Source organism: Bubalus kerabau, chromosome 19, assembly GCF_029407905.1.
Source record: "Bubalus kerabau isolate K-KA32 ecotype Philippines breed swamp buffalo chromosome 19, PCC_UOA_SB_1v2, whole genome shotgun sequence".
In the NCBI taxonomy this organism is placed as follows: domain Eukaryota; kingdom Metazoa; phylum Chordata; class Mammalia; order Artiodactyla; family Bovidae; genus Bubalus; species Bubalus kerabau.
The window spans coordinates 4,293,480-4,365,568 of record NC_073642.1 but is presented as its reverse complement, the minus strand read 5'-3'; the positions used below and the strand labels follow the sequence as shown (position 1 = coordinate 4,365,568).

The 72,089-nt window shown below is 40.8% G+C and overlaps 1 long non-coding RNA gene across 1 annotated transcript; it reads left to right on the top strand.

Annotated features, from left to right (window-relative positions):
• The first annotated feature begins 34,230 nt into the window (after positions 1-34,230).
• Positions 34,231-61,693, top strand: LOC129634549 (uncharacterized). Its single transcript, XR_008705736.1, has 5 exons — positions 34,231-34,508; positions 48,481-48,695; positions 51,063-51,225; positions 59,384-59,432; positions 61,612-61,693. It is a non-coding gene; the product is annotated as an uncharacterized LOC129634549 (long non-coding RNA).
• The last annotated feature ends 10,396 nt before the right edge of the window (positions 61,694-72,089 follow it).

Here is a 72,089-nt window from a genome sequence, read left to right as displayed (position 1 = left end):
TTCCATTGTGTGTGTGTATATATATATATATACACACACACATACACACACACCACTTCTTCTTTATCTCTTCATCTATTGATGAACATTAGCTTGCTTCCATGTTCTGGCTATTGTAAACAGTGCTGCAATGAACCCTGGAATACACGTGTCTTTTTGATTTATGGTTTTCTCAGGGTGTATGTCTAGTGGTGGGATTTCTGGGTCATATTGTAGGTCAATGTTTGGGTATTTAAGGAATCTCCATTCTGTCCTCCTCAGTGGCAATGTCAATTTATACCCCCACCAACAGAGTAAGGGAGTTCCCTTTTATCCACACTCTCTCTAGCACTTATCATCTGTAGATATTTTGATGGTGGCCGTTCTGACCAGTGTGAAATGGTATCTCATTATAGTTTGATTTTCACTTCTCTAGTAGTGAGGGATGTTTAAAACTTTTCATGTGCTTTTTGCCCACCTATATGTCTTCTTTGGAGAGATGTCTATTTAGGTCTTCTGCCCTTTTTGATTGAGTTGTTTGCTTTTTTGATATTGAGCACCAGGATCTGTTTTTATATTTTGGAGATTAATCTTTTGTCATTGCTTCATTAGCAAATATTTTCTCCCAGTCTGAGGGTTGTCTTTTTGTCTTGTTTATGGTTTCTTTTGCTTTGCAGAAGCTTCTAAGTTTAATTATGTTGCATTAAAGCAATTAAAAAATTTTATTACTTTAGGAGGTGGGTCAAAAAAATCTTCTTGGTTTAAGTCAAAGAATGTTTTTCTATGTTTTCCTTTAAGAGTTTTATAGTGTTGGGTCTTACACTCAGTTCTTTAATCCATTTCAAGTTTATTTTTGTGTATCATTTTAGGGAGTGTTCTCGTTTCATTCTTTTTAAAAAATGTCCAGATTTACCAGCACCACTTATTGAAGAGGCTCTTTTCTCCATTGTATATTCTTACCTCCTTTGCCACAGCTTAAGTGACCATATGTAGAGGGTTTATCTCTGAGCTTTCTATCCTGTACCATTGGTCTATATTTTTGTTTTTGTGCCAGTATAGTTTGAAGTTAGGGAGCCTGATTTCTCCAACTCCATTTTTCTTTCTCAAGATTACCTTTTGCTATTTGGGATCCTTTGTGCTTCCATACAAACTGTAAAAATTTTTGTTTTAATTCTGTGAAGAATGCCCTTGGTAATTTGACAGGGATTGCATTGAATCTGTAGATTGTTTTGGGTAATATTTTCATTTTCACTATATTGATTCTTCCAATCCAAGAACATGGTATATTTCACCATCTATTTGTGTTCCTGTTGATTTATTTCATCAGTGTTTTATAGTTTTCAGAGTACAGGTCTTTTGCTTCCTTAGGTAGATTTATTTCTAGGTATTTTATTCCTTTTGTTAAAATGACAGATGGAATCCTTTTTTAATTTCTCTTTCTGCTCTTTCTTTATTACTGTATAGAAATGCAAGAGGTTTCAGTGCATTAATTTTGATCCTGAAAATTTATCAGATTCATTGATGAGCTCCAGTAGTGCTCTGGTGGCATCTTTAGGATTTTCTATGTATAGTAACATGTTATCTGCAAGCAGTGACAGTTTTACTTCTTCTTTTCCATTTTGTATTACTTTTGTTTCTTTTTCTTATCTGATTGCCATTGCTGCTGCTGCTGCTAAGTTGCTTCAGTCGTGTCCGACTCTGTGCGACCCCATAGACGGCAGCTCACCAGGCTCCCCCGTCCCTGGGATTCTCCAGGCAAGAACACGGAGTGGGTTGCCATTTCCTTCTCCAATGCATGAAAGTGAAAAGAGAAAGTGAAGTCGCTCAGTCGTGTCTGACTCTTTGCGACCCCATAGACTGCAGCCTACCAGGCTCCTCTGTCTATGGGATTTTCCAGGCAAGAGTACTGGAGTGGGGTGCCATTGCCTTCTTGCTAGGACTTCCAAAACTATGCTGAGTAAGTGTTTAGAGTGGACATCCTTGTTCCTAATCTTAGGAGAAATGCTGTCAGTGTTTCACCATTGAGAATGATGTTTGCTGTGGGTTTGTTGTATATGGCTCATATTATGTTGAGGTAGTTTCCCTCCATGGCCACTTTCTGGAGAGTTTTGTTTTTTGTTTTTTATCGTAAAAGGCATTTGAATTTTGCCAAAAGCTTTTTCTGCAGCTATTGAGATGATCCTATGGCTTGTATTCCTTAATTTGTTAATATGGCATATCACATTGATTGATTTGCAAATATCGAAGAATCCTTGCTTTCCTGGGATAAGCCTCACTTGATCATGGTGTTTGATGCCTTTAATGTGTTATTGGATTCTGTTTGCTAGTATTTTGTTGAGGATTTTTACATCTATGCTCATCAGTGACATTGGTCTATAATTTTCTTCTTTGTGTGCACTACCTTTGTCTGGTTTTGGTACTAGAGTGGTGGTGGCCTTGTAGAACAAATTTGGGTTCCTCCTTCTGCAATTTTTTATAAGTTTGAGAAAGATAGGTGTTATCTCACCTTTAAATGTTCAATAGAAATTGCCTGTGAAGCCATCTGGTCCTGGACTTTTGTTTGATGGAAGACTTTAACTATAGTTTCAAAATACTTATGATTGTCCTGTTTTATATTTTCTAATTCTTCCTGGTTCAACTTTGGAAAGTTGTACCACTCCAAGAATTTGTCCATTTCAGCCAGGTTGTCCATTTTATTGGCATACATTTGCTTGTAGTAGTCTCTTATGTTCCTTTGTATTTCTACAGTGTTAATTGTGATTTCTCCCTTTTCATTTCTAATTTTATTAATTTGAAATCTCTATCTCTCTCTCTTTTTTTTTTTCTTGAGGATTCTGGCTAAAGGTTTGTCAATCGCAGCACCCTGAGTGGGGTCCTAGCCATCCTGAACACTGGGGGAACAATAGGGCTGATGACCCTAATCGTTCCGAGGGAGGAGCAGTAGGGCTGATGACCCAAACTGTTCCGAGGGGGAACAACAGGGCTGATGACCCAGATTGTTCTGGGGAAACTACCTTCGAATCGCCTGTCTTGGGCGCCACCTGCAGGGGTCCAGCCCTGGCTGATCCAGGGAGTTCAAAGCGGGGACAGCGTCGGCGAGGATCAGGATACAATAGCTTCAATTAGATATTATTTAGAGATATAAAGAGTAATAGAATGAGGATAGCTCAGCAGGAAAATTCAGTGGAGAAAAGAGGCTGATTAGCTTGGTTTATGCAGGAAACCAATAAAGCTTCAAGACAAGAAGCTTGCACCACTTACGTAGGCCACAGGCGTCCTTCCCTTCTCCCGAAGGAAGGGAGACACTGAGGCCTCCCCGGTCGGATCTTAGAAGCCCAGGCATAATTAGTAAGCATGGCAGGGCTCCGCGCTCCAGATGGAGACTCAGCCAGAGTGAGAGAGAGAGAGACATGGGGAGACCAGTCTTTCGAGAAACTGATCCCAATTATTTATTTTCCATGGTCTACTTTTATACACTGAGATGTTATGCAAAAGTCACGCAGGGTCAGCAGTCCTGACTTTTATCAAAGTCAGGTGCTTCATAAAAATGTATACAGAGGTCTTAGGGGTGTTACATCATCTTCTGGCTAGGGGGCCTGCTGGCAATTTATGACCTTCTCCTTGTGATAGCGGTCAAACAGGACACTTATTTCTCCAGGGGTGATTATTCTTAAAACAGATGCCACCCAAATAAAGTTACATTCCTATAGGGTGAGGGTGTAGTGGATTTTAGTTAAGGAAAGAATTTACTTAGCCTAAGGTCTAACGTGATTTATATCAAAGGTTAATACTTATTTCTTCTATATATTCATTAATGTGTGTAAGGGCAGGGGATGTGGAGACTTAGCAACAAACATTGGCTCAACAAATGAAAAACCCTTCACCAATACAATTTCTAATCAGCCCACTATACTTCTACTAATGGTTTTCTAACTTTTCTAAGGAACCTGTTTTTAGAAGGTTTAAAGCATCTTGTGCCTCTCACGGTTGGGAGGCTGTGAGCAATCACATGTGGCCAGACAAGCCTGTCAGGCAGGCTAGAGAACCTTCAGAGGAGTTTGTAGGTTAAAACACTCTTGTCACACCCAGGAGTTTTTATTAACTGGAGCTCTAAGTTAACTCCTTCTCCGAAAGAGGTGGTGGGGGACTGCTCCCCATAAAGTCAGAGGTGTAGGTGAGAGCACAAAGTAGTAAAGTAGGCAGGCTCTGGTTATGGGGGTAGATGCTTGAGGATTTCCAGGGGGACTCCTGAGGCTCTATCCCGCCATTGCGTATGTCGAGCCTCCTTCCGCATGACCTTTGCCACGGGCGGAGCGCCTCATGCCGGCTCCCAACATCTTTTGTTGATCTTTGCTATTGTTTTATTTATTTATTGGTTTGTTTCTATTTCACTTATTTCTGCTCTGATATTTATGATTTCTTTCTACTGACTTTGAGTTTTCTTCATTCTTCTTTCTATAGTTGCTTTAGGTATAAGGTTAGATTGTTTATTTGAGGTTTTTATTATTTCTTGAGATGAGATTGAATTGCCATAAACTTCCATCTTAGAACTGCTTTTGTTGTGTCCCATAGGTTTTGGGTCATCATGTTTTCATTGTCATTTGTTTCTATGTATTTTTATTTCATATTTAATTTCTTCAGTGATGTCTTGGTTATTTAGCAGTGTACCACTTAACTTCATGTGTTAGGGTTTTTAAGTTTTATTTTCTTTCTATACTTTATTTCTAATCACATAGATTTGTAGTCTGAAAAGATGCTTGATATAATTTCAATTTTCTTAAATTTTAGAGACTTGATTTTTGAGGCAAGATGTTGTCTATCCTGGAGAGCATTCCATGTACACTTGGGATGGAATGTCCTATAAATAGCAACTAAATGTGTATGGTCTATTGTGTCATTTAAAGTTTGTCTTTCCATATTCAATTTCTGCTATATGATCCATCCATTGATGTAATTGGGGTGTTAAAGTTCTTCACTATTATTATGTTTCCATTTTTATGATTATTAGCATTTGCCTTATGTATCATGGTTCTTTTATGTTGGATGCATAAATATTTATTATTGTTTTATTTTCTTCCTGGATTGATTGCTTGATCATTATGTAGTATCCTTCCTTATCTATGCAACATTCTGTATTTTAAAGTGTATTTTATAGGATATTAGTATTGCTACTACAGTTTTGTCTTGATTTCCATTTGCCTGGGTATGTTTTTCCACCTCTGCACTTTCAGTTTGTCTGTGGCCCTAGGTCTGAAGTGGGTCTCTTATAGGCAGTGTATACACAGGCCTTGTTTTTTTGTCCCTTCATCCTGTCTGTGTCTTTTGGTTGGGGCATTTAATCCACTTACATTTAAGGTAATTATCCATAAGTATGTTCCTATTATTCATTTCTTAAATGTTTTTGGTTTATTTTTGTGGGTCTTTTTCTTCTCTTGTATTTCCTGCCTAGAGAAGTTCTTTTATCATTTGTTGTAAGGCTGATTTGTTAGTGCTGAATTCTCTTAGCTTTTGCTTGTCTGTGAAACCTTTGATTTCTCCCTCAAATCTGAATGAGATCCTTGCTGGGTAGAGAATTGTGGTTGTAGGTTTTTCCCCTTTCAGTGCTTTAAATACATCCTGCTGTTCCCTTCTGGCTTGTAGAGATTCTGTTGAAAGATCAGCTGACAGTTTTATGGGGATCCCTTTGTATGTTATTTTTTGCTTTTCCCTTGCTGCTTTTAATATATTTTCTTTGTATTTAATTTTTGTTAGTTTGATTAATATGTTTCTCCTAGGGTTTATCCTGTATGAGACTCTCTGGGCTTCTCGGACTTGGATGACCATTTCCTTTCCCATTTTAGGGAAATTTTCAGCTATAATCTCTTCAAATATTTGCTCAGACATTTTCTTTTTATCTTCTTCTTCTTCTGGGACATCTATATATTTTGAATGTTAGTGTGTTTAGCATCATCCCAGAGGTCTCTGAGATTGTCTTCAATTCTCTTCATTGCTTTTTCTTTATTCTGCTCCTTGGCATTTATTCCCACTATTGTATCTTCCAGCTCACTAATTCATTCTTCTTCCTCAGTTACTCTGCTATTGATTCTTTCTCATGTATTTTTCATTTCAAGTATTGTGCTGTTCATCTCTGTTTGTTCTTTAGTTCCTCTAGGTCTTTGTTAAACATTTCTTGTATTTTCTTAATCCATGCTTGTATTCTATTTTGGAGATTTTAGCTTATCTTTACTATTCTTACTCTGAATTCTTTTTCAGGCAGGTTTGCCTATTTCTTCTTAATTTATGGTCTTGTTGGTTTTTACCTTGCTCCTTTGTCTGTAATATATATATATTTTTTGGTCATTTCACTTTTTTTGATGGGTGGGGACTATGTTCCTGTCTTACTGGTTGTTTGGCCTGAGGTATCCAGCACTAGAGTTTGCAGGTAGTTAAGAACAGCCATGTTCTGGTGTTGATATGTGGACCTCCAGGAGACCCCACTCTGATTAATAGTCACTGGGGTCTCTTTTAGTCCAGCAGTTCAGACACTGTGCTTCTACTGCAGGACTTCAGGACCAACCTCTGGCCTGTGAATTGAAATCCTACAATTTGTATGGTGTGGCAAAACAAACAAACAACAAGAAGCAGAACAATAACAAAGAATAAAAAGCAAATTTAGAAAAGTAACAGATATATTAGAAAAAATATATGTGAAACAACTACTATAAGGTAAAACAGGACTCAAATAGTAAAAAATAAAAGTAAGCAACCCTCCCCCAAACCTCAAAACACAAAACAAAAAAGGAAGAAAAAAGCAGAAAAAGCCTTGGCTGGGGGGTTGGGAGGGATGGGGGTGGGGGGGGGGGCTTAGGTGAGATGGAGGTTATGCAGGGACAGCATCTGGGCTTATGGTCCATGCTGCCAGAAGAGGCCTTGGGAGGGAGTAGGGGAAGGCCTAGACTCAGCACAGTTTGAAGAGGGCCCTGGTGTGCAGAGGATTAGGCCCTGGACCTCAGCAGGCTCCATGGGACCTCTCAGCCTGCTCCCCAAAGCTGAGTGGGTGGGACGAACCCTAGGCTCGTTGTCCAATCTGCTGACCCCCAGGGTCCCTCCCTGTCTGGCTGCACTCTTCCTTCTACTCCTCCTTCTCACACCCCTGAGACCCACGTGGCTGGAGGGAGCCTTGGAGGGTGGAGGACCAGCCCAGGGTTTCTTCAGGCTCTCCAGGGTTGAGGGAGTGGGGGGAATGCCAGGCACATTCTCCCAAATCTCTGACCCCTGAGGGTCCCTCCTGGTCCCTGCTGATCCCCTCGAGGTAAGTGTGTCTCTCCAGGAGTGTGAACCTCTCTCCTTCCCCATCTGCCCCTCAGGAGTGCAGGACCCATCCGGCCTCTGCGTCTCTTCCTTCCTTGCCCCCTCCCCATGTCCTATCCAGTTTCTCAGGGATTCCTACTGTTTGCCTGGGTGTTGAGGTCCCCCCTCAGCATCTGGAAACGTGCCCTAATTGTGGGGTGTCATGGACTCAAGGTCTTCCTCTCTTCCATATTGGCTCCATTCTCAGATGAAAGCTTTAATGAAACAACTATTCACTATAACATGGACAAAGTCATGGAAAATGATAGACGTGTGAGGCGCTCCAGGGCTAGCAATGGCAAGAACCCCAAAGCTCTGATAGGCCTGCAGGGGCCGCTGGAGAGAGGGGCTACTAAAGTTTAGAAAGGAAACTGCAGCCTTAAGAGAAGGCCACCTTATAGAAGGTGGCTCCCAAAAGAGCTCAGTGTGGAGGACTCCAGAGGAATGATCATATTCTTTCCCCACACAGCCTACAAACCCAGCCAGAAGCCAGAAGCCAGGGATGTCTGTGGAAATGCTCCATAGAACAACACATCCTGGTCACTGGTGGATGCAGAGAGTGGTGCAGAAGGGCAAATGCAATCAGCCCAGCATAGCCACCCACTTTCCTTTTGTCAACATACAGATGCTTCTGTGTGTAAGTCAGAAGTTTCCCAACTGGGAAAAAACACTACGTACATCCCATCAGCTAAACATCATCATGGGGAGATGTCAGTTTACTCATTCTCACCTGAAACCTAAATCACATTGAGCAGCATAGTGAACTTCTTTAACTGCATGTACTTTCAGGGGCATGTGGAGCTCCAAGTGGATGGTCTCAGCCTAATGCCACCAGGACTGTGTTCTCTAGTGGAAACATTTCTCTTTGATAACCACAAACTCCAAACCTCTAAACCTAAGAAAACAGAGACAGAAGCAGCAATTCCTGATGTGTGCTATTTGGGGTGAAGTTGACACCTTCCCCTGCATCCTCTCTGGGCATGCATCCCACTGACAGGTTAAAAAAGAAAAAAAAAAAAAAAAAAAAAAACACAACAACAACCCAAAATACACTTTGTACACTGAGATAAAATAAAAATAACCTGTAAAGTTCTATTCTGCAGAATAAATAAGGCAATGAAAATTTCCTATCAGTTGCTGATTCTTTAATAAAAAGAAATTCCTCCTTAATCTCTAATCACTGAATATATGTGAAGATATGTCATGCCTTTGTGGATATAAAAATCATGTGAGAAAATTCCTCCCTCATAAGCATATTAAGTATAAACTCATTAACCTTGACAATTTTGTAGAAGTCTTTCCCAGTTAAATGCTTGCTATGGTTTGACTTACCAAGTCTTCTGAAGTCTGATTCTCGTACACTTCTTCAAGGAAATATCTGTTTTTACCTTTCTAAATGCTTTTATATTTCACTCTTCTTTTCACATGTTCCTGGTCACCTCAGGGATATGCGAGGTTTTTGAACTTTTGCAGGATTTATCAGATATGCCTGGGTCTCACAAGGACTGTTCACTCTATTTTATTTTCAAGATTCATTTGGTATCATGATATCATTATAATTGAGCAGTGTGATGTTCTATGGATCATTAGCATAATAAAGCTATTTCCACACTATATATTACAATGGAACAGGAGAGAAATACAGCCTTGGGTTATGATAAAAAAGGGTGTATGGTTGTTCTTGTCACATAATGTCAACTGCATAAAACAATTATCTTTGTTGATGAGATTTAGAAATAAAATATTAGGTTAAGACCTTCATAGCAGTACCAGATACTACACTGATATACTCCAGTTAAAGTATTGTATCCTGAGCAACACCACTATCTGAATAAGTATTCTACAGATCCTGACCATTTTCCAGAATCCTTCCAATTTTGCACTGGTAATAAAAGACAGTGAAATGAGATACACTAAAAATCACAAACCCTTCATCTTTGGGGATTTGTAGAATGACACTAATCTCTGAAATTTCCACAGGAATATGTCATTGCTTTGTTAAATAAGTCAGAGAGGGAGTAAACCAGGGTCTTTCTTCCAACTGGACTTTCTGATCAAAATAACCTTCATTATAGAAATCAGAAAGTCAAGATGGTACCTATACATCTCACTAAATAAAACTATTCCTAATTTTGTCCTGGGAACTCAGAAATTTAAATCACAAAATGTGTTCACAATACCACCAGATCCAGTATATATATATATATATTTTTTTTTTTTTCCAGTATATGTTGAATTCAAGCCAAGTACATTTCACCTATATATTACACATGACACACTTTCTGAATGATGGACATGTGAGCATATTCCTTTCCAAGCACAAGTATTTCCATTTCCTTACTCTACAATAACTCTGACAAATAGGAGCATTTCCTGCTGGGGAAGCCCTTAGAGGGAGGAGAACTGTTCATACTTGTACCTGTGTGATTGGTCCTTTCTCACAATGATTCAACGTATTTCTCCGTCACAGAGCTTCCATGTGAACTATCACAATGTAAGAAAAGATTTTACATTGAAAATCTTTCCTTTAGTGTAGCCTCCTTTGGTAATCATGTTCTGGATAACTTGCTGTAGCTTTTACATCAGTACTTGCTGCATCATCTTGCATCTTTATATTGTGGACAAGGCTTCTTTCCTTTGACCTCATGGACCAACCTCTGGTAGCTTCAAATTTTCTTCTGCAACTTTCTCACTCCTCTCAGCCTTCATAGAATTGAAGAGAGCTTGGACCTTGCTTTGGATTAATCTATGACTTAAGGGAATGTTGTGGCTGGTTTGATCGTCTATCCAGACCACTAACACTTTATCAGCAATAAGATTGCTTTTCTTTCTTGTCATTTGTGTGTTCACGGGAGTAACATTTTAAATTTCTCTTCAGAGCTTTTCCTCTGCATTCACAAGTTGGCTAACTGGCACAAGAAGCCTAGTTTTTCATCTGTCTTGGCTTTTAACATGCCTTTCATCCTTAGCTTGATCATTTCTGGCTTTTGATATAAAGTAAGAGATGTGCAACTCTTATTTTCACTTGAACATGTACAGGCTATTGTAGGGTTATTAATTGACCTAATTTCAATATTGCTGATTTCAGGGAATTGGGAGGCCTGAAGCAAGGGAGAGAGATGAAATGGACTGGTTGGTTGATGGAGAAGTCAAAACACACCTATTTATCCATTAAGTTCACTGTCTTATACAGGGATAGCTTGTGGTGCCCCAAAACAATTACAATAGTAACATCAAAGATCACTGATCACCAACTATAATAAATATGTAATAAAGAAAGAATTTGAAATATTGTAAGAATTATCCATATAAGACAGAGATGGGAAGTGAGCAAACGCTATTGGAAAAATGATGGAAATAAAATTACTTGATGCATTGTTGCCACAACTTTCAATTTTTAAAAAATGCAGATCTCATTTTATTATATTTCAATAAAGTTAAATATAATAAAATAAGATCTTTCTGTATTTAAAATATTCATTGATAGTTGGATATAACAGTAGAAAGTCCTATCTTGGAATGAATTCCTTGTTTCCAGTCAGAATAATATGATCCTGGAATGGTTGTTGCTGTTTAGTCACTAAGTCATGTCTGGCTCTTTTGCAACCTCATGGACTGTATCCAGCTATGTTCCTCTGTCTATGGGATTTCCCAGGCAAGAATCCTGGTGTGGGTTTCCATTTCCATCTTCGGGGATCTTTCTGACCCAGGGATTGAACCCAGGGCTCCTGCATTGGTAGGAAGATTCTTTACCACTGAGCCACCTGGGAAGCCCTCCTGGAATGGTGGAGATAAGATAATGGAACTCAAACATCAGCATATGAATTAGCAGAGTGCTTCTGAAAAAATGTTTATTTTGGAATAATTTTAAATTTATTGAAGCATTTCAAAGACAGTTTTTGTATACTCTTCACTCAACTTCCCTAATATTAACGTCTTTTATGTCCATTGGTATACTTGCCAAAACTAAGACATTAACATGATATAATTCAATTAACAAACTTCATTGGAATTTAGCTAGTTTTTCATCTATTGTTCTCTTCTGATCCCAGATCCAATCCAGGGGCACCACATGGCATAAATCTTCTCATCTCCTTAGTGTCCTTGGGATTACTTTATTGACAAAGGCTCATATAGTCAAAGCTATGGTTGTTCCAGTAGTCATGTATGGATGTGAGAGTTGTATGGATCATACAACTGGTCCATACATGGTCCATAAACCAGTCCATAAACCATGGTCCAGTTGTTTGATCATATGGATCATACAACTGGTCCAAAACCATGTATGGACCATAAAGAAGGCTGAGCACTGAAAAACTGATGTTTTTTAACTGTAGTGTTGGAGAAGACTCTTGAGAGTCCCTTGGAATGCAAGGAGATCAAACCAGTCAATCCTAAAAGAAATTAACCCTTCATATTCATTGGAAGGACTGATGCTGAGTCTGAAGCTCCAATACTTTGACGCCCTGATGTAAAGAGCCAACTCATTGGAAAAGACCCTGATGCTGGGGAATATAAAAGTCAGGAGGAGAAGGGGATGACAGAGGACAAAATGATTGAATTGGATCACTAACTCAATGGACATGAGTTTGAGCAGGCGTGCTACAGTCCATGGGGGTACAAAGAGTTGGACACAAATGAGCAACTGAACAACAACAACAACTCCTTAGTCTCCTCTGAACTGTGACAGTGTCTTAGTCTTTCTTTTTCATGATCTTGACAGTTTGGGAGAATATTTGGTATTTGGTCAGGTATTTTGAGTTTGTCTGATGAATGCTAAGTGATCAAACTGGGGTTAAAGGCTTTGAGCAGGGATACTACAAATGTGTAGCATCTTATCACATCATTTCAGGGGGTACAAGATAGCAGCTGACTCATTACTGATAGTTACCTTGATAATTTTTTTAACATAAGATTCATCAGGTTTTCCCTCTGCAAATTTGCCATTTTTTTTTCTTCCTATACATACTCTCTTGTTTGAGAGCTAGTCATGAAGTTTATCTCAAATTCAAGAAGAGGGGAATTAAGTTTTATCTTTTATCAGGAGAGTATTTATTTATATATATTATTTGAAATTCTACTGTAAGAAAGATTTATGCCTTCTCTCACATTTATTTACTTGCTCAGCCATTTATTTACATTATTTTGGTCTCATGGATTCTTTTATTCTTTGGATCATAATTCAATACTTTTATTATTTATCATACTCAGAATGCTTCAGCTTTTTCACAATGGCTCCTCTATCCTTTTGACCTGCAACCATTTTTATTTAAGCACTGTATTCTGGTAGTACAGGATGCTCAAAACCCATCTTGTGTTTTTCTTTCCCCAGCCTATTTCCATAGGGAGTTCTGGTTCCTTTTAGTAGAGAACAGTATTAGAAAGCAAGATCCGGATGCTAGATGTATTCACTACTTCCCCTTTGTTGCTGTCTCTAGACTTTCTCAGCAGACATAGCTAGAAAATATATGTTTGTTTATTATCCATATACACATACATATGTACTCCTTTATTTATATACAGATATACAACAGACACAGGTTTATAACTGAACTATGTGTATATATATTTGCATATGTAAATATAAAGATTGACATTAGTTCATACTGATATTTCCAGTGTGAACCCAGCACCTAAGATTTTATTCTAGTTTTCTATCCCCTTACATATTACTAGCTTCATTTCTGATCATGGGAAACCTGGTTCCCATTTTTTATGATTTATATATTTATTTAGCAATATTATATACATAATTTTAATTCAGAATTGATAACCCATATGTTATTTATGTACAATTATTTTTCTCTTTCCCTGGTGGTTCAGATAGTTAAGGATCTGCCTGCAATGCAGGAGACATGGATTTAATCCCTGGATAGGGAAGATCCCATGGAGAAGGGAATGGCTACCTACTCCAGTAGTCTTGCCTGGAGAATTCCATGGCCAGAAGAGCCTGGCGGGCTACAGTCCAAGAGGTCACAAAGAGTTGAACAAGACAGAATGACTAACACTTGCACTTTTTGACTTGAACATAACAGTAGTCAGCAGAAAACTGTTTTCCAAAGTTACTTAGGTCAGATCATTTTTGTCTTACTTTCTTTAATGAGATTATTATTTGCCTATAATAAATATGTATAGATATACATTAAATACATTTTACTATAGTATGAATCCAATCTTGTGACTTTGGGATTTATACTTGCACTGGAGATAAATAGTCTCTGTAGCGTACAGTTCTATGGGTTTTAGCATTCATAGATCCATGTGTGTACCATTGTGCTGTGTGTGTGTGTGTGTGTGTGTGTGTGTGTGTATGCTTAGTTGCTCAGTCATGTCCCACTCTTTGAGACCCCATGGACTGTAGCTACCCAGGCTCCTCTGTCCCTGGGATTCTCCAGGGAAGAATACTGGAGTTGGTTGCCATGCCCTCCTCCAGGGGGTATTCCCAACTCAGGGATTGAATCCAAGTCTCTTGCATTGCAGGCAGATTTTTTACCATTTGAGCCATTAGGGAAGCCCATCTATCACTGTTGGACCATGTAAAAGAGTTTCATTACTTTAGGCTTTCCATGTGTGGTACTTTCGGCATCAACCCCACCTATGTCAAATTATGGCCATCACTGGTCTGTTATTTGGCCTTATAAATTTACTTTTAAAAAATAAAATTATACATATATATGTGTGTATATATATTGCTTCCCTGGTGGCTCAGAGGTTAAAGTGTCTGCCTCCAATGCAGGAGACCCGGGTTTGATCCCTGGGTTGGGACGATCCCCAGGAGAAGGAAATGGCAACCCATTTCCTTCTGGAAATACTGGAGTGGGTACTCCAGTATTCTTGCTTGGAGAATCCCATGGACGGAGGAGCCTGGTTGGCTACAGTCCACGGGGTTGCAAAGAGTCAGACACGACTGAGTGACTTTATATATATATATATATATATATATATATAAAGATATATATATAGATATATAGATAGATCTAAATCACTTTGCTGTACACCTGGAAATAACACATGGTAAAACAAGTATACTTCAATTAAAAAAATTAAAAAGCAGCTGTGTTGATCTTTGTTTTTCTTTCTGTTATCAATTGTATTGATTTGCTATAATTTGTACATTTTATTCTTTCTGTTTGCTTTAGTTTTAGTTATTTTTTTCTAGTTTCCAGTTTCTCTAAAGGAATAAGTTACTGAAGTTAAATATTTCTAATATGAAGATTTAATGTTATAGATTTACTTGTAAGCACTAATTAAGCTGTATTCCTCAAATTTTGATGTTTTCATTCTCTTTTCATGATTTAAATTAGTACACTTTAATTTTTAGGGAAGTTAACTTTTATGCAGAGTACATCATGCAAAATGCTGGGCTGGATGAAGTACAAGCTGGAATCAAGACTGCTGGGAGAAATGTCAATAACCTCAGGTATGCAGATGACACCACCCTTATGGCAGAAAGTGAAGAAGAACTAAAAAGCCTCTTGATGAAAGTGAAAGAAGAGAGTGAAAAAGTTGTCTTAAAACTCATATCAATCAAAAAGCTAAGATCATGGCATCTGGTCCCATCACTTCATGGCGAATAGATGGGGAAACAATGGAAACCGTAAGAGACTTTATTTTTGGAGGCTCCAAAATCACTGCAGATGGTGACTGCAGCCATGAAATTAAAAGACACTTGCTCCTTGGAAGAAAAGCTATGACAAATCTAGAGAGCACATTAAGAAGCAGAGACATTACTTTGCAAACAAAGGTCTGTCTAGTCAAAGCTATGGTTTTTCCAGTAGTCATGTATGGATGTGAGAGTTGGACCATTAAGAGGACTGAACACTGAAGAATTGATGCTTTTGAGCTGTGGTGTTGCAGAAGACTGTTGAGAGTTCCTTGGACTGCAAGGAGATCCAACCAGTCCATCCTAAAGGCAATCAGTCCTGAATATTCATTGGAAGGACTGAAGCTGAAGCCGAAACTCCAATACTTTGGCCACATGATGCAAAGAACTGACTCCTTAGAAAAGACCATTATTCTGGGAAAGACTGAAGGCAGGAGAAGAAGAGGATGACAGATGATGAGATGGTTGGATGGCATCACTGACTCAATGGACATGAGTTTGAGCAAGCTTGTGGAGTTGGTGATGGACAGGGAGGCCTGGCGTGCTGCAGTCCACGGGGTCACAAAGAGTTGGACACGACTGCGGGACTGAACCAAGCGACAGAAAATCCCTATAGGCTCAGCTTACCTCATTGTTAACATGTTGTATTAGTGTGATACATTTGTTGCAATTGATGATCCAATATTGATACATTCTTATCTGAAGTCCATAATTTACTTGGAGATTCACTGTTCATGTTTACATTCTGTAGATTTGGACACATGTTTAGTGACACATACCCACCATCACAAAGTCATACAAGATGGCTCCACTGCCTAAAAACCCTTTATGTTCTGCCTATTCCTGTCCTTCTCGCCCCTAACCACTGGCAACTACTAAATGTCATTGTCTATAGCTTTGTTTTTTCCAGAATGTGGTATAATTTGAATCATTCAGCATGTAGAATATTTTGACTGGCTCCTTTCTTAACAGTATGTATAATGCTATTGTACCTTTAATAGTATACAGTGCAAACATAACTTTTAAACATAAATTTTGGAAACCAAAAAGCTCATGTGACTTGCTGATTGTGATATTCTCTTTATTGCAACAGTCTGAAACTGAACTGCAATATATTCAAGATATTCTTGTGTATGTACTATCACAGCAATGCATTTCTTTATATCTTGATGAAAAGAGTATCTTTCAGGTCCTCTGTGCAAGCTGTTTGAAGAGTAGCTGAGCAGTTTGACATTAAAAGATTCACTTCAATATGTCCATCTCTTGAGTTCTTGTCCTCCTTCCTCTAAAGATTGCTAGATTTCCTGCTTATCCCTCTCACTGGTGGTGGCTTATATGTTAAGTCATGTCTGAACTTGCGACCTCATGGACTGTAGCCTGCTAGGTTCCTCTGTTCATCGGATTCTCCAGGCAAGAATAATGGAGTGGGTTGCCATTTCCTTCTCAGGAGGATCTTCCCGACCCAGGGATGGAACCTGGGTCTCCTGCGTTGCAGGCAGATTCTTTACTGACTTAGCTAAGAGGAAAGCCCTATTACTCTCATTAGTTTGGGTAACCATTGAGTCCAGGCTTCAGTTACAACTTAGCAGACTGTTAATGCCATTCCAATTGGGTAAGCCAACAATTACATCCATGTGAAAATATGTGTATTAATAACTTCAGTCCAGTCTCACCTCAAATTTTGTCCATTTTGGCCAAGTATTATTAAACTTCCTTTCCATGCATATTTTCTTATAGATAAAAATTTGCAGACATTTATAGCTCCTTTGACATCTGTGTTATCATCAAAAAGATGACTAATTCTTTGTCTGGGCTCTCAGTTCAGTTCAGTTCAGTCACTCAGTGGTGTCCGACTCTTTGCGACCCCATGAATTGCAGCACGCCAGGCCTCCCTGTCCATCACCAACTACCAGAGTTCACTCAAACTCATGTCCATCGAGTTGGTGATGCCATCCAGCAATCTCATCCTCTGTCGTCCCCTTCTCCTCCTGCCCCCTATCCCTCCCAGCATCAGAGTCTTTTCCAATGAGTCAATTCTTCACATGAGGTGACCAAAGTACTGGAGTTTCCGCTTTAGCATCATTCCTTCCAAAGAACATCCAGGACTGATCTCCTTCAGAATGGACTGGGTGGATCTCCTTGCAGTCCAAGGGACTCTCAAGAGTCTTCTCCAACACCACAGTTCAAAAGCATCAATTCTTCGGTGCTGAGCTTTCTTCACAGCCCAACTCTCATGGCTCTACTGGAATATAATACCATGAAGAGCCTTGCAGAGTGCTGAGAAAAAGTAGCATTGCCTTATGAGGCAATTTCCTTAGCTGCAGTTACTGAAAGGATTTTTTTTTTTTTTTTGCTGGAGACAGTTGGTCCCTCAGATATGAGGGTGAGAGGGTGGGGTCAGGAGGAAGTTTCAAGTGGAACATGGGTTTCAAGATTCTCAGCATTCTCTCTTTCTTTGGCCAACTTCTACCTCTCCATTAGTTATCTACTGCTGCATAACAAGATCACCACAAACCTAGTGGCTTGCTGCTGCTGCTGCTAAGTCACTTCAGTCGTGTCCGACTCTGTGCAACCCAATGGACAGCAGCCCACCAGGCTCCCCCATCCCTGGGATTCTCCAGGCAAGAACACTGGAGTGGGTTGCCATTTCCTTCTCCAATGCATGAAAGTGAAAAATGAAAAGGAAGTTGCTCAGTCGTGTCTGACTCTTTTCGACCCCATGGACTACAGCCTACCAGGCCCCTCCATCCATGAGATTTTCCAGGCAAGAGTACTGGAGTGGGGTGCCATTGCCTTCTCCAACCTAGTGGCTTAAAATGCCACAAACCTATCATCTCATGGTCTCTGTGAGTCAGGAAGCTGGGCACGGAATAGTTGGGTCCTCTGCTTCAAGGCCTCACAAGCTGCAAACAAGGTGTCAGGTGTGGCCAAAATCTCACCTGAGGCTAGATTGAGGAAGGATCTGATTCCAAACTCAGGTGGAGGAGAGTTGCTTTACAATGTTGTGTTGACTTCTGTACAACAATGTGAATCAGCCATAGGTATACATATACCCCCTCCCTCTTGAGCTTCCCTCCCTGCCGGGAGCCGGCGTGAGGAGCTCCGCCTGTGGCAAAGGTCATGAGGAAGGAGGATCGGCATATGCAAAGGCGGGATCGAGCCTCAGGAGTCCCCCTGGAAATTCTCGAGCATCTACCCCCTAAACCAGTCTTCCTACTTTACTGCTTTGTGCTCTCACCTACACCTCTGACTTTATGGGGGACTGTCCGCCACTACCTCTCTCTGAAAACAAGAGTTAACTTACAGCTCCAGTTAATAAATTTCCTGGGTGTGATAGCGCTTCAACCTACAAACTCCTTAGGAAGTCCTCTGCTGCTGCTGCTGCTGCTAAGTCGCTTCAGCCGTGTCCGACTCTGTGCGACCCCATTGACGGCAGACCACCAGGCTCCACCGTCCTTGGGATTCTCCAGGCAAGAACACTGGAGTGGGTTGCCATTTCCTTCTCCAGTGCATGAAAGTGAAAAGTGAAAGGGAAGTCGCTGAGTCCTGTCTGACTCTTCGCGACCCCATGGACAGCAGCCCACCAGGCTTCTCCATTCATGAGACTTTCCAGGCAAGAATACTGGAGTGGGGTGCCATTGCCTTCTCCATTGGAAGTCCTGTAGCCTGCCTGAATAGGCTTTTCTGGCCACATGTGATTGCTCAGAGCCTCCCAACTGTGAGAGGCATGAGATGTTCTAAACTGTCTAAATACAGATTCCTTTGAGCAGTTAAAAGATTGATTAGAAATTGTATTGGTGAAGGGTTCTTCTCTTGTTGGGCCAATGTTTGCTGCTAAGTTTCCATATCCCTTACCTGCTGTGTCCCTGGCAGTGTATTGATGAATATAATTGGTGTAAGTAGTAGCTTTAATGTTTGTAACCTTGGACCCTTGAGTTAATTCTTTTTCTTGTTATAGCCCACCACACCTTTGCTCTGTAGGAATGCAACTTTATCTAATGCTTTTGGAAGGTGGCACCTGACTAATCACCTTTAGAGAAAAATAAGTTTTCTGAAGAAAGGGTCTTAAAATGTTAACACGCCTCCGGGCCAGAAGATGATGCAAATCACCTAAACTTTTGCATATGATAAGTTTGCAGGAAGAAAGCCTGGCTTACTGCATGACTCTACCCCTTCCCCCATTATCCTCTATGCATAACTTAGGTATAAAAACTACTTTGGAAAATAAAGTGTGGGCCTTGTTCACCGAAACTTGGTCTCCCCATGTCGTTCTTTCTCTCACCTTCTGGCTGAATTATTCAGCCTCTTTTCTACACTGAATTTCCTCACTGAGCTATCCTTATTTAACCACTCTTTATATCCTTAATTAACATTTAATTAATCAATTGTTTCCTGATCCTCGCCGATGCTGTCCCCGCTTCGAATTCCCTGGATCCACCAGGGCTGGACTCCGGCACCTCCCCACCCCATCCCACCCCTCTAGGTCATCACAGAGTACTGGGTTGAGCTCCCTGTGTTATACAGCAACTTCCCACAAGCTATTTATTTTACACATGGTAATATATATATATATATTTTAAATTTAATATATATTAATATATTTATTTGTTTAATATATATTTAACATATATGTATATATAACAATACATATAATTAAGTTATTTATATATTAATATATTATTATATATTAATTTTAATATATAATATATAATTATATATTAATATCAATAAAGAAATGGCAACCCACTCCAATATTCTTGGCTGGAAAATCCCATAGACAAAGGAGCCTGGTGGGTTCCAGTCTATGGGCTCACAAAGAGTCAGACATGACTGAGCGACTAACACTATACATTAATATAATATTATATTACATATTAATATAAATATATATAATTAAATAAATATAATACAATTATATATATATATATATATGTATATATTTCAGTGCTATTCTCTCAGTTTGCCCACCCTCTCCGTTCCCTCACTGTGACTACAAGTCTGTTCTATACATCTGCAGCTCTATTACTGCCCTGAAAATAGGTTCATCAGTACCATTCTTCTAGATTCCATATATATGTGTTAATATACGGTATTTGTTTTACTCTTCCAACTTACTTCGCTATGTATAACAAGCTGTAACTGGGCATTACAGGTGAGAAAACAGTGATCTCAACTTTTAATGATTCCAGAATTGTATCACTTAGGAGTTTCTTGGCTTCTTCCCAATGATGTCTCTTGAATAGGTGTGTGACCTTGAGTTAGGTACTCAACTTCTCTGTGCTTCAATTTCCTCATCTTTAAACAGGAGCTACTTCATAGGATTGTGTGACAATTAATATATGTAAAATTCTTGGAATAGTACAATCAGAAAGTAAGTATACTATATCATTATGCACATGTTTGGTGACGTGTGGTTGTGGCTGATTCATGTGGATCTTTCTACACCCAGATTCAAAAGCAAGAACTCTTTAGGCATTTTTCTGAAGACACTATTATCTAGGCAAGTAAAGAGAAGAGGGGCATGTTGGTTATAACACTGTGCACTTGTCTGGGAGGCAGCGTGAGGACTTAGTGGCACAGACCAGGGAGAGAAACTAGGCTTGGGGAGCTGGACGAATTTGCTTAGAACAGAGGCTGGAGCCCAGAGAGACACAGGGAAGCCGAGGAAGGCAGCCACAGGAGAAGAGGAGACTGTACTCAAGGCCTCCAACGAGGGGAATTTCTGGACAACCAGTGCCTTCTTTGAGAGTGACAGCTGGCTTCAACGTCTCTAAAAAAGACTTTGATGAAAGGTGATCATCAAGCTACCAGGAGCCTGGCTGAGTACTTCATGATAAGGCTGCCAGCTTTGTAGGACACGAGGTGTTAAAGAGAACAGATGGGAAAGGGCCATTGAGAAACACGCCACGTGGAGGACATGCAGGGGCCGGGACTTATCCACAGCTGCCCGGGCTATCAGGGCAATGACAGGGAGGGCACTTCCCCTCTGTGAGATGCGTCTGTGCTCAGTGAAGAGACAAGTCCTATTTTCTCCCCTCCCAGCCACCTTTGCCATGTGGCCCAGAGGCCCATTGCCAACCCTGCCCTCAAGGACCTGCTCACCACCCCCTCTCCACTGCCCTGACACCCATCAGATCCATGGCCCATCATAGTGATGCAAGCAAAGAAAATCCTGCTCCTACTTCAGGCTTCATGGTGGGGTCACCATGACCTTCCATAATTCTCTGTGTCCCCCAGAGCCATCCCCTCATATTGAGGAGTCAAAGCAAAGCTGTGCTGGGAGATGATGCTGCAGTGGAGTGCCAGCAGCCAGATTGACTTCTAGGGTGAGGGTTGGTGTTTTTTGTTCCAAGTTCAGAGTGAAAACATTTCTTTGAAGATTGGAGAACAGAAGAGAAACAAAATGGAAGGAATATGCACCTTAAATTTCCTCTTTCTCCCTTTACAAATAAATAGTAGGGAGGAGGGCAATTTGGCAGTCCTATTAAAATGTAAAATTTTATAAAATGTGCAAACATAAGCACCTCACAGTGGGAACTTGATTTTCTTCACTGCTACTAACTGCTACAATCCCCAGAATCTAGAATACTAGGTGAAAATTATTCCACTTCAAACTATTTATGGAATCAACTTAAATTTATGACTCAACCCTTTTGCCCCTCAAAATTCCGTTGCATTTTTCAGCTTGTGCTATGTACGGTTTTGAAAAGTGAAAGTGTTAGTCATTCCATCATGTCCAACTCTTTGTGACCCCATGAGCTTTTGTCCACCAGGCTCCTCTGCCCATGGAATTCTCCAGGTAAGAATATTAGCAAAGCGAAAGCGAATTTGCTTAGTCGTGTCCGACTCTTTGTGACCCCATGGACTGTAGCCCACCAGACTCCTCCATTCATGGAATTTTTTAGGCAAGAGTACAGGAGTGGGTTGCCATTTTCTTCTCCAGGGGATCTTCCCGACGCAGGCAGATTCTTTACAGTCTGAGCCACCAAGGAGTTTTGAATGGCCCTAATATATAAGCATGGGATAGCAATAAACATCTCTTTCTCTGTTGCCCAACATGGGGGCTGGAGGTCAGCTCTGGTCCTCTGTGCATGTGCTCCCATTCTGGAACTTCAGGTGGAGGAGAAGCAGCCCTCATCTTAGATGAGCTGTTCCCAAGGCAGCATGGAGAGCTGGACTATACTGCCATGGCCTGAGCATACATTCTGATGTGACAACCACCATGTGTCCAAGGCCAGAGATGGGACAGGGAATGTAATGTCCTTGCTAGGAGGCATGACAGGGGCAGGATAAAAATGATGTGTGAATCGTTAGAACAACCTACCACACAATCATAAGGACACACAATAAAAACAAGTAGGCATGGCCAAGAGTGGCTTTCAGAGTCTTGTTGGTGAAGAGTAAAAATAAAAGGTTGGAAAATACTATCAATAATGGAATATATTATGCAAGCTAGAGAATATTCTGTTGCAGTTGTACATGATAATGTAGAATGAACATCATTCCTTACATGATAAGGAATGAACAAATCTCAAAACATCCTTTTGAGTGAGAAAAACACATTGCAAAAATATCTGAAAAAAAGAAATCTGAAAAAATATCTGAAAATATCTGAAACAACACAAAACACTACCTTTTGGGTACAATTATGTGTCTACTGAGAGTCCCTTGGAGTGCAAGGAGATCCAACCAGTCCATTCTAGAGATCAGCCCTGGGTGTTCTTTGGAAGGAATGACACTGAAGCTGAAACTCCAGTACTTTGGCCACCTCATGCGAAGAGTTGACTCATTGGAAAAGATTCTGATGCTGGGAGGGATTGGGGGCAGGAGGAGAAGGGGACGACAGAGGATGAGATGGCTGGATGGCATCACCAACTCGATGGACGTGAGTCTGAGTGAACTCCGGGAGTTGATGATGGACAGGGAGGCCTGGCGTGCTGAGATTCATGGGGTTGCAAAGAGTCGGACATGATTGAGTGACTGAACTGAACTGAACTGATGTGTCTATTGTTGTTGTTCAGCTGCTCAGTTGTGTCCAACTTTCTGCGACCCCATGAACTTCAGAATGAAAAGCTTCTTTGTCCTTCACCATCTCCCAAAGACTGCTCAAACTCATGTCCACTGAGTCAGTGATGCCATCCAACCATTTCATCCTCTGTCATTCCCTTCTGCCCTCAATTTTTCCAGCATCAGAGTCTTTTCCAATAAGTCAGCTCTTTGCATCAGGTGGCCAAAGTATTGGAGCTTCAGCCTCAGAATCAGTCTCTCCAATGGATATTCAGCACTGATTTCTTTTAGGATTAGCTGGTTTGAGCTCCTTGCAGTCCAAGGGACTCTCAAGAGTCTACTCCAACATCACAGTTCAAAAGCATCAATTCTTCAGTGCTCAGCCTTCTTTATGGTCCAACTCTCACATCCATACATGACTACTGGAAAAACCATAGCTTTGACTATATAGACCTTTGTTGGGTAAGTAGTGTCTCTGCTTTTTCATACTCTGTCTGGGCTTGCCATCGTGTGTCTACATGCCTTTAAAAAGCAAGGTGATATGATAGATCTATTTTTAACTTTTTTGAAGCACTTCCATATTGTTTTTGATAGTGCGTGTACCAGTTTACATTCCCACCAATTGTGCACAAGGATTTCTTATCCTCTCTGATAACTTATCTGCCAATACATCTTTTTGATAATGGCCATCCTAACAGGTGTGAGGTGATATTTCATTGTCGTTTTGATTTGCATTTCCCTGATGATTCATAAGTTTGAGTTTCTTTTCATGTGCCTGTTGATCAAGTGAAATATTACTCAGTCATAAGAAAGAAGGATATCCTGCCATTTGTACCAAAGTGGATGGGCCTTGAAAGCATTGTGCCAAGTGAGATGAATCAGAGAAAGACAAATATTGTATGATGCCACCACTGTGTGCTCTCTAAAAAAAGCCAAACTCATAAAAATAATAAGATGGTGGTCACCAGGGAATGGGGAGTGGAGGGATAGGGCAGATGTTGTTTAAGGGTACAAATTTGCATCAGATAGTAAATAAGTCATAGAGATTTAATACACAGCATAGCAAATATAGACAACAATATAGTGTTATAATCATCAAACTAGCTAAAAGAGTAGAACTTAAAGTATTTCAACCACTAAAAAGAAATGATAATTATGAGACATGATAGAGGTGTTAATTATCACAATGGCAATCATATTATAATATACACATGTATCAAATCAACATGTACACTGTAAACTTACACAATATTATATATAGATCTAATGTATTTTAATTTTAGAAAAAGACAAGTATGGCAGGATATTATCAAAGCAAGACAGCAGGGTGAAAGGCCATTAGGGTGGGGTAGGGAAAGGCTTCAACAAACACTGAGATAAAGCTGCTATCTTTTCATGTGGAAGGATTTGAGTCACTGTTCTGGCCAAGAAGATAAGAAAAACTTAACTTTTATGGAGATTATTTCTTCATAGGTTAGACAAAAAGGACCATTGAAAAATGGTCAGATGACTTTGGTTATCGAAGCCAACTCCAATGTTAATGAGTTCCTTTATATGTGAGTCTGAAATTGGGATAGAAATTTGGGTTAGTGAAATGTTAAGATTTCTGGCAACGCTTTGCTTTTTCATGGGAATAACTCTGATTTGACCCCAAGATGCCATTTGGATGCTGCTGAATCACTCCTAAGTTGTTTCCTGGACCCTAGTGGGAGCTCTGAGCCACTGGGCACCCTGACACTAGGTGATTTGCATTCATCCTGTACCTCTGATATTAAGAGAGAGAAAAAAAAAAAAGAGAGAGAGAGTATGAAATGAACTCTGGTTGAACCTGACAGATGCTGGAGCTTTTCATTTTCTCCTCAAGCAAGGCATAATGGAGATTTCGTTACCTGGGTAATCACCACTCTGTTTGCTCTATTAATCTAGGTTCTCTGAATGTTGACAGTAGATATACAGATACAGCCTAAGTATCAATTTTCCATGGACTTACCAGCTTGGGTTTCCATTTTGCAGTTTTATTCTCTAATATTAGTCCTCTAATTAAAAACAGAAAAGAAAAATCTTCAACTACCTTGGCTGTAAATCACAAACTTGGGGAAAGGAGCTGTACTTGCTTGTTGGGCTGTTTCATCAGGAGGCTATCACTGTAACTAAATACTTAAGATGTCTGGGCTTTGGAGGCACACAAACCTCCACCCATTCACTTTCTGACAGGGAAGAACCGTCACTGGACTTTTGTGAACCTGTTTCCTCCACCACAGTTCAGAGATAATCACTATCTCATACAATGTCATTAGAGGGACTAAATAAGACAATGTAGGTATGAAAAGTACTAGGCTATTGTCTTGAATATAAGACATGCTCCCTGAATGTTAGTTTCCAAGATTCTGTCTCCGATTTTGTGTTAGAAGATGGGTGATATTGACAGGGATTAAGTTACTCCGTGTCAGTTGCATCAAAGTGAGTGTGGGGCATACCCTGAGGGAGGGAAAGGTTCTGGGCAGGAAGTAGACACTTTCAGACCCACACTCTTCCATGCGCCTCCTGCGTTCATCACCACCGACTCAGGGCAGCTGCCCACTGAGCCTGCAAAACCACCAGAGTTGGCAGCCCCTGGACTCCAGGCTGAAAAACTGGCTGAAATACTGATAAAATATTGGGAAACAGGTGTTACCAAATGCACGTTCCTGTGCCAGATGCAGTGTGAAACCAGACAAACTGAAGCATCACAGATTGAATCAAAGGAAGGTGTATTGTAGGGCCATGCAAGGAGAAAGGTGATTCAAGCCCCTGCTCCAAACCCCAAACTCCCCAAAGGGTTTCAGTAAAGCATTTTTAAAGGCAAGGTGATGGAGGGATGTGGGTAGTTGTTGCAGACTTCTTGATATAGGAATTCTTTTTACAGCTGTCCACTAGGTCAGGTTATGATGTTCCTGTAAACCTCCACCAAGAGAAATGCTACTCTCTGTTCTGAAACTTTTTAATCTCTTTATAAATGGAAAAGTATCACACATTTAAAGGTCAGAGCTTTGAGAATGGGCTATTCTGTATATTTCAGGGTATCAGCAACATTCTTTTAGTGATTCAGTTCAGTTTAGTTCAGTCGTTAGTGATTAACTTGTAGCAGAAACAGTATAATACAAAGGTAAAAGTAAAAGAAATGGATCTCATATAGTCAGATTTTTTCTCCCTTTTAACAGAGAAATTCTATTTCATTTCCCCCCCACTCAAAACATGTGAACTTAGCTAGACATTTAACCTTTCAGCATCTCAATGTTCTCATCTGAGAAATGAGGGATGTAAGTTAAATTATATCTGAGATTCTTTCCAGGACAGACAAACACAAATTGTGACCCTGCAGCTCTAATCCACTGACAATACAGAGAACCTTAGCTGATAGGTGCGGTGTAACTGGACAGCGACTCACCAGCCATTCTTGGCTTCCTGAAGCTATTTTTTCTAGGATCCCAGTCACAGGAAATCAGTTTCTCTACTGATTTCCCAATTCTCTCCTGCAGAAACTTGTTTTTCTATGCACTCACACACTGAAAAATACATGGTTACACCACTGATTGAATCTACCTTGTAGGAAGTCCTCTGGGAGACAAACTGACAAGCAATGCTAGATTCACTGTGCTTAACCGTTTAAATGACCTTTGTTCGTTTGGCTAACTCTAGAAAGAGCACTAAAGTTATATGCCTACTTGTCTAAGAGCAGACAGAAAAGAGCACAAATACATTTTCAACTTCAACAACCAGTGATATATTGAAAGCTACATACCCATAATGATATTAATGTAATCAGATCAGATCAGATCAGTCACTCAGTTTTGTCCGACTCTTTGTGACCCCATGAATTGCAGCACGCCAGGCCTCCCTGTCCATCACCAACTCCCGGAGTTCACTCAGACTCACATCCATCGAGTTGGTGATGCCATCCAGCCATCTCATCCTCTGGCGTCCCCTTCTCCTCCTGCCCCCAATCGCTCCCAGCATCAGAGTCTTTTCCAATGAGTCAACTCTTTGCATGAGGTGGCCAAAGTAGTGGAGTTTTGGCTTTAGCATCATTCCTTCCAAAGAAATCCCAGGGCTGATCTCTTTCAGAATGGACTGGTTGGATCTCCTTGCAGTCCAAGGGACTCTCAAGAGTCTTCTCCAACACCACAGTTCAAGAGCATCAGTTCTTCAGCACTCAGCCTTCTTCACAGTCCAACTCTCACATCCATACATGATCACAGGAAAAACCATAGCCTTGACTAGACGAACCTTTGTTGGTAAAGTAATGTCTCTGCTTTTGAATATGCTATCTAGGTTGTATTATTAGTGTAATAGGGAAGAACAAATCCAGCTCCATTTTGAATCTACTTCTTTAGCTTTAACGCTGTGCTGTCTTGCTTGTGCTTAATCATACTAACTCTGCACCTTTTGTAAAAGTATGCTGCCTATAGCCTAAAGTATACAGAATAACCTATTTTCAGGGTCCTGATATTTAATAGTTCATTTGTATAGAAATACAAATTGCAAAAGCATTTGTCTTGTTGTAGGTTTACAGGATCATTGTGACCTGACCTATGTGGACAGCTGCAAAAACAAAGGATTCCAGCACTAAGAAGTTTGCAACAACCAACCATGCCCCTCCTTCACCTTGCCTTTTAAAACACTTTGCTGGAACCCTTTGGAGAGTTCAGCATTTTGGGAGTGGGCATGAGCCATGCATCTCCTTGCATGGCCCTGCAATAAACCTTTCTGTGCTCCACACTCCAACATTTAGATTTGTTTGGCTTCATTGTGCATCAGGCAGACAAATGTGTGTTCAATACATTAAAAATAAAAACAGAACAAACAAATAAGGGTGCCCTACATTCTAGACCCCAGTAGGTTTGTGTTTAGATTTTGACTTGTCTACTTGTTAACTATGTCACCTTGGATAAACTTATCAGCTACTGAGACTCAGATTTCTCATTAGTGAAAAATAAGCCCTTGCCTTACAAGGTTTTATGTGGATCAGACACAGCACCTGTAAGCCACAGGACACAGCGAGTGTCCCCCCTCCATGGGCAACAGTACCATCCCTGAGCACCATGCGGGGCACTGTGGGATGCTGTTTCCTCATCTCTGCTCTCGTCCCTCATGGGATGGTCAGCATGTGGCTCGTCTCTCAAAGTCCATTCCCTCATGTTTGAGAAAGGTTGACAATAGTGTTTACCTCCAGGGTTGATATGAAATGCACTTGGCGAAGTGAGTTCTGGCAAATAATTAGTGCTCAACACATAACTGCCACTATATCTTTTGTGTCCACTTTCCCCTACTCCTTTCATTAGATTCAGTAGTGTTTTATTTGGATTTCCCTGGTGGCTCAGATGGTAAAGAATCTGCCTGCAATGTAGGAGACCTGGGTTCGATCCCTGGGTCAGGAAGATTCCCTGGAGATGGGAATGGATACTCACTCCAGTATTCTTGCCACAGAATTCCACGGACAGAGGAGCCTGGCAGGCTGCAGTCCATGGGGTCACAAAGAGTTGGACATGACTGAGTGACTAACACTTTTCAACTTTCAGTGTTATATTTAGTAGAATCTTTTTTTAGCTAATCCATGTCAGTCTCCAAATAATTTTGTTAAATTCAATGACTGAAATAGGCCAAAGGCTGGAAATCAGTCTGTAATGTCAGAGGTCATGCTAGGAGTTATAACACCCTCCCCATCCTGCTGACATTTCATGCTCAACAGGGAAAATACTGCACACGTATTTCTCTGCAGAAAAACAGCAGACTTACATTTGCCTCTGATATCTTCCAGCCCTCATTTGCCACACACAGGACCAGTTAACAAAGGAAATCATGAAAAGACAGATGTCTGACAAGATGAGCTCTGAATAGGAAGTTGTATTTCAAAAGTGCCTCTAAGATGGAAAGACTCTTTAAAGAACTGTTTTGGTTTTTCTGTCTTTTTTCCTATTTCGACTATGAGCTTCTCTCCTGAGATGAAAAGGCAGTCAGCTTGCAAGCAGCTTTTCTTTCCATTTTCTATGCTATTTTTATACTATTTTTCTACTAGTCAGCCCTGCAGTTCTTTCTTCCCCAGCTGTGACACCTTTCTGACTGCACATTATCATCACTCTGTCTTTGGAACTGATCCCTGGAAGTCCAGATTCTCGCATCTTCATTTCTAGTTCAGGCTATACTTTCTTACCTTTTGACTGTCAGCCTCTGACTTAACTTTTCACTCACATCTACTTGGGACAGTTGGTTCATTCGAAAACAAAAATCACTAGATTTTATTTTTTAGGGCAGTTTAGGTTTACAGTTTTAAAAATTGAGTGGATACTGCACAAATTTTGCATGCATCCCCTCTCCCAATACAAAGTTCCCCTTATTATTATTATTATTATTTTAATAGCTTTACTGATGTATAATTGATATACAAAAAACTGCACATATTCAATGAATACAATTTGTTTAGTTTGGATGTATGTATACACTTGTGGAACCATCACCACAGTCAAGGTCATTTCCAAAATATTCCTTCCCTGCATTTTTTTAATAATGTGCTAAGTGCAATTAACATGAGATTTACCCTTGTTGTAGCAACATTTAAAAGACCAACACAGTATTATCAACTACAGATACTATATTGTATAGCAGATCTCTAAAAGTTACTCATCTTATCTAACTGAGTCTCTTTAATTGAATGCATTTTTTAAAAATGTTTCTTTCTAGGCTCCTCTGTCAATGGTAAAAGTTAAAATACTTGGGCCCCATTCTAGTCAGGTACAGATGAGATCTTGGTTTCCTTGAGATGTTTCCTACAATGGCTGTCTAAAAGTAAGGCAGTGTAAAGAGAGCAGTGAGACACAGAGGGGCAGAAAACATAGATGCTGGGCTTTTTTAAACGATATTTTGTTTAATTTTTCTGTTCTAGTTTAGCCCTTGGTGTCTCACTTTTACAAGTCGATATTTTCTGGGGGAAGAATGACATCTTAGCTGGAAAGCAAAACCAGAGGCAAAAGTCACAGATTGCCATTTAAAGAACACAGTTCAAGGAGGGAAGGAGAGAGAACCGACTCCCTGGTGCGAATAGTAGCTGACTGTTCAACCTTGTGGGCCTGTCTGCAGACTGCCTGCATCTCAGGGCCACCCAAACAGGGCAGGAAGGAAGAGCAGGCGAACAGATCCTCACCTTGCATCAGCCAGAGGGTCATCCTGAGAGTCCTTTGAGGTTCTTGAGTTTCACAGACATGACCTCAGAGCATGTTCCGTGGAATCTTATGCCTCAGCATCAGTAGACAAATCAGTGAAGGTATAGAATGAGGTGCCTACGTGAAGTCTCTGCCTCTGAGACTGTAGGGCTGGGACCATGCAGGAGGGAGCTGGAGGCAGTGGGGCAAGAAGATCTGAAGTAATTCAGGCCAGTGAGTGGGGTAGGGGAGTAACACTCCAAAATATCTCTGGCATTCAGATTTTTCTTAGCTAAAAACAACCAGGGCCCAAAGGACTTAGGAAGAAATTTTGACCTTCCCTCTAACTGCCTGAAAAGAATTCAGATAACAGGGCTCTTAGAAGAATAGAATGATCACCAGAGATGTCTGCAAAGAATATGGGCTATGTGTGGTGGGGAAACTCTTAGAGATCAGAGTACATTCTGTGTCCTGTTGTCTCTGCTGGGCCAACAAACATTTATTTACCAAATATTTGCTTTTCCATCTCCATGTGAGCTGTCTTCTTCCTCTTTGATGTCTCAGACCTCTACCTCAACCTCCTTCTTTATCTCTAGCTGAAGATGGTTTGTGAGGAGAGGGTTTTACCTGATTGGGGAGCTACTCAGTTTTCCTGAGTCTCTCTCATGGACACATGTTATTGAACTTTCATTCAATTTTCTTCTGTCAATCTGTCTCATGTCAATTTAACTATTAAGCCAGCCAGAACAACCTAGAAAGGTAAGGAAACTTTTCTTCCTCCCCAAGAGTGATGACGTTTGGCCACTTTTGAAGGAGACTGTAAATCATAGAGAGAAATCATCACACCGACAACCTGGCTGAAGCACAGCCAGAGTGAGATTTGATATATTGACCACCACAAGTGAGCTACATAAGTAAGCATGACATTCAATTAATTCCTGGTTCTAGATTGCAAAGTAGGAGACTCTTGAACTCCTCCTTTGGACAACCAAATCAACAGCTCCATACAGAACAATTCTCTTGGAAAGAAACCCAGGCACTAGCTGCGTGATTCCTACACATCAGGTGAATAAGAAAAAAACCTGTATCAAAAGAGTCAGAGACACAGTCTCTCCAGAACCCCATGCTCTGCACAGTTGCATGTCATCAGGAGCAAAATCACAACTCCAAACTTCTCCCCGAGGAACAAAGAGTTTGGGATCTAGACTCTCAACTTCTAAGACTTCTGCCAAAGTGACAAGACTCCAAAATGTATAGCTCTGAAAACCAATGGAGCTTATGTCCATGAGACCCACAAGACTAGCGCAAACAAAGGAACAGTTCTTAACAGACTCATGAGGATTCTGTTCTAATTTAACAAATTCAAGGGACCTGCTTTTGTGGCTGCTGCTCAAAGTGTCAGTGACGATATTAACAAGTAGTAGCTCACATAATTGCCACTAAGGTGAAGTAGGATTATCTATGTGAAGGTACTTTGAAAATTTCAAAGCACTATACAAATAGGATATAGAAATAATTCTCAGTCCACATCTACTGAATAAGCTACTTAACCAGGTGTCAGCCAAATTAAAAAAAAATTTTTGTTTTGTATTGGAGTATAGCCAATTAACAATGTTGTGATAGTTTCAGGGGACTCAGCCATACATATGCATGTATCCATTCTCCCCCGATCTCCCATCCCATCCAGGCTGCCACATAACATTGAGCAGAGTTCCCTGGCACCAGCCAGATTATACTGAGAGGAATTTGAGGTCTAAACACACACTGATTTATGAAATTGATAATTAGCGGCAAATCATGTAAAATATATGCCAAAAATCATATAAAATATTCTAAAAAAAAAAAAAAAGCCGGGCCCCAGTTCTGTGCACAAGATCCTTCTGGCATGATGCTGATGACCTGGGGCAGGGCAGAGACAGCATGCAGACGGTGCCCAGCAGCCTCTTCATCTCCAGGAGGATGGCAGCAGGCCCCTTGAGTTCCCCCAGGGCTCAGTGCAGAGGAAGCAGCTGCAAATGTCCCTCTTCCAGCCTTTCCCTATTTGCATTTCCTAGAAAGAATGCTTCAAACTCACAACTAGGTGCCCTATAATACTGATGTCCTAACTAAAGGATGGGCCAATTGTAGCTGTGTTATCTGAGTACCTCACAGTCTCAGGATGATAAAATAGAACGACAAACGCAACTTCTCTGAGGGTAGGGGTTTCTGTTTTCTTTTGTTTATGACATTATTCTCAGCCTGGCATGCAGCAGTCACTCAATAAATATTTGCTGAGTGATGAGATGACTAAAATGAGTGAATAATATGAACAGAGGCAGAGATAAGAAGCTAGATCACCTGTGGGAAGGGCCTGGACTTTGTCTGCTGGGTGAGGAGAAAAGAAAGATTTGGTGATAAGAAGCTAAATAGATCACTAGAAGGACCAGAACAGGCATACTCCTCCCTAGTGGACAGAGAAAAGGGGGTAGGTGTCACCTCCCTAAGGAAAGGGCAAGTGAGGGGACTTAAGGCTGGCCCTTCTTTAAGGTTATACAAACACAATCACCAACTAGATTTAACTGCGATTTGCAGAGCACTCCAAACATCAACAGTGGAAAACCTCTTCTCAAATGCACACACATCACTCACTGAGACAGACCAGATTCTGGGACACAAAATAAACCACGATGAAGTCAAGAGAACAAAAATCATTCATAGTATGTGTCAGATAATAATAGAATTAAACTAGAAATCAATAAGCAAAGAGCAACCAAAAGCCTTCAAATACTTAAACAACACACTTGTAAATAATTCAAGGATCAAAGAGGACATTGCAAGGGATTTTTTTTTTTAATAAGTAAAGGAAAATGAAGATACAACATGTCAAATTTAGTGGGCTATACTTAAATCAGTGGTTAGAAGGAAATTTATAGCATTGATTCAGCATTATAGAAAATAAGAAATTTCTCAAATCAATTATCTAAAATTCCACCTAGAGAAACTACTGGGGAAAAGAGCAAAATTAATACAAATTTAACAGAAGTAACAAATTATAAATATGAGAGCAGAAATTATGAAAGAAGAAAATAAGAAAATACTGGAAATCAATAAAACTAAAAGCTGATTCTTTAAGAAGATTTTACAAGGTTGATAAAGGAAAAATAGAGAAAAAGAAAAAAAAAAAACACCAAATACAGATTTCCAATATCAGAAATAAAAAATGGGACATTAGAACTGACCTTTTATACTTTAAAAAGACAAGCAGGCAATATTATGAACTACACTGTGGCCACAAATTCAACAAATTAGACAAAATGGACTAATTCCTTAAAAATAAAATTCAATAAAAATTGCTAAAAAAGATAATGTGGATAGTCCTATATCTATTTTTAAAAGTAGAATTTTCAGTTAAACTTGCTTCCTTTCCCTAAATAAAAATAAGGAAAACTCGAGGTCCATATGATTTCACTAGCAAACTCTTCCAAACATTCAAAAAAGAAATAATATAATTTCTATGCAGTCTCTTCTGGAAAGTAGAAAACAGTTCCCAAACAATTTTATAAGGCTGGGTGCATGCATATTCAGTTGCTTAGTCATGTCTGACTCTGTGATCCCATGGACTGTAGCCAAGCAGGCTCCTCAGTCTATGGAATTTTCCAGGTAAGAAGCAGGTTGCCATTTCCTTCCAGGAAGGAAGGAGAAAATACTGGAAATCAATAAAACTAAAAGCTGATTCTTTAGTTGGGGTTGAGTTGCTTTTCCTTCCCCAGGGGATTTTCCCAATCCAGGGATTGAACCCATGTCTCCTGCATTTCCTGCATTGGCAGGCAGATTCTTTACCCCTGTGCCACCTGGAAACACCCAAACTAGACCAAAAAAATCATAAGGATAAAGCCTAGAAACCAAAATCCCTCACCACCATAAACATAAAAATCTTTAACAGAGTTGTAGGGAAAGAGCAAATTAGCCAAGATGGCGTGTTCAGGCTCTCTCACCCCACGTTTTGTAAGTAATGACTATGTAACTGCTGAGATCATTTCTAGCTCTGCATATGTGCATCACGAGGTATTTGTTTGGTCCTGGGCTACTTTGTGCTGTACACATATATGAGCTCCACCTAAAAAGCAGCGATGTTACTGCTAGGTCATGGCAGTGTCCATTAGGTCAGCCAGGAAAGGAGAGAATATAGGGTTGCTGCACCAGCCAGGAGAGAATAACCACATCTGCAGTTCCTACAGCTCCTTGAGTCTTCTTCCACCCTCTTAGCTTGCTCCTTGCCTACCCTGGGTTCAGCAAACAGTGTGGACAGTGTGAACAGCAAAATCAATTGGCATCAGGATCAGGATGAGCAAGACAATTGGCATAGTCAGAGGGATACCCAGCAGGTCAAGGGGCTTGAGCCTTCACAGAAGAAGAGGCAGCAGGAAACCCAGCAGGTAGGGAAGCCTGAGGCTCCACTGGATGGAGGAAGCCAGTGGCCACTACATAGCATGTGGTACCGTGTGGCTGTGATCCTCTTGATGTGGGCTCTGGTGGAAGACTGGGAGGTGATGGACGGGTCACCAGATAGCATTGAAAAAGTGTTAGAGGCGTGAGTTCCTGTTTGCCGAACAAGGCGACATGGACTGCCACTGCACCGTGGGGTGGATCTTCCTGAAAGCCCTGAAGGCAAATATGGATGGTGCCCTATGCAATGCCACGCCAGTGCACAATGTGCAGAGACACTTGGAAGAACCAGAGCAATGAATACTGGCATTAGAACAAGGACCCCATGGCTTTGAAGAACCTAGCATCTCTGACAGTGGGGTGGTAAGTGACGATGATGATGAAAGTTATGAGACTGCAGGTCTCCACTTGGCAGTGAGGCCTGTTGTACAGCAGAAAGAGAAGCATAAGCAGCCTGTGACCCAGGGGCGCATCCTCAAGGGGCCCCCAGTGTGACTGAGTTCAAGACATATTGACCATATATTCAGGCAGAGTTGGTCGACGGGTATGCAATTTCAGCAAAAGCAAGGGGAACCCTTGACAGCAGGGCTCTTGCAACTTTGGGACACAGGAGTGGACAGTATCACTTGTTTGGTAATGAGATAGAATAGTTGGCATCTATAGGCACTTACCCCTCGTTGAGACAAAGATTGCAGAATACTAAGAGACTCTTGCAAAGAACGCATAACCAAACACACGACCTCATGGAATGGATTAACGCTGCCATGTGGTCAAAAGCAGGAGAGCTCCCAGACACTGTGAGTAAATAGCATGTGTATGCTGGTTGACCCAAGTGGTGAGACCACTGGTCGTGAGGCAGTCAGTGTTTAACCCAGACACCCAGGGCCCAGATGCCAAGTGTTTACTGATGGCGTTAGAGAGGCCATGCCCTGTCCACCACTTTTGGATCCCTGCCTGCTATCCTCAACCCCCATGTGGAGTGCTGCCTCTATGGGGTGACCCCAATGGTGGCTAACTTGGGAGAACTGCAGGGATAGTAGCAAGCTAAGGAGATTAGAAGTGTGAAGACCCCTAAGGGGGCCCAAGTTGGTAAAGGCCCCATCCAAGTGTCGAGAATGCAAATGTGGGCTGATTTGCTGGCAGCTGGAGTTAACAGAAATAAAACTGATAGACAGCCCAACACTCTGCTCCTAGAGCTACGGAGGAAACTGAGATCAGAGCAGCAGTTTACTAAGTTTGGGAAGCACCCACAGCAAGAGATATAGGCAGTTCAGTTAAAAGATTACATGGCACTCAAGGATGTTCCTTTAGATGATGTCCTTTTCCACTTTGAATAGGGCTCAGATCAAGATGCCTTCCTGAAAAGCCCAAGCAGGGACCAGTAGCCCCATGTAGAACTTGCAATTCACTGTTCACTAGCTAATGTATGGAGTGTAACGACCCTGGTTGGCACTGGTGCTGCATGCACCCTTGTTTACAGCAAGTTAGAAGCTGTGTCCTGGGTTTAGAGCAGTGTACTGTGAAGGCTGTGTCCTGTGATGTGTAACAGGGAACACCAGGGTTAATGGTAAAAGAAGCAGTATGTCTCCACCTCTCAGAATCTGGGACAAACTTGTTCTGGAAGTCCCAGCCCATGAAATAAGGAAGGGAAAAAAAGCAAACAAACAAGCAAAAAAAGAAATAAAATGGTTTTAATTGCCAGGAAGCATAATTGTATATAAAAATTCAAAAGAGTCTACAAAAAAGCTACTAGAACTAATGTCAGTTTAGCAAGTTCATCTTTATACATGGCAAATATACAAGTCATCTGTGTTTTTAATTAGGTAAGTGCCAGCCTGAACAATTGGTATTTGAAATGATAAAAGCATTTCCAGTAGTAACACACATACACACACACACACACATACACGTATCTAGGTACCAACTGAATAGAACAAGAATAGGATTTGTATGCTGAAAACTTCAAAACACAATAAAAAATTTTAATTCTAAATAAAGATATATACAATGTTTATAGATCAGAAGATTTTAAGATGTTCAAGATATCAATTCTTTACCAATGACCTACAGATACATCACAGTCTTAAAGAACATCTCAGTAAACTGTCATAGATACTGACAAGCTAAACCTAAAATTTATATGGAAACCAAAGAGAGTAGCCCAAATGAATCTGAACAAGAGCAAAGTGGGAAGACCCAAATGATCCACTGAGCTGATGAAGAATGATAGATCAGAAGCTGACTCACACAAATATAGTCAACTACTTTTTGACAAAGGTGCTAAAGCAATTTAATGAACAAAGGACAGTCATCAGTAAATGGGGCTGGAACATGGGACAGACACATGGAAAGAGATGACCTGAAACATACCTCACAGTTTATATAACTGAGTCATAGGCTGAAATGTAAATTTTAAATGACAAACTTCCAGAAGAAACCATAGAAGAAAATCTGAAATCTGATAACAATAACAAAGGGATGACCTATGCAAGAAAAAGCTGAGAAACTCTACTTTGTTAAAATTAAAATCTTAGTTCTGGGGAATACATTGTTAAACAAATGAAAATACAAGACACAGATGGAGAAACACTTTAAAAGTCACTTTTAAAAAAGGACTCATTCTGGCTTACTTCACTCTGTATAATAGGCTCCAGAGGGATGGTACGGGGAGGGAGGTGGGAGGGGGGTTCAGGATGGGGAACATGTGTACACCCATGGTGGATTCATGTTGATGTATGGCAAAACCAATACAATATTGTAAAGTAAAAAAAATAATAATAATGATAAATAAATGATAAATGGCTACAAATAATATTAATAAAATGTAATGTTAACTTCTCAAAAAAAAAAGACTCATGTCTGAAATATACAAAGAAATCTTAAAAGAAAATAAAATACACAAGTTGGTATATTGGGCAAAATATCTGAGCAAACTCTTCACCAAATAAAATACAAGGGTCCCAAATAAGTATATGAAAAGATGTTTATTTGACAAAGTTGACACTATTTGTCCTTAGGGAAATGAAAGTTAAGCCCACAAGGAGGTACCACTACACACTGATTAGAATGACAAAACAAACAAACAAGGACAATACCAAATGTTGGCAATGATACACTGGGAGATCTCACTCCTCACTGGTGCAGATGCAGAGCAATAGCACCACTTTGGAAAACAACTTGTTAGAAAGTTAACCATGCAATCAAGCATTCCAGCTCCTAAGTGCTTACTCAATAAGGAAAAATGGACTACTGTTCCACTCAAGAACATGGATGAATCCTAAAAGCATTTTGCTAAGGAAAAGAAGCCAGATCCAAAAGGTGACCCCCACAGCCCATTCTGAATCAGTACCTCTGGGAATTTGCACTTTCTAGCCTGTTCCCACAGAGAAGGCAATGAATGCACCCCACTCCAGTGTTCTTGCCTGGAGAATCCCAGGGACAGGGGAGCCTGGTGGGCTGCCGTCTACAGGGTCGCAGAGAGTCAGACACAACTGAAGCGACTTAGCAGCAGCAGCCTGTTCCCAGGTGATGTTCATGCCAGAGACTTCAAGCCACATGCGAGCAGCTCTCTTCAGGCATTTATTTACCTCAGCCCTTATTGGCCAACAGATTTGATTGAGATATCTTAAGGAAACAGACTGCTGAAAGGGGCAAAAAACCAAAGACAAAATGCATGCATGTGGAGATGTAACTGCAAAAACTTAAACAAGTTGAGCACTTATTTACAATATAGCCTATCTTTTGGTTTACATGTGTCTCTCTTAATAGACAGGAGTGTGGGGAAAATGTTTTCTTCAGTTTTACATTCTCATGACTTAATGCAATTATAATCAGTTAGTAGGAACTGTATAGGTTAACTTGTGTGAATGGAAACACAAAGCTAGGGGCCTTCTTCTGTACTAGTATTATAACCTTGGGAAACTTACCTAACTTCTCTGTCAGTTTATCCAACTATGAAATGTGAGTAATAATAGTAACTGATATTACAGTCCTCTTATGAGAGTACAGGGAATTAACACATGTAAGTCACAAGAAGAGTGCCTGACACTTAGAAAGTGCTCAATAAATGTGAGTTGTTATTTCATTCTGCTGCTAAGTCGCTTCAGTCGTGTCCAACTCTGTGTGACCCCATAGACGGCAGCCCACCAGGCTCCCCTGTCCTTGGGATTCTCCAGGCAAGAACACTGGAGTGGGTTGCCATTGCCTTCTCCAATGCATGAAAGTGAAAAGTGAAAGTGAAGTCGCTCAGTCGTGTCCGACTCTTAGCGACCCCATGGACTGCAGCCCACCAGGCTCCTCTATCCATGGGATTTTCCAGGCAAGAGTACTGGAGGGGTGCCATTGCCTTCTCTGATTTCATTCTGCAGAAAAATATAAATATATATAATAGTATAAATAATACAAATTTTGTCCAGTGCATGCCTAATTGCCCTGGAAAGAAAAGCATAGATGCGGTTTTGTTGCTAGGGAAATATAACTTTCCCCAACAGACTGATTGAATAAAACATTTTCAGAGGTCTGGGGACTAGCACTAACTTTTATGTTGCCAGAAGTAATTATGACTAAGTAAGTAACAAGGAGGTGCTGAAGAGTAATTTTTCCTCCTCTCAAAGTATCTATTTTTGAAATACTATAAACACATACATTTCCTAAAAACTTTTCTTTCTCTTTATTTTGATGATCAATCTTCTTAAATAGAAGACACAATAGTGTTTTATTAGCCTCATGTATGGAAAAGGTAGTGTCATTGTATCTCCATTGGAAATTATACCAGCCTAAAATATGGTTTTCAGGTATGGACTTCTTCACTTATCCAAGTACAAGCACAATGTGAAAAACACTAGATTAAACTTGAAAAATTTATCAAGTTTGATTATACACATTTTTAAATTAGAAATAACAGAATATCCCCAAAATATATATATGTGGGGTTAGCAAGAGAGTGATTCTTTAGTACTTACATTCAATTCTGTAGCTATTACCATAGACTTTACTGCCGTTAGCTAAACCAGGCTACCTGTGCACTCTGCAATATGATAGCCACTAGCCACACCTGGCTATTTAAATTAAAATTAATTAAAATTAAACAACATTAAAAATTCAGTTCCCCAATCACACATTTTAAGTGCTCAATAAACACATGTGACTAGAAGCTACCACACTGGGCAGAACAGATAAAGAACATTTATCACCATGGAAAGTTCTGTTGGCAAGTTCAATTATACTAGCCAGATGTCAGTCGGAAGCATTGGATTTATCTCTGTGCTCTTTTGAGGATTGTTTTGGAGTGGTTAGCATTTTTCTCTATCATTATAGAAGTGTTTTATCATCTTTATAAATTACACAGTTGATGAACTGACATGGGGTCCATGAGTAGCTCTGAATTTGCAGGAAGCAGTTCTCAGCAAACAGCTTCAGTTTTGTGCAGACGCATACCGTGGAGCTCAGTTAAAAATGCCTTTCCACCTGCTCATTGGCTCTGCACAACTGAGAAGGGAAATAGGTTTCTACATTATTCCCTAAGTCCACTCATCCAGGCAGTCACCCTATCCCCTTGGTCCACCCATCACCTAGTTTGCTCTCCTTAATAAGGCACAGTAGACAAATTGTGCCAGATTGTCAAATGCCAAACCTATGAGTTATACTAATGCTTTTTAAGTCAGTTTTTTTTTTCAAGAAATTAAAATACCAAATGAGCTTGTTTTCATAAGTGGACTACCTTGATCAGACTTGTACTGCAGGTGTATTGAGGACACAGGGCTGGATGGTCATGGGCAGTTTACTATTGGAGAGTAGTCTCGGATTTGAAAGGGTGGAGACTGAACTGCCAGAGCATGTGCGCTGTTAGAGGGAAGGAAAAATGGCAAGGTGGTTTGTATATGGTCATGCAGGACCACCAAAGCCAACCTCCCATGGGGTCAGAATAGCTGCAGACATAAGCATTGGGCTTTCCTGGGAGGAATTCCATAAAGAGGATGTGGATGGGCTCAATGGTGATGATCAGTAGGACAGAGGGGGACATCATCATGTTACAATGGTCTATCCGAGACACAGGCAAACACTGCTAGACAATGCAGCTACTTCTTTGTTCTTCTTTAGGGTCTTGAGGCCATTCAGTTTGGCCTCTTGGATACCCTGAGACTGACATGCTACACGTTAATAAGGAATGCGTGGCCAGTTAGGTGGACTTTCCTTGTTGTGTACTCCATAACTCGGGTCTTTTAGAGTTGTAGATAGTAATGGGGAAGTTCTTTAAAAAAAAAATTAAAGAAACAGAAAACAAATATGAATTGCTCAGAGAGGTGCCCACATAGTAACACTGACCAGGCATGACCTCACTCCCTCAGGTTCAGCTCCCCAAGCCTAGGGTGTCCTGGGCTTTACCCAGGGCACAGACTCCCTGCTTCACAATGTCCTGTGAAGTCATAGCTGTCAGTGCACAAGATTGTCTCAGGCACAATCCCAGGGGAGGTGAAATTAGAAAGTGAAAGTGTAAAGTGTTAGTCACTCAGTTGTGTCCAACTCTTTGTGACCCCACGGACTTTAGCCTGCCAGTGTCCTCTGTCCATGGGATTTTCCAGGAAAGTACTGTAGTGGGTTGCCATTCCCTTTTCCAAGTTGGAAGCTGCTACCTAAATATGGATTTAGAATAAGGCCAGTGTGTTAAAGGGTTCAAATGCATAATGAAGTTCAGACCTAATAACCTACAGGGCTTTGTTCTTTGAGAGGGAGAATCTGACTTTAGAAATATTTCTTAAGTTCCTGATACAACGTTCTTTCCTCCAGAAAGACCCCCTATCTAAAGGAATTTATATTCCATTTCACTTACCCGACTTCCTGTTCACCATGGGAATGACTCCAAGTGCAGTCTCTAAGGAACTCCCTGCCCAGCTATACATTTGAGGACATATTGATGCCTGTCTCCTGATATAACTAAAGCAATATATTTTTACATCTGAAGTTACTCAGGACTACTTTAGAGAAATATAACATTTAAAATTTTAAAACTTTTTAATTAAAAATTAATTAAAAAGATGAAAGTATTTTCTCAAAGATTAGGAACAAGACAAGGATGTTCACTGTCACCACTTTTATTCAACCTAGTTTTGAAAGTCCTAAGCACAGCGATCAGAGAAGAAAAAGAAACAAAAGGAATCCAAGATGGAAAGAAGAAGTAAAACTATCACAATTTGCAGATGACATGATACTACATAGAAAATTCTAAAGATGTTACCAGAAAACTATTAGAATTCATCAATGAATTCAGGAAAATTGAAACAGTGGAAACAGTGTCAGACTTTATTTTTGGGGGCTCTAAAATCACTGCAGATGGTGACTGCAGCCATGAAATTAAAAGACGCTTACTCCTTGGAAGGAAAGTTATGACCAACCTAGATAGCATATTCAAAAGGAGAGACATTACTTTGCCAGCAAAGGTCCGTCTAGTCAAGGCTGTGGTTTTTCCTGTGGTCGTGTATGGATGTGAGAGTTGGACTGTGAAGAAAGCTGAGTGCCGAAGAATTGATGCTTTTGAACTGTGGTGTTGGAGAAGACTCTTGAGAGTCCCTTGGACTGCAAGGAGATCCAACCAGTCCATTCTGAAAGAGATCAGCCCTGGGATTTCTTTGGAAGGAATGATGCTAAAGTTGAAACTCCAGTACTTTGGCCACATCATGCGAAGAGTTGACTCATTGGAAAAGACTCTGATGCTGAGAGGGATTGGGGGCAGGAGGAAAAGAGGACAACAAAGGATGAAATGGCTGGATGGCATCACTGACTCGATGGACGTGAGTCTGGGTGAACTCCAGGAGTTGGTGATGGACAGGGAGGCCTGGTGTGCTGCAATTCATGGGGTCACAAAGAGTCAGACACGACTGAGTGACTGATCTGCATCTGCAAGTTATAAAGTTAATATACAGAAACCTGTTGCATTTCTATACACTAACAACAAACTACCAGAAGGAGAAATTAAGGAAACAATTCCATTGACATTACATCAAAAAGAATAAAATACCTCTGAATAGATCTACTCAAAGAGGTAAAAGATCTATACTCAGAAAATTATAAGCACTGATGAAAGAAACAGATGGAAAGATATACTGTGTTCTTGAATTGGAAGAATTAATATTGTTAACATGACCATACTCCCCAAGGCAGTGTATAGATACAAAGCAATCCCTATCAAAATACCAATGACATTTTTCACAAGACTAAAACAAATACTTAATTTGTATGGAAACACGAAAGACACCAAATAGCCAAAACAATATTGAGAAAGAAGAATAGAGCTGGAGGAATCGCAAGTCTTGATATCAGAATATACTATAAAGCTACAGTAATCAAAACAGTATGGTACTAGCACCAAAACAGACACATAGATCAATGGAAAGAACAGAGAGCCAGAAATAAACCCATGTATTGTGGTCAGTTAATTTATGGCAAAGAAGGCAAGACTACACAATGGAGGAAAGACAGCCTCTTCAATAAGTGGTGTTGGAAAAAGTGTACAGCTACATGTAAAAGAACGAAATTAGGACATTTTCTAGCCCCATATGAAAAAATAAACTCAAAATGGGTTAAAAGCCTAAATATAAGACCAGATACCATAAAACTCCTAGAAGAAAACATAGGCAGAACACTCTTTGACATAAATCTTAGCACTATTTAGTCAGGAAGCAGGGGGTGGATCTGTCTCCTAAAGCAAAGGAAGTAAAATCAAAAATAAATAAATGGAACCTAAATAAAATTAAAAGCTTTTGTGCAGCAAAGGAAACCATAGACAAAACAAAAAGACAACCTACAGAATGGGATAAAATATTTACAAATGAAATGATGGATAAGGGGTTAATATTCAATATATTAAAACTCAACATTCAAGAAACTAAGATCATGGCATCCAGTTCCATCACTTCATGGCAAATAAATGGGGAAACAATGAAAACAGTGACAGACTTTATTTTCTTGGGTTCTAAAATCACTGCAGATGGTGACTGCAGCCATGAAATCAGAAGACGCTTGCTTCTTGGCAGGAAAGCTATGAAAAACCTAGACAGTGTGTTGAAAAGCAGGGACATTACTCTGCCAACAAAGGTCCATATAGTCAAGGCTATGGTCTTCCCAGTGGTCACATATGGTTGTGCGAGCTGGACCATAAAGAAGGCAGAGCACCAAAAAATTGATGCCTTCCAACTGTGGTGCTGGAGAAGATTCCTGAAAGTCCCTTGGACAGCAAGATCAAACAATCGGTCTTAAGGGAAATCAATCATGAATACATGTTGGAAGGACTGATGCTGAAGCTGAAACTCCAGTATTTTGGCCATCTGATGAGAACAGATGACTCATTGGAAAAGTCTCTGATGCTGGGAAAGATTTAGGGCAGAAGGAGAAGAGGGCATCAGAGGATCAGATTGCTGATCAGATTGCATCACTGATGATGGGCAAACTTCAGGAGATGGTAAGAGACAGGGAGGTCTGGTGCACTGCAGTCCATGGGATCACAAAGAATCCAACATGACTGGGTGACTGAACAACAACAACAACAACAACAACAGATGATCTGAATAAACATTTCCCAAACAGGACATGCAAATGGCCAACAGGCACATGAAAAGATGCCCAACAATGCTAATTATCAGGGAAATGCAAATGAAAACTACAATGAGAGTGGAATTCTCTGGTGGTCCAGTGATTAAGACTTGTTTTTTTTTTATTTTTGTGGCCTGGGTTCAACCCCTAGTCAGAGAACTAAGATCCCACAAACTGTATTGCATGGCCAAAAAAACCCACAATGAGATATCACCTCATTTGTTAGAATGGCTATCATCAGAAAGTGCACAAATAACAAATGTTGGCAAGGTTGTGGAGGAAAGGGAACCTTCATACACTGTTGGTGGGAATGTAAATTGGTGCAGTCCCTGTGGAAATCAGTATGGAGGTTTCTCAAAACACTAAAAATTAGAACTACCATATGACCCAGTTTATATTCCATTCCTACGTATATACATGAAAGAAACAAGAACATTAATTTGAAAAGATGCACCCCAGTATTCATTGAATTATTTACAATATCCAATATACGGAAGCTACTTAAGTATCCATCAACAGATGAATGGATAAAGAAACTGTGGTGTGTGTGTGTGTGTGTGTGTGTGTGCATGAGTGCATGTGCACACGTGTGCCTGCGTGCTGTAATGTCTGACTCTTTGTAACCCCATGGACTGTAGCCTGCCAGGATCCTCCATCCATGGAATTGTCGAGGTGATAATATTAGAGTGGGTTGCCATTTCCTACCCCAGGGTTTCTTTGCCAACCTAGGGATTGAATCCATGTCTCTTGAGGCTCTTGCATTGTCAGGCAGATACTTTATCACTAGTGCCTCCTGGGAAGCATATATATACACACAATGGGATACTACTCAGCCATGAAACAAATGAAATATTGCTTTGCAACATCATGAATGGACCTAGAGGGTATTAAGCTAAGTGAAGTAAGTCAGATGGAGAAAGACAAATAATGTATAACATAATAATGTATAATATTCCACATATAAAAGACTTATATGTGGAATCTAAAATATACAACCAACTAGTGAATAAAACAGAAAAGAAACAGACTCACAGATACAGAGAACAAACTTGTGGTTACCAGTGGGGACAGGGAAGGATGAGGGTAAAAATAGGGGTAGGAGATTAAGAGGAACAAACAGTTAGGCATAAAATAAGATAAAGGGATATATTGTACACCACAGGAATACAGTCAATATTTTATAATAACTACAAATGAGGCATAACCTTTAAAGATAGCTAATGCTTCCCCAGTGGCTCAGTGGTAAAGAATCTGCCTGCAATGTAGGAGCTGCAGGAGCTGCGGGTTTGATCCCTGGGTCAGGAAGATCCCCTGAAGGAGGAAATGGCAGACTTCTCTAGTATTCTTGCCTGGAGAATCCCTTGGACAGAGGAGCCTGGGAGGCTACAGTCCATAGGGCCTCAAAGAGTCGGACACAACTGAAGCAACTGAGCAATCATTATATTGGCTTCCCAGATGGCTCAAGTGGTAAAGAATCTGCCAGCCAATGCAGTAGCTACAGTAGACATGGGTTCGATCCCTGGGTCAAGAAGATTACCTGGAGGAGGAAATGGCAACTCACTCCAGTATTCTTGCTGGGACAATCCCATGGATAGAGAAGCCTGGCAGGTTACAGTCCAGGGGGTCACAAAGAGTCAGACACAACTGAGCATGAATCACTATATAATACACCCATAACTTGTATAATATTGTATAACACCTATACATCAATAACAATTTCTTAAAGAACAAGCCGAATGCCTATGTAATGTGAGGACACATTAATGACATTTATCTCCTCAAAAGAGTGGGCTTTTCTTCCTGTCATTGTGTTTTGATTGTATATTGACCAGTGAAGTATAAGACAGGTGAAGGGCATGTGAGGCTACTTCCTCTGCAGCTTGAGGCCTGCTGGCATCGTTCAGGGGTTCTCCCAGCCCACCTGGCCAGAGCTTGTGGCATGTGTGAAACCCGTAGAGCACAGACTGTTTTAACTGTGGCCGTCTAATGGTATGTATAATAGATATTCCACTACAAGGATGAAATAATGAGACACGAGAAAAGGAAAAAGAGTTGTCAGTGATAAACAGAAGGCAATGGCAAGGCCTTCCTGTAGCTTCTGAGATGACTACCAGAGACCCACCTTCTCCCAGCAGATCCCTCCCATCACCACCCAGCTCCCAGTCATAAGGAAGTCTTCGCTCTTCTTGGTTTACACAAAAGTCCCAGGAGCAAGACACCTGCTAGTCTACACTTGTCCTATGCAGTCAGATTGCTTATCATCAATTCCCTCTAAGCCACACAGGTACTTTAGCTAAAGGAACACCTTTTCCACTCCTCCTATCTCCTGTGAAGACCTCCCTTGAAACCCCACCCAAAGACCAAGTCAGCTTGGATTAGAAGCTGTGGGCAAGGGGGTGATTTCCACCACCCAAGTGTTCTCTGTGGGGATCCACCTGTTAAGATCTGGGTTACAAATCCAGGTGCTACTGAAGGACATTGGTACAGCTTCTCCTTTTCCAGATTTCTCTGCTTATTTCCAGATGACCTGTGGTAAGCAAACTAGCAGTTCCCCAAGATGTCTAAGTATTTATGTCTGGAACTAGTCAGTACACATGGAAAAGGGACTTTGCAGATGTGATTAAGTTAAGGATCTTGGAATGGGATGATCTTGGATTAACTAGGTGAAAACATACTAATTTATAAGGACTTCCATGAGTGGGAGAGTTGCCAAAACTCAGCTTCTGTTCACTGGTGCCAAATAGAAATGTAGAAACAGAGTTCTGAGTGAAGTAGAAGAGAATAGCTTTATTGCTTTGCCAGACAAAAGGGGGCACAGTGAGCTAATGCTCTCAAAACTGTGTGTTCCACCCTGGAGGGAGTAGTGAGAAGCCTTGTAGTGTTCAAGGAGCAAGGCATAGCCAGATCACAGACATTCCTCCTCTGGTTGGTTGTGCGGTGATTGGGAGTTAGCATCATCAACCTTCTGGTTCTAACTGGTCTGGGGTCTACATGTTTGTGAGCAACAGTTTTCATCTGGTGAGGTCTGCTTCCTGTAAAGACAACTTAGGAATATGTGTCAGGCTTTTGTCTTTCAGGGAATCATGTGTTCAGTAATCTTTCCATGTGGTGGTTTTTGTAGTCTAAAGTGTTACCAGTTCCCCAGCTCAACAGCTATTCATTGTTTCTACATCTTCATATTTCCCAATTATTAACTCTTGAGTCAGCACTTTAGTTCAAAAGACAAGGACACCAGGGCCCGTACGTGGTTTCCAGAATCCTTATAAATTACAGAGGGAAACAGGGGAGTCTGGGTAAAAGAAGAAAATCATAATGGCAGGGTACATCTGAGTGATTTAGGGCCATAAACCAAGGAATGTGGGTGACCTCCAGAAACTGGACAAGGCAAGGAGTGGATTCTTCCCTAGAGCCCGCAGAAGGCAGGTAGCCCTGCTGACACTTCATTTCGGAGCTGTGATCTCCGTAACTGTGAGATCATAGATTCAAATTGTTCTAAAGCCACTAATTTTGTGATAATTTGTTACAGCAGCTAAAGGAAGCCAATATGAGATTAGCAATGTTTGGTTTGGCTACAAAGCCATATGATGAATAATCTATAAAAACTGAAGCAATTATACAAATTATTAAGTATTTAGTATACAAGCCTTGAAAAGTGTTTTTTTTTTTTTTAATTATAATGCTGAACTTTGCATGGATAAAGACACAAGGCTCCATGATACAGCAAAACTGTACAGGATCGTGAATTAAAAGCCAGGGGATCTGGAGTTCTAGTCCAGCTTGCCACAGTGTGACTTGAGACATGTTTTGGAGACTTTTAGCTTAAACAGTTTTTGAGTAAAATGGAATTTTTCATCAAGTCTGAGTAGAGTAAAGACACTCAGTTTTTGATGCCTGTGGTTCATACCAAGAGGTAATCTAATGTCAAAATTTTTTAAAACGCCAGATTACAATTATGGACAGTGGAGAAAATGAAGGTGCAAGGTTGTTCACTGGTGTGCTCTTGGAACCAGTATGTACAGCAGGGGAGACCCAAAGGTGCTGCCTCATTTCCAGACCTTTCACATCTTGAATGTGGTCTTACAGTCTCCTCCAAAGACAGTAAGAAATATGAAAATATTTTCCTATGTTAAAAAGAGGAAAGAAGGAAGGGAGGGAGGAAAGAAGAAATAAAGATTTATTTGGGGTCCTCCCTCCCTTTCTACCTACTTTATTGTTTTTGTTCAGTTATGTCTGACTTTTTGCAACCCATTGGACTACAGCTCTCCAGGCTCCTCTGTACATGAGATTTTTCAGTCAAGAATACTGGAGTGGTTGCCATTTCCTTCTCTAGGCGATCTTGCCAGCCTAGGGATCAAACCTGAGTCTCTTGCATTGCAGGTGGATTCTTCATTTGCTAAGCCATCAGGAAAGCCCTTGCTTCATCCCAGAGCAGAGGAACAGTGAAAGGATTTGTCTGCTCTGGAAAGTGGCCATGCACAGCGGTGAAGATACTGACCCACTTGCCAGTGCTCTTTGCACAGCACCTGCACGCCCTCCCTGTGGACCTGCTACACATTGACTCTGACAGCAGACCTGAAGCCCTGGACATGGCAGTAAGCATCAAAATCACCCTGAGCCATCACTGTTCTTCATCTTGATGCAAAGCCCCAAGTCAGCCATATTAAAAAGTGCCCCCCAGGACTCCTAAATGGAGGCCAGGAGACATGGACCGCCTTCCTTCTTCGGCAGTGACTCATGAGGAAGTGAGTCCAGATGTGAGCTCCATGCAGCAGTCTGAGTGGGTGCAGGAGTCAGTCAGGAGGTACAGCGTCCGCCTTCCTGTTACCACCAGCTAAAACCCTGTTCTTCCGCCATCCATAGTCAACAAATTCACCTTTGACATGAGCTGAATTGTGTCTTCTCCACAAGCGCCCAAGGGATGGCATCTCTGACTGAACTGCAGACCTTGGGATGCCAGTGCATCAAGGCACATGTGTCCTCAAGTGTACTCATCTTCACCTGGTCTCCCTTTATTGGCCTGTGGTGGTGACGAGGTTCTACACAGCAGCCACCGGGCAGTCAACTCTGGGCTACTTGTTGTTTGGACTGAATTTACACTCATCAGAAGGCTTGAGTGTGGGCCTTCTGATGTCTGTATTTGTGGAACATGTGCTATTTACCCTGCTCTACTGGATATATTTTCACACATTCACTTCTGCTATTGACAAGGGAGGTACAAGTAATTGACCCAGAACAGGATTCAGGTACTGCCAACTTCCTTGGAAAAAAAAATTATAATAATTGATTATTATCACATTTAATAGAAACTCATTTCATTATGCCCTTCATACAAGTTTGGGAATTGATTATGCACTTATTTTTCCTTCCATAGCCCTCATCTTTCCAGGTCTTTGTTAATACAATAGATAGGGTTAGAACAGGAGATACTTAAAAATATTTCCCACAAAGTCTTAATGCTGCATTTATGGGAAAAATCTGCAAACTTGGAGTTACAATTTCAAGAGACAGATTTATGACTGAGGGCATGCCATCTAAAGGTACTATAGAGTGGAAAGGCTATCATGTATCTTGGATTATTTTAATGTCTTTTTATCTGAGGCACAAAGATAGAACCAGATGCATTGTTGTGGCCTCTGGAGAGGAAACTTATCACGAAGGGAAAAACAGAGTTCACCATCACAATAAGACCATCACACAAGCAGACATGAGACTTATCCTTACCCTACTGAGACTGATCCTGGCTTAGCTTTCAGAATGCTTAGTGCCTCCATGTTTGGAAAAGCATCAGATGTACTTCTCTGACAAAGCAATAAGCAAAGTGACTTAAATGGCTGGAGAACTGGTGTTGATTTAAGGATGATAGACACAAGTTTGCACAAATTCAGAGGTAGGTCAGGTCACTCCTTTGAATTTCACCATCCCTCTGCCCTAGCTACTCACTTGACTGGGGCCTCCAGGTAAAAGCAGTCCATGTACTTCTCTCCCCAGAGACCAGCCAGGCTGGCACAATAGTATGCACTTAGTGAGTTTTGTGTCTTTCCAGTGAGATTCAGTGCTCTACCACTACCCAACTGAAGCCACAGAGAATCTCAGGACCAACAGAGCTGGGTGTACAAGACAGCTTAGTGGAAAAGAGAGGTGTGTTTTGTCCTTTCCAGTAAATAGTGTCACACCCCTGAAGACAGTGGGCTAGGGATAAGCAGGAGAAAAAACTCCAGGGACAGAAAACCCAGGCAGTTTCAGCAGTTTGGTCCTTTAAGAAATGACTTTCTTATGACCTGATTTTTAGTTTTCCAAGATTGTGTTGAATTTGGAAGAAAAGGCTCCAAAAGCAGGTGAGAATGTGGCACAAGAAGAAGCAGATAAACACACCTCAGTTTGTTGTCGTGGCAGCTCATCTGCTGAGCGTGTTATGACTCTTTCCACACAATGTCCTTTGCAGTTCACAACTGTGAAACATGTCATCTACCTTGATAAGGCACCAGCTTGAGTCCCATCAGGCTGCAGGCTTGCTTTGAGCCCTTCCAACATGGGGCCGCTGGGCCCTCTGGGTTTCCTCTTGCATCCTCCCAACTCCTACTACACACACAAAAATGGGCCACATCCAATTTCTGGTGACTTACTAGGTTTTTTGTAAATGACAGTGATCACTTTTAGACGAAAAATGTTTATGATGGAGTTTTTCATTCATGATCTTATTTTGCTACTGATGTAAAAATGAAATATCACATCATCCATCACTGCATTTGCAATGATGCCTCAGTAATGTCACCCCACTCCATAAAGGTGCATGCATAACCACTCAGTCATGTCTGACTCATTGTGACCCCATGGACTATAGCCCACCAGGCTCCTCTGTCCATGGTGATTCTCCATGGAACACTCCAGTGTTCTTGCCATGCCCTCCTCTAGCATATCTTCCCAACCTAGGGATCAAACCCAGGTCTCCCTCATTGCAGGTGGATTCTTCACCATCTGAGCCACCAGGGAAGTCCAAGAATACTGGAGTGGGTAGCCTATCCCTTCTCCAAGGAATCTTCCCAACCCAGGGGTCAAACTGGGGTCTCCTCCATTGCAGGTGGATTCCTTATCTGCTGAGCTACCAGGGAGGCCCTCATAAAGGTGAGAAACTGATAAAAATTAAAATGCTTTTCAATTATTTGTGTTACCAGGAGCTATAAGTAGCCAAAATTAAAATTAAAGTATGACACTTTTGGGCCGCAGATATTATGAGACAGTTGTATTAATGAAAAAAAAAAAAAAGATACTCAGAAAACTAGCTGTCCTGAGTAAGAAGCACTGAGAAGCAGCCTCCTGCCAAGGGCAGGAGTTTCAAGATTCTTGGCTGCATTATTACTGGGAAACAAAACCCAATGTGGCAACACTAAAATGTTAAAACTTGGCCCAGTTGTGTGTTCCTGAACCATCTGTGGCTCCTCAGTGTTCTTTCCAATAGGAAAAATGGTCCTTATGTTAGAGTGAGGTTTCCAAATAGCTTGGAATACATCCACAGTACTGTTTACTTTTGGTCAAGATCAGGGGTTGGGGATATTCTTCTCACCCAGCCTGCAGAAACTGATCACCAAGGGAGGAGAAGAGTGAGAGCTGAGCTTATAAATTTGGCTCCAGTAGCCAATCAGTTCTGTTTTTCTACATTTAGAAATAATGTATAAAGAAGTAAGGCCTTGAACATGAGTCATACCAAGTGAATATTTAAAGGTTTGAAACCTGTGCTAACAAGTTGTTTATGGATTTAAGCTGCCCCTTCTGTTAACAACATGAGATAATTTCAGTTTCTCTAGACCATTTTATAAAATACAAAATAAGTGGATTTCATAGTCTGGTGAACTGATAATCACAGAAAAATACACAGTTCTCTAGCATGTTAAGATTTAATAGGCAAAGTTATTTATGGACTTGAAATTACTGTAAAACATGAGAATAACAATATTTTGGTGTAAATGAGGAAGATATTCATTTCAGACAGGATGAAAAAACTTTGGGAAAATGTTGTGTATTTCTTGATATATCTTCTGTGTGTGACTGTTTCCATTCAAGTTGGTATCTAGCCTCTGAACTGAGGAGGAGTTGATATTTGTGGTACATTCTTAAATGGAAAATGCTTTTTTATTAATCCATCAAATTATAATCAAAATATATCATGATCTTTGCTATTTTTGTTAGCATTTGAGTAGATGCATTGCTGATGTGAGGAATCAATTATGGAAAGCAATTTTTTGGTAAGCACTTTCTTTTCAGACACTTCAATTCAGTCTGTTTTATGTGTCCATATGTGTACCTGGCCAAAGATGACATGAAGAATTAGCAGTATTTTTATAAGTATACAGGTAGTGTCATGAGTGTTTAGGCATAAAGTGGAAATTATTTCTGATAAAATAGCCAACTGAGTGGAAAATTAGGTGAGAAATTCACTCAACATAGAGTCAATTGTATTTATACAAATGTTTTTTCTCTATGCTATAATCTGAATAAGCTGAAAGAGTTCACCAAACTCATAATTTGATCACAGAATTAATCAATTTTTATTTTAAGAACAATAATATTTGACCTAACTAGGCCTCTTACTATAAAAAAATGCCATATTAAAAAAATGGACACAGTAACAGGGAACAGCAATGGGCTTGCAAAAGGGAGAAGCCGTTCATTCAGGCTGCTGTGAATAAGACCACAGACAGGATAGCAGAAACAACAGTAGTTCTTTTCTTATAATTCCAGAGGCTGGGAGTCCGAGATCAAGATGCTGATAAGTTCAGTGTCTGGTAAGGACCTGCTTCCTTCCAGGTTCATAGGCAGTTTTCTTCTTGGGTCTTCACAAGACAGAAAGGGCCAGTAGTTCCCTGCGGTCTCCTCTATAATTCCATTTAGAAGGGCTCTGCCTTCATAACTTGGACACCTCCCAAAAAGCCCACTTCTAAATACTATCATGTTGAGGATTAGGATTAAACGTGAATTTCAGGTGGGCACAAACATTTGGTCTATGGCAAGGTCCCTTGTTCCACTGTGCCCAGAGCCAGGTCCCCTGGGGAGGCTCAGCCACCTGCAGGGGCCTAGAAGGACGGACACAAGGCACATCTGTGATTCAGTGCTTCCTCTACTGTGTTCCCAAGCAAAGCCTGTAAAATTTCCCTTTGCTTAACATAACCAAGGAGGACTGCGTGATATCGTCTAAGCTAAAACTCTTCCCTGTCATTTTCATCCCCCTTTCATGTGCCCCTTCCCTTGGGATGACCACAATATTTAGTACCATGAGCCTTCTGAGTATCTTCCTTTTATGGAAATAGGAAGGCATCCACTATCAGCTATTTATATTTTTCATTTTAAAATTAGATTAAATACAAACGTTCTGAAAAGCATTTGAATGTGGGGGCTTGGTCTCTTTCACATCAAATGGGTTTTGTCCTCATGGTTAAATGAGCTTCAAATATTTGTAAGGAGAAAAAATATCCTGGGGATCAAGAAAATGATTATGTTGCTCAAGTAGTATTAAAATAAATCTTTTTTTTTTAATTGAAGTATAGTTGATTTATAGTGTGTTAGTTTCAGGTGTACAGGACAGTGGTTCAGCTGTACATATACATACATACATATGAGTTGATCCATAAAGAAGGCTGAATGCTGAAATTGATGCTTTTGAACTGTGGTGTTGGAGAAGACTCTTGAGAGTCCCTTGGACAGTAAGGAGATCAAACCAGTCCATCCTAAAGGAAATCAACCCTGAATATTTATTGGAAGGACTGATTCTGAAGCTGAAGCTCCAATACTATGGCCACCTGATGCGAAGATCTCACTTATTTGAAAAGACCCTGATGCTGGGAAAGATTGTAGGAAGGAGAAGGGGGTGACAGAGGATGAGATGGTTGGGTGGCATCACTGAGTCAATGAACATGAGTTTGAGCAAACTCCGGGAGATGGTGAGGGATAGGAAAGCCTGGTGTGCTGCAGTCCATGAGGTCGCAAAGAGACACAATGATTGAACAACAACAATGCATGTATATATATGTGTGTGTGTGGGGGTATATATATATATGTGTATATATATATATATATATATATATATATATATGTGTATATATATATATACAAAATCTTTCTCCTATTATTTTCCCCTATAGGTTATTACAAAATATTAAGTATAGTTCCCTGTACTATACAGGAGGTCCTTGTTGATAATGTATTTTATATATAGTAGGGTGTATATGTTAATCCTAAACTCCTGATTTATCCCTGCCTCCCTTGGCCCCTTTGGTAAGAATATGCTTCTCTTCTATGCCTGTGAGTCTATTTCTGTTTTGCGAATAAGTTTATTTTTATCTTTTTTAAGATTCCATATATAAGCAGTATTATATATCGATATTTGTCTTTGTCTGGCTTACTTCACTTAGTATGATAATCTCTAGGTCCAGCCATGTTGCTGAAATGGCCTTATTTCATACTTTTTTATGGTTGAGTAATTTCTATTATATATGTATCTTCTTTACGCATTCATCTGTTGATGGACATTTAGGTTCATTCCATGTCTTGGCTGTTATAAACAGTGCTGCAATGAACGTTGGGGTGCATGTATCTATTCAAATTATAGTTTTCTCTAGATATATGCCAGGAATGGGATTGCAAGATCATATGATAACTCGTATGGACTTTCAGGTGGTTCAGTGGTAAATAATCTGCCAGCCAGTGCAGGAGATGTAGGAGAAGTGTGTTGGGAAGATCCCCTGGAGGAGAAAATGGCAACCCATTCCAGTATTCTTGCCTGGATAATACCATGGACAGAGGAACTTGGTGGGCTACAGTCATGGGGTTGCAAGAGTCAGACACAACTGAGTGAGCACACACATGTTAACTCTATTTTTAGTTTTTTTAAAAGATCCCCCATTCTGTTCTCCATAGGACATGCACCAATTTACATTCCCATCAACAGTGTAAAAGAGTTCTTTTTTCTCCACACCCTCTCCAGGATTTATTTGTAGATTTTTTTTTTTTTAATGATGGCCATTCTGACAAGTGTGAAATGACTCTTCATTGTTCTGATTTGCATTTCTCTAGTAATTATGATTAAAAATTATGTTGAGCATCTTTTCATGTGCTTATTGGCCTCTGTATGGCTTCTTTGGAGAAATGTCTATTTAGATCTCTCGCCCAATATTTGATTGGGTCATTCGTTGTTGTTGTTGTTGTTGTTTTTTAATATTGAGCTGTTTAATTAATCCCCTGTTGGCCACATCATTTGCAAATATATTCTCCCATTCTGTACATCGTCTTTTCATTTTTTTTATGGCTCCCTTTGGTGTGCAAAAACTTAAATACATCTTTTAAAAATAGAGAAAATTCTCCTTTTTGTTTGTTTCTTAAGGTCCCTCTACTCTCCCAATGAGAGTGAATTGGAGACTGGTCCTGGATATATAGTGCAAGGAGAAATCAGAGGAAACAAGCGTAGGAACCAGGAATCTGGCCAGTACAAGAACTTGTCAGTAGCTTTGCAGATACATCCCTACTTTCCTGTATTTCAAGATTTCTAAATATGGTGCTGTTATCTGTATTACATCTTGGAACTTGTCCACTGATCAGTCACCTGATTTTTTTTTTCTTTTTAAACTATCACCCTGGATACTGGATCTATAGCTTAGGAGAGAGGGCTGAACTGATAATGTAATTTTGAGAGTCAGTAGCCCCTATATGGCATTGAACACCTGAATATCAGGTAAGATCACAAAGAGAGTGAAAAGAGAGAAAAGAAGAGGACCCGGGACTGAGCCTTGGAGTGCATCAATTTTAAAAGGTCCAGATGAAGAGGTATCAACAGAAAACATCTGAGAAGGTGCAGCTAGTGTAGTGGGAGGAAAACCAGGCAGGTGTGGTCTCCTTAAAGCCAAGTGAAAATCTTTCCTATGGGGAGGAAATAAGACTCAATATAGATAATCCCATTTCCATCTCAGATGAGTACATTTTTTGCACAAACACCATAAATGATTACATTTTCTCCTAGCGCTTTGAAGTTTGTGTAGCAATTCCATAAATTGTCTAATCTTATGCCCAAACAGTAAGGTGTAAATAGTCAGGTATTAATCCACAATTTTGCAGAAGTGAAATCCAAGGTGCAGAAAGATCAAGTGATTAGATTCTGACTTCAGAAAACCATGAGGGAATAAGAGAAAGAGTCATGATTAGAACAAAGTCTCCGAAGTTGAGGCCAGTGTTCTTTCTTCTACCACCTGGTGCTGGGAAATATGACCCCACAGTTTTTCAATCCAGCTAGGATTGGCCTGTGAGTGTGGTATGGACAGAGGTGCATAAAACCTTTCTGATCCTCAGGGCATTTGGCCTAACCTCAATTCATTCATCTATAAATTCTAAATTCATACCTTGCCATTTTGCTGGCCTTAAGGGCTTCTGCTCTGAGTGCTTATAAGGTGTCTGTGGACACATGAACGTGTTCAAAATGTTAAGTAAAATTTTTAGGCAGTAAGTGCCAAATGAGCCCTTCAAGAACAAGCCTGATCCTGACCCAGGAGTCCGGAGGGTTGGGTGAAAGCTCTCCAGCCAGGCTGCTCTTGTTTAAATAGGTTCCACATGGTTCTCTATAATCTAAGTTTGTGTCAAGTTGCTTAAATCTCTCCATACCCCCACATTTTAATTTTTTAAATAGTATGATGATAAAAATAATAAGTGAAAATTCATGGAGTTTGAAACATAAACACCAAGACAATATATAGAAAGTATTTACAAAGGATCTAGTGCATAAGTACCCAATGAATTTCTGAAAGCCTTCCTTGATTCTGCTCCTTCCCAAGGCCAGTTAGAAATCTTCCTCTTTGCTGAGCGTGTTCAGTTAGAACATTCAAAAATTAGAATGTGTGACTCCATCCCGTTCACTTTTTTTTAATTTATTTTTTAATTGAAGGATAATTGCTTTATAGAATTCTGTTGATTTCTGACAAATATCAACATGAACCAGACATAGGAATACATATGTCCCTCCATCTTGAACCTCCCTCCCATCTCCCTCCCCATTTTACCCCTCTAGTTTGTTACAGAGCCCCGGTTTGAGTTCCCTGAGTCCTATAGCAAATTCCCATTGACTATCTATTTTACATATGGCGTTTATATTACATTTACACCAGATGGGAACTCTTTGAAGGCAGGGACTAACCATGCATTTTTCATCTTAATGTTACTAATATGCTTTACACATAAAGGGACACAGTAAATATTTTTAAAAACAATAAATTATTGAACTTTACAGGTAATTCCAGGACAAATGACAAATGGAAAGATTAAATGATAACTTCATAAAGCTGATAAACTTTCCTGGTATGGGGGCTCTTAGAGTAAAGTGCCATTTGACCTCGGGCTGGCCCATGTTCAAGGGAAGGTCAAAGAATCAGACATGAATGAAATAATCATGCCTCAGATAGGCATCTACAAAACCTAGTTAATTTCAAGATATCTAAAACTCCAGAGTATATTTTTAATGAAGTCTTTTAGAAATGAAAACAATTAAAACAGAATAATTTTGAGAATTTATTAGATTCAGGAAACACAAACTGTAACAGTATTTATTAGTCATGGCCAATTGCAGAAATAATAAAAGAATGCATGCCTCCAAAGGACAATTAGATAGAATGTCTTCAGGGCTCAGTGTAGGTCATTCACAATAATGTTATGATCGTTGATTTTATTTTTATTGCATCTCCATCATCAAAGGGAATTCCTGCACTTGCTGGGTGCACAAATTTAATGCTTCCTCAGCAGTTTCACTGCAAGTTAGCATTAAATAATGTACAGAACAAAACATATTAAAATTGTAGTTGTTTTTAATTATTTACTCTAACATTTTTGGCATGGTAAGTATTCTTTCCCCAGTGAGTTACTATAGGAAAAACAATTTATAATGCAATAAAAGAAAGCACTAGTAAGGGAAACCAGTAGGGTTGAAAATGAAGATTTCTGGTAATATATATATATATTGGTAATGTACACCTCAAGAGAAAGAAAAAATGTGTGTCATAGTCAAAAGGAAAAAGGGCTTGAAACAGAACCTGGTGGGGACACCAAAATATAGGAAAAAATGGAGGAAAAGAAACAAACAGCAGAGGCTGGGCAGGTATGGTCAGAAGGTAAGAGGATTCTCTGGACGACATGGTGTCCTGGAAGTCACAGGGGACATATTTTTTCTTTTCTTTTTTAACTTTTTCTGATGATTGAGGCAGCATCTCTATAAAGAAGATTACTTAGGAGGGTAGTTCAGTTCAGTTGCTCAGTTGTGTCCCACTCTTTGCAACCCTATGGACTGTAACACGCCAGGGTTTCCTGCCCTTCACCAACTCCCAGAGCTTGCTCAAACTCATGTCCATTGAGTTGGTGATGCCATCCAACCAGCCCATATTCTGTAGCATATTGGGTATACTTTCAATTTTCACTTTCAACAACCTGGGGAGTTCATCTTTCAGTGTCATATCTTGTTGCCTTTTCATACTGTTTATGGGTTTCTCAAGGCAAGAATACTGAAGTGGTGTGCCATTCCCTTCTCCAGTGGACCACATTTTGTCAGAAATCTTCACCATGACCCATCCATCTTGGGTGGCCCTACATGGCATAGCTCTTGGTTTAATTGAGTTAGACAAGGCTGTGGTCCATGTGATCAGTTTGATTAGCTTTTTGTGATTGTGGTTTTCATTCTGTCTGCCTTCTGACGGAGGGTAAAATCTAATTAAACCAGGACTTCCCTGGGGGTTCAGTGGTTAAGACTGTGCTCCCGCTGCAGGGGCTCAGGTTTGATCCTTGGTTGGGGAACTAAGAACCCACAGGCTGTGCAAAAAGCTAGGTGAAGCTTTGTGTGAAATGCTTGGACCATTCCAGAGTTCTCTCATTGTTCTTTTTATGCACAAAAGGATGATGTGAGAGAATACAGTCATTTCTGACACATGAGAATTTGATGATTAGTTTAATTGGTATAATATGTTAAAGTTGCTGGACAGCACACAGTCACATTGCTGTCTATCTCATCTTTCTTGCCTTCTTTCTTATACATGAATTCAAAGTGTTTATCACAGCAAGTGTTCATGTTAGAAGCAGGGGTAGGTAAGAAATACAGGTAAGTTTCAGGAATATGTAAGAAACCCTAGTAAATGATTCAATGATGTGTCTTCATGAGGCTATATACCTTGAGATTTACTTCATATGTTTAATATTTTCCACTGCTTTCTATGGGTTGGAGTCATCATAAATTCACCAAGACCATCTTCATTGTATTTTCTTTCAGGAAAAAGTCATTGAATGGACATCTCCCTAGCGAGGCATAGCTTGCAGAGGTATTTCCCATCCCATCTCCTAGAGCCTAGTAAAAAAAAAAAAAAAGAAAAAGAAAATGTCATGGTAAATATTTTAAACCAAAACCAAGCTGATTTTCTTTCCTGCTCCCTACCTTCCTTCCTTCTATTTTTCTTTCCTACCTTCCTTTCTCTCTCCTTTCTTTGTTTTGTCTGGTTTTTGAATAATCAAATACAGGTTAAAAAGCAAAAGTGGTATTGGCTAGTATAAAATAAGTGTTTCAATTTGCTACATATTCAATTATTCATCATATGATCTCTTGAAAAAAAGGAGTGGGTGATCTTTCTTGTTTCCCACATGCTAAATATCCTGCTGTAAGTGCTGTTGTCATGGATACCACTGGCCAAGCTCACACAGACCTTGACTTGCCAGTGTTTACAGGGATTGATAGACTGAAACTAAACGTTACACAGCAGCATGTTGTGCTTGCTGCAAGCCTGGCAAGGCAGGTGCCAACAGAACTCTGTGTCCCCTTCTGTGTGTGCTCTGATCAGATTATAAAGAGCCATCACCAGACCATTAATTTTCATTGCCTCTTTGGACAGGAGGGGAGGGGCAAAAAGGAGGCACTTGCAGAGAATAGACAGGTGAAACAGGTCCATAAGCCTGAATAGATCAACCTAAGTAGGAAGATAATAGTTAGAATAATCTAAGAAGATAAATTTTATGAAATCTTAAATCTTCCAGCTTTAGCAACTGCAGTTCCTAAAGACTGTAAGCACCTTGAGTTCAGAGACCGGGTTTCGTTCATATTAGCGCTTCCCTACTTACCTGGTAACACGTTGCACCCAGAAGGTAAACTGTAATCCTTTGTTGAATAAAATGTATACCTTTTTGCCAATTTCCTTCCATTTCCTTAAGCAATACCCACTGAACCAAGTGCCTATAGGGAAGAGTGATTTTCACAAGAGCTAGCCTGTGGGGCTCTGGCTTCACCCGTTGCAGTGAACTTTGATCGTGGCACAGGTTAGAGCTTGCCCTGGATGCGGTCTGCTGTGTGGGGTGCTCTCTACCACCTGGGGCTGATGGGGTGGAGCCCAGCTGAGGCAGACAGGAACTAGCAAAGGAGGGGCACAAGGACTGGGAGTGGTTAGCTCTTTGCCAGCTGGTGCGAACGGTTTGAAGGTTTTAACAACTGTTATGGATGTGCTGTCTCAGATGAACGGAATAGTGACCTGCCCACCAGTTACTGGGCAGGACCTCACCTCCCCACGGTGTGTTAACATCATGAACCTTAATGTTTCCAGTAAGAAATTTTGGCCAGATCCTACTATCTTTATATGTGATCTTCAAAACTTCAAATACCTGCCAAGAATCATTAGATGAGCAAGGCATTAACTTTCTCAGTGAAGTAGATTTCACTGAATACAGACCACCACCCCCAGGTCCCATGTGCAGTGAGGGAACAGAGCTTCTGTGGATGAGGAGGGGTGGCTTGGACCCACAGGATCAGATCAGGGTGCTCACCATGCTATGCTGCAGACAATTTGGGCAAAATGTTTTCATGGGTTGACCAATCATATTCAGCTCTGCATCCTCTTAGAAACAGAAGAAATTGCAGTTGTGTCTAGAAAAGCTATTTGGTGTGATGTTTAAGTAAGGCAATGTCTAGAAACTTGGCCAAGTCTGGGCAGTTTTGCAGGGTAGCTAAAACCCCTCTTTTTGCATGTTGGTATCTGCTTTTTCTGTCATGCAAACAGCCTGGTCATTAGAACTGCATACCACTTCTCCTCTCCCTAGAACATTTTCATGAGGTTTTCTCTATTGCTGCCTATGGGGGTCTGGCAGGCTCAAGAAAGCATGGTGGAATTTGTGGGCTTTCCTGACATTCTATACTGTATTTCTAATTGTTAAGGGCCTTTCCCATGTTAAGGTAGAATTCCTGCTCATAATCCATGTGTTGAAACCCTGCTGCTAAGTTGCTTCAGTTGTGTCTGACTCTGTGTGACCCCATTGACAGCAGCCCACCAGGCTCCCCCATCCCTGGGATTCTCCAGACAAGAACACTGGAGTGGGTTGCCATTGCCTTCTCCGGTTGAAACCCTCCTCCCTAGTACCTGGGATTGTGACTATACTTGTAGACAGGCTCTTTAAAGAGGTAACTATGCTAGAATGAGGTCATGAGGGTAGGCCTTATCCAATTTGCCTGGTGTCCTACAGGAGGAGGAGATTAAGACACAGACACTCACAGGGGAAAGACCACATGAGGACACGGGAAGATGATCGTATACAAGCCAAGGACAGAGGCCTCAGGAGAAAGCAACCCTGCTGACACCTTGATCTTGGACTTCCAGCCCCCAGACAGTGAGAAAAAATCTGTTGTTTACGACCCCCACTCTGTGGTATTTTGCTGTAGAAATCACAAATACCCCCTGTAAGTTTTCATACTTGGCCTGTAAAAGTGCATCAGATTCAACAAAAAGGTGAAAGATCTCATGTCCCAGTCTCTGAAAACTTCACTCTAAGTCTCCCTCCTGTGGTCATTTCCTGGCTCCTCTCTGGCCAGGGCCCCTACGCGTGCCCTGCCACCTGTCCTAGCCTCCTGCTCATCTCTGACGCCCTCCTGGTAGGATCTGACCCTGCCCTGCGGTTGTTTTCCTGTTTCCTCTGTCCAACTTGGGCCCAGGAGCCTGCCCACTCAATACCTGGCTCTGTCACGTGTCTTCACCACTTTCCTTAGGAACTCTGCCTCCTCCCCGGTACTTCTCTGAGAAATGAGGACTTTTATTTCATAGTGTGTACCTTCTTTAGGTGTGCTAGAGCAGGGAAGAGAAGGCTGGAGGAACCTATTAGATTCCTTATCCCAAGAAGCAAGAAGCTAATTGGCTGGGGCCTGGGGAAATAAGTGTATCTTCGAACTCCCTTTTATATTTTCTTTGCTTGATAGCTATTATTCCTCATAGTTAAACAAGAGTTTGCCCTTGCAAAATTGTGTATGCTGCTGCTGCTGCTAAGTCGCTTCAGTCGTGTCCGACTCTGTGCGACCCCATAGACGGCAGCCTACCAGGCTCCCCCGTCCCTGGGATTCTCCAGGCAAGAACACTGGAGTGGGTTGCCATTTCCTTCTCCAAAGCATGAAAGTGAAAAGTGAAAGTGAAGTCGCTCAGTCGTGTCCGACTCTTTGAGACCCCATGGACTGCAGCCTACCAGGCTCCTCTATCCATGGGATTTTCCAGGCAAGAGTACTGGAGTGGGGTGCCATTGCCTTCTTCGAAAATTGTGTATAGTTAAGCATTTATCTTATCTGTGTCTAAAAGTATATGTATACAGCATTTAGATTATGTCTTAGAGAAATGCACAGATATCTGTAGAGCAGGTTTACATTTACATGAGTATTAGCAGGATTCCGGTTTCATTTTATTCTTGCTGCGTCTTATTGGGGGTCTGGGGAGAAAAATTAATCCAGGAGGAAGAGACCTGAAGATGGGGATATGAGTTCATTCTGTTGTTAGAATTTCCTCATTGTTAGACTCCTTTAAAAACCAATGTTGCCATTTTTAAAGACAAAGACATAGTTTAGAATCACGAACAGACATGGAAGGCTCTCACAGTGACATTTGGGGATACTCAGGTGAGGGTGGTTTGAGTTGGTGATGGACAGGGAGGCCTGGCTTACTGCAATCCATGGGGTCACAAAGAGCCGGACGCAACTGAGCGACTGAACTGAACTGAACTGAGGTGAGAGTAGTTTGCAAACTTGTGAATGATGTGCCAGGCAGAGCAGGTGACCACTGTCTTTAATGAATCACTATTTATAACAAGTGTCCTTGGGGGAAAACAAAGTTGGGATAGGAGGAAATGGGAAGATAACCTGATTCTGGTCAAGGGCTGAGTTATCTTAAATGCAAAGGCAAAAGGAGAAATCTGGAGTGAAATGACTATTTGCCATTTGCCAGTTAAATGGCTATAGTTAAACAGCTGATTATGAATTAAGTTAAAATTCTGTACCAAACTAGAAGAAATCTAAACCAAAATAACTAAAATATTTAACATTTTATGAAGCTTGCAGTTGAACTGGAAAGAATGAAAGCAGATGCCAAAAAGATTGCCATCCAGGTCAAGTCTGCTTTTTAAAAGTAGGAAATAGACCTACTGTTTACATCACCCTGCTAACCAATTTTCAGGAGACTGAATTAGTTCATACTGCCAATATCATTAAAATAGGAAAAGAGGAAACAGAAAGGCAAGAAGCATTGTAATGAAAAAGTCAAAACAAAATAAATTAAAAATAACATGTGTGTTTTCTGGTTACTGAGATAAAAATTCTGTTAGTCAATCTTGTAACAAATATATGTGAAAATCTCTGAATGTTGACAACTTGTTATATTACATGTGAGTTTAAAATTTTAGAATATATTCTCATGTTTAAAACAAATTAAAACAACAAAAATCTATAATCATATCCCTCTTATTCAAAAGGCAGATAAACAGATGGAGTCAAGAATAGAGATATAAAACAGATATGAAAAATGCTTCATGTAAGAGACTCCATTTAGAGCTTTCCTTCCCTTGGAGATGATATATTTAGTCTTTATGGAAATGAGAATTTAAAAAGTTGAGTGTCTCCCTTTATGATTTGGCCACCTGGGAGCTCAGAGCCAAACTTATGATTCAGTTATAAGAGTTGTCATGTATTTCTTCCTGATGGCTAATTCATGAATATGAATTCATGAATATGAATTAGCCATGTTCTGTCTACTCATTCTGCAGTATTTACCTCTAGGATTTTGCACTTGACCACGCCTCCTGAGATGTTTCAAGTTTCCAATTCATGAGAATTATTGAGCAGCTCATTTCCAGCCTTTTATCTTTAGCACTACCCCCAACACTAACCGCCCACCCCACCCCCCGCTCTTCCCCCCTCCCTTCCTCCCCACCACACACACACATTTGCCCAAAGCCATCATCTGAACCACTTCCGGTCACCTTTCAGTATAACAACATGTTTATAATTCACAATCTGTTAGATCTTAAAGCAATCTAAGCATTCTGGAATAATAAAGAACAATCTGGAATTCTAAGCAGAGAAAAAAGGTCAACCAAATATATGACTTTTTTTTTTTTTTTTTTTTGGACTTGTGGATTTGAATAAGCCTTGGAAGGGCCTTCTCTGTTCTAAAGTTGCAATGGATTTTGCTATGTTTTCTATTAGACATTTTATGGTTTTATTTTCTTTAAGTTCTTAGGTTCCTGTGAAATGTATCCTGGTTTATTATACTCTCCATTTAGTTGTGCAGTTGCTCCAGCATTTTTTTCCTATAGTTATATATATTTTTTGAGGTCAGACATGACTTAGTGACTAAAACAACAGCATAGTTTACATACAGTAAATTATACAGACTAAATATTCCATTCTGTGAAGATATAAAATATTTCCAATATCCCAGAACTTGTCTTTGTAAATTCAGTCAACTCCCCCTATCCACACACACCTGCGAAAACTACTTTCTGATTTTTGTCATCATAGATTATTTTAGGCTCTAAGTTTGGTTCTAGGACCTAATAAAATTGGAGTCATACAGGATATGCTTTTTTGAGCTAGTACAAATGATACAGACACACATATAGAGACAGTGAAGCTCCCAGGCAGGATGGGGACGACTCAATTTCCTACCAACTCAAGTGGGCTGCAGTGGAGTGAGAGCTCTCCAAACAAAGCGGTGGATTGTTTCTTGCACCTGAAAGTTGTAGGATAAATGTATTTCCTCTAAAGGTGCTATCTCACACACTTCCATTAATATTGCTTGTGTTTATACCAGTTGTTCTCAAGCCTGACTGCATATTGGATTCATCTGGTATCCCTTCAAAAATCAGTGATATCTGAGTCTCACATCCCCGCAACCCACTCCCACAGAGATTCTGATTAATCTCTTCAGGTTGTGACTTAGATATTTGTAGTTTTAGAATATCCCCTGGTGAATGTAATGTGCAGCCAATGTTGAGAAACAGGGATGTGCACGACAGCATTAACGTCTCACAAATTGCAAGAGCTTCACATTAAAATCCAGAGTTTGATACAGAAGGTCTAGGCACTCTGAGTTTGCATTTCAAGCAAGCACTGAAGTGACATGGACTGTAATTTAAGAAGTGAGGGATGTAAATGTTCTTTCTGACAGTTTCCTTAAACTCAAGAACTTCTTTCAAATTCTCCTGAAACCCTGAAATTCACCCCAAAGCTCATCTTGATGGAGATGGCAGTGGTTTTCTTAATTACGCCTTCTGTGTATCCTGTTCCACATATTAGAGTTTCTTGGGCCCGTATTTTGAGCCTTTCTTTTTCCCTTGCTTAATAATTTTTGCTTAGACTAAGACACCTCATCAGTGCCAAAAACTCACAAACATTTCTTTAGCTCAGATCTTCTTCCTGAGTGCCAGACATGCACACCCAACTGCTCTGTGACACTTCCTCTTGAATGTCTCACAGAATTCTCAGCATAAAGACCTTCAAAATGAAGGTGTGATTATTTTCACAACCAAATATGACTTTCTAAACAAAATCTTTTACAAAATACATATATTACACAGATAGATATAGATAGATCATAGATAGAGGATAGATAGGTAGATATAGGTAACTATACATATAGAATAGTTCTTCCCTAGTGGCTCAGATGGTAAAGCACCTGTCTGCAATGCAGGAGACTTGGGTTCAATCCCTGAGTTGGGAAGATCCCCTGGAGAAGAAAATGGCAGCCCACTCCAGTATTCTTGCCTGGAAAATCCCATGGACCCAGAGCCTGGTAGGCTACAGTCCATGGGGTCGCAAAGTCGGACACAACTGAGCAACTTCACTTCACTTCACATATAGAAAGGTGGAGAAAAGAGAGAAATGCCACCCAGGCAGTTGTTCACAGAAGAATCAGGATGTCATGCTTCATACTTTATACCTCCCCTCCATCACATCCAGCTCATTCCTGTTAATCTCCAAAGCATATTTTGATTCTTTTTGCTTCTTTCTGTGTCCATTACTGCCAACCTCACCCAAGCTCTTGTAATACCTATTTGTGCTGCTGGCCCTTTTACCCCAGCTCTTCCAAAACATGTTTTTTCCAAAGCCAGTGCTATTTTCTTAAAACGTAAACCAAATTATATTCTTTAGAATAAAATTAAAAATCTTATTTAATAATGTTTCGGTTATCTTAAATGCTTCCAAAAATGCTGACAATGTCATATAATTTAAATATTGACAAGTGATCTGCTGTATGGTGAACGAATCACAGGAAGGGCTGTGAATGAGGGTGCGAATACGCCCACACTTAGCATGACAACCAGAACTGTGTCTGCTTTTGAGACTTAAAGTTGTCTCCATCCTGATGTACAATTGATCAAAGATAGTGTGTGAATTCAGAGAAGGCACTGGGGACCCACTCCAGTAGTCTTGCCTGGAAAATCCCATGGATGGAGGAGCCTGGTAGGCTGCAGTCCATGGGGTCGCTAAGAGTCAGACACAACTGAGCGACTTCACTTTTACTTTTCACTTTCATGCATTGGAGAAGGAAATGGCAACCCACTCCAGTGTTCTTGCCTGGAGAATCCCAGGGATGGGGAAGCCTGGTGGGCTGCCGTCTATGGAGTCGCACAGAGTCAGACACCACTGACGCGACTTAGCAGCAGCAGCAGCAGTGTGTGAATTGCATAAGAAGGCCAGTCTTTGGGTAAAAATGGTTGTATGTTACTTTACATTATTTCTCCAAAGATTAGGATACTATCAAGGTAGACTAGGGTTCTGTGTTCCAGAGCTCGATGACAGAAAGCAAAATAAATGCTCTGAAATTCAGTTACCTTAGTGGAATACAGGAGTAGAAGAAGCCTAAGAACCTGTCGTTTCTTTGAGGCTAAGGACTTAGCTCAGTGTCAGAGGGCTTCAGGCTGAAACCCCAGTGGAACATTTAAACTTCCAAGAACATTGTTGAAGTTTTTAACTACCAGGTCATAAGCATGGTACCTAATGGAGATCACTATAGAGGTTCCTGTTGGAATGAAGACAGAAAACGACAATTCAGAAGCAGCAGACAATTGTTATCTGTCAAAAAGCCTTAAAATAGGGTTTCATAATGATAGTGTTAAGTAGTGGGAGGTGAGAGCAGCTGTGATGGGTCTTGTGTGAGGCCAGTTCTCTCTCAGCAGGTTTTTGGATGAAGCTAAATTTGTTTTGTTTTCAGAGAGACCTTTAGCTCCTGGTGATGTAGATGGGAAGAAAGGGAGAGCTTCAGAAGGGAAACACTGACCTTCCCACTGATAGAGCTGGTGGATGGCAGAGGATTTGGTAGAAAAATAAGATGAGAAAGAGGAGGTGAGGGTGAGATGGCAACAACTGTGCCCTAAGCTGGTGGTTTACATTACACCAGTTACACTGTGCCACCCTCATTGTAGATCTTTACAGATTCTCACCTAGAATTCACTGAATAAAACTGTATCACTCATGCCACTTTGTTCTCTAAGGCATTGATTTGTTTAAAGAAAATGTTTTGAATTTCTACTGAGAACTAGGTGTGCAGGACAATTCTAGGTGCTGTGAACAAAGCATTCCAAAGCTCCTCCGTCGTGGTGGCCCCATTCTAGTGGTGGGGCTGATGCGAGCCTGATAGCAAACATAAAAATAAGTCAAATGTATAGTATGTTAGATATGAAATGAGGGATGAGAGAACGTGCCATAGAAAAGGGAGCCAGGGAGCACACACTGGGGATAAATTTTAAGGAGGAGGGTTGGGAAAAGCCTCTTTGAAAAGCTGATATCTAAGGAAAGACTAGAAAATGGTAATGGAGCTGTCCCTGTGCATATTGGGGAGAGATGTTTCCAGCTTGTAGGCACAGCAAGTGCGAAGGCCCAGTGGACACTCACCTCTGAGCTCAAGAACAGTGAGGCAGGGAGAGGAGAACAGTGGGGGAGGCAGAGGGGAGGACAGGTCTTCTAAGTCCTTGAAAGCCCCCGTGAGAACACTGACCCTGAGTAATAAGGGGAGACAGTTTTGAGCAGAGAGATGGTGTCACTTGTCTTATTTGTTAACAACACGGCACTGGCTACTGTGTGGCAGATTAACGGCAGGGAGGCAGAAACAAATGGAAAGGCTACATAGGAGGGCAAGACGCTGGTTGCGGGTGGAGGGGAGATGGAGCTGGCTTGAGGATGGCCAGGGATGGCGGAGTATGTTTGCAAGGCAGAGGCCACAGGATTGGCCCAAGGATGCGAGGTGGGGTGTGATGGAAAGTAGAAAGACCAAGACTGCTTCTAAGGTTTTCAGCCTAACAGCTTCCATTAACTGAGATGAAAGGGTGTGGATAGAGCCAGTTTCTGAAAAAGAACAAGCTGAGGTGTGTATTAGACATCCACGTGTGGCGCTTGAAGACACGACTGTGCTTCACGGCCGAGACCCCAGCTGAAGACGCATGTAGGAGGGCGAAAGTGGTCAAGGGGTATAGATGCTGTCTAAAGCCATGAGACTGGATGAGATCAGCAGAAAGACACAGTAAGGCCGAGTACCAAGCTTGGAGGCGTTTCAGACTTGAGAGACTGCAGATGTGGGTAGTAACCACTATTGTTGTTCAGTCGCTTGGTTGTGTCCAACTCTTTGTGACCTCATGGACTGCAGCACGCCAGGCTTCCCTGTCCTTCACTATCTCCCAGAGTTTGCTCAAACTCATGTCCATTGGGTCGATGATGCCATCCAACCATCTCATCCTCTGTCGCCACCTTCTCCTGCTGCCTTCAATCTTTCCCAGCATCAGATACTTTACCAATGATACTTTTCCAGATACTTTGGTTCTTCCTATCAGATGGCCAAAGTATTGGAGCTTCAGTTTCAGCGTCAGGCCTTCCAATATTCAGGGTTGATTTCCTTTAGGATTGACTGGTTTGATCTCCTTTCTGTCCACGGGACTCTCAAGAGTCTTCTCTAACACCTAACTTCTCTAACAGTTTGAAAGCATCAGTTCTTCATCATTCAGCCTTTTTTTTAGTCCAACTTTCACATCCATATGTGATTATTAGAAAAACCACAATTTTAACTATACAGACTTTTCTCCAGCAAAGTTATGTTTCTGCTTTTTAATATACTGTCTAGTTTGTAATAGCATTCCTTCCAAGGAGCAAGCATCTTTTAATTTCATGGCTGCAGTCAGCGTCCACAGTGATTTTGGAGCCCAAGAAAACAAAGTCTCTCACTGTTTCCATTTTCACTTGGTCTATATGCAGTGAAGTGATGGGGCCAGATGCCATGATCTTAGTTTTTTGAAAGCTGAATTTTAAGCCAGCATTTTCACTCTTCTTTTTCACCTTTATCAAGAGGCTCTTTAGTTCCTCTTCAGTTTCTGCCATAAGGGTGGTGTCATCTGTGTATCTGAGGTTATTGATATTTCTCCCAGCAATCTTGATTCCAACTTGTGATTCATCCAGCCCAGCATTTCACATGATGTACTCTACATAGGCATTAAACAAATAGAGTGACAATATATATCTTTGACATACTCCTTTTCCAATTTTGGACCAGTCTGTTGTTCCATGTAAGGTTGCCTTTTGTCCTGCATGCAGGTTTCTCAGGTGACAGGTCAGGTGGTCTGTTATTCTCAGCTCTTTAAGAATTTTCCCACAGTTCATTGTGATCCACACAGTCAAAGGCTTTAGTGTAGCCAATGAAGCAGACAGATGTTTTTCTGGAATTCCCTTCCTTTTTCTATGATCCAGCAGATGTTGGCAATTTGAAACCTGGTTCCTCTGCCTTTTCTAAATCCAGCTTGTACATCTGGAATTTCTCAGTTCATGGACTGTTGAAGACTATCTTGAAGGATTTTGAGCATTACCTTGGTAGAATGTGAATTGAGCACAATTGTGTGGTAGTTTGAACATTATCTGGCATTGCCCTTCTTTGGATTGACCTTTTCCAATCCTGCGGCCACTGCTGAGTTTTCCAAATTAACTGACATACTGAGTGCAGCACTTTAAAAGCATCATCTTTTAGGGTTTGAAATAGCTCAGCTGGAAGTTCATCACTTTCACTAGCTTTGTTCCTAGTAATACTTCCTAAGACCCACTTGACTTCATACTCCAGGATGTCTAGCTCTAGGTGAGTGACTACACCATTGTGATTTTTGTACAGTTCTTCTGTATATTCTTGCCACCTCTTAATATCACCTGCTTCTGTTAGAGCCATAGTTTCTATACTTTATTGTGCCCATCTTTGCATGAAATGTTCCCTTAGTATCTCTAATTTTCTTGAAGAGATCTCTAGTCTTTCCCATCCTATTGTTTTCCTCTATTTCTTGAATTGTTCACTTAAGAAGACTTTCTCATCTCTCCTTGTAATCATAGAAGAAGAAAACTGGGGCCCACCCAGAAAACTGGGTGTCCTGGAAGCCAAGTCAAAGGATACACACTTCTAGAAGAAGTTCCATCACTAGGGAGAATGCTGCTTATCAGCCAAGAGGAAGACTGAGATTTGACACTGGGTTTACCTATCTAAAGGCTAAATTGATGTTTGAAAGAATAACCAAGACCAAGAAGTCTAGTATCAAAGATGGGTATAGACCCTTCCTAGATATAAGCTTGGAGAAGGAAATGGCACCCCACTCCAGTATTCTTGCCTGGAGAATCCCAGGGATGGGGGACCCTGGTGGGCTGCTGACTATGGGATTGCACAGAGTCAGACACGACTGAAGCGACTTAGCAGCAGCAGCATACAGAAGCTAACTGTGAATATTTTGGGCTTGGAGGGTTTTTTGTTGTTGTTCAGTTGCTAAGTCCTGTCTGTCTCTTTGTGACCCCATGGACTGTAGTCACTAGGCTCCTCTGTCTATGGGATAATACAGGGAAGAATACTGGAGTGGGTTTCCATCCCTTTCTTCAGAGCATCTTCCCAACCCAGGGATTGAACCCAGGTCTCCTCCATTGCAGGTGGCTTCTTTACCACTGTGCCACCAGGGAAGCCCTGGAAGGTTCTTTAAGAAGTTCTAAAACCTGGCTCTTCAAAGTGTGGTCCACAGACCAGCAGAACTGGGATCACCTGGGAGCCTACTAGAAATGCAGAATCTCAGACACCACCCAGATCTGCTGGATCAGAATTTGCTCTGCTGCTGCTGCTGCTGCTAAGTCGCTTCAGTTGTGTCCGACTCTGTGTGACCCCATAGGCGGCAGCCCACCAGGCTCCCCCGTCCCTGGGATTCTCCAGGCAAGAACACTGGAGTGGGTTGCCATTTCCTTCTCCAAAGCATGAAAGTGAAAAGTGAAAAGTGAAAGTGAAGTCGCTCAGTCGTGTCCGACTCTTTGCGACCCCATGGACTGTAGCCCACCAGGCTCCTCCATCCATGGGATTTTCCAGGCAAGAGTACTGGAGTGGGGTGCCATTGCGTTTTCCAGAATTTGCTCTAGAATGAGATTTCTGACATAATCTGTCTGTTTGGCAGAGTTTGAAACACAGAGCTATAAAACACCTGGATCAGGATTCCTAGCACTCACTTTGATGGTGCTGATGGCATGTGAACCCTCCTGACACTGTGCTTCTGCAGCTAGTATCAGAGCCAGGAGTGCCTGTGAGTCACATTATGGCTGGGGCTTTGCACTCTTAGCTTTTTAGAAAATAAGGTAAAATGCCCTTTTCTGGTTCTCCTCTTCAGAACTGACCATGGATTTGTCTGCTTCAGCTCAC